Genomic DNA, 72,089 nt, shown 5'->3' on the forward strand with positions numbered 1-72,089 from the left:
ATCTTTTTAAAGATGTTTTTTCTACATTGAGTTCTAGTCTAACAGCTATAATTAACAGTTCTTTGATGAATGGAGTAGTAGCTAACAGTTTCAAACATGCAATTCTTCATCCCTTGTTAAAAAAAACCTAACTTGGATCATACAGTCTTTAACAAATATAGGCAAATTTCTAAATTGCAACTTATTTCCAAGATATTAGAGAAAGTGGTTTATTCACAGCTATATTCATATCTGAATACTCATGATATTTTAGATACATTCCAGTCGGGTTTCAGGACCTGTCACAGCACAGAATCTGCACTGCTCAAGGTTACTAATGATATATTATTATCGTTGGACTCTGGATCACATGTTGTTCTGGTTTTGTTGGATTTGAGTGCTGCCTTTGATACGATAGACCATGAAATTCTTCTTAATCGTCTGGAGTGTTGGGTTGGTGTTCAGGGTATAGCTCTACAGTGGTTTGCATCGTATTTAAAAGACAGGACAGTTGCTGTGAATCTGGGAGACTTCTCTTCCACATTAGTTTGTGGTGTCCCTCAGGGGTCGATTTTGGGACTGTTGCTGTTTTCTCTTTACATGCTTCTTCTAGGTACCATTTTTCGGAAGTATGGTATTTCATATCACTGTTATGCAGACGATCTCCAGTTTTACTTTCCTGTGAACTTAGATAAAACCTGTTCATTGGACAAAGCACAGGAATGTTACAGTGACATTAAACTCTGACTATCTAGCAACTTCCTCCAACTAAATAAGAGTAAAACTGAGGTTTTGATTGTAGGCACTCCAGTCTCAGCTACCTTTCCTGCTCATTTAGGCTCCTTATCCCTAAAGACTGCTAATCATGTAAAGAGTTTGGGGGTTATCATGGACTCATCACTTAACCTTACGAAACAGATTAGTGCCGTTGTAAAAGGTAGCTTTTTTAACCTGAGATCAATTGCTAAAGTAATGAATTTTTTATCCAGTAAGGATTTGGAAATTGTGGTTCACTCCTTTATCACATCTAAGCTTGACTATTGTTATTACTTATATATTGGTCTCCCCCAGACTCTGCTTGTCCATTTACAGTTGGTGCAGCGGCAAGGCTTTTAACAGGGGTGAGAAAGAGAGACCATATTACTCCTGTACTGCAATCCTTACATTGGCTTCCGGTCAAATTCAGGAATGATTTTAAAATTCTCCTGCTTGTCTACAAGGCCCTGTCAGGCCTTGCCTCCCAGTACATCAATGATCTTATTGTTCCTTACTCTCCTTCTAGAGTCCTTAGGTCCACCGATCAATGGCTTTTAAAGGTCCCTCGTTGTAATTTAAAATCCAAGGAGATCAGGCTTTTTTCTCTGGTAGGTCCCAAAGTCTGGAATAGTCTCCCTTTCCATGTGAGGTCAGCTCCATCGATTATAACTTTTAAGTCTTATTTAAAAACGTATTTGTTTCCTTTATCTTTTGAATAAGGTATGTTTGTTTTGTTGTATGATTTTAATCTTGTTATTTTTGTAAAGCACTTTGGGGCAGCGTCTGTTGTTTAGGAAATGTGCTACATAAATAAAATTGCTTGCTTGCTAATAGAGAGATACAACCACAATCAGATGATAAGAGCAGGTCATTTGTAACTCTAAGGAGAGCAGTCTCAGCACTATGATATGGTCTAAATCCTGACTGGAAATCCTCACATATACCATTTTTCTCTAAGGAATATAATTGTAAGGATACTACCTTTTCTAGTATCTTGTACAATGAACATGTCTGTTATTAATAATTCAAGAAATACCAAGAAAGTTTTCTGTTTATTTTATTTTATTTACAGTTATGGTGTTAGATCCTAATAATCCAGGAAATATCTTTAAAATAATATATAATATTTATAGGGTTCTCTTACGAGAGTTCTCTCGTACTGCGTCTTAGCTAAGACGCTACGGGAAAAGTCTCTTTTCACGAAATACTGAAGCAAAAAAATATCCTTAATTTTGAATTTTTGTAAAGCGCATTTGCAGCAGTACACAGCCATAGACGAGACGGCTCGCTCGCTCATTGGCTGCTCTGCAGCAAGTGCACAGCCTATCGAGCGCCGGCTGATGCAATATCAGACCAATAAGGACGCTTCACGCCCATCACGCCACTTCCCGCCGAAACGGGTGTGGCCCAATCCTATAAAAGGAGCTCGAAAAGGCTGACTCACCTGATTTATTTCTCTTCAGCGAAGCTCACGCATCGCTGGATCACGAAGGAAGCAAGTGCCGTCTGATAGGCATCTCAGCGGGACGAGCCATTCTGAAGCTGCTGGCCTTCGCCGCCTTCCACTGCCGTTCCTGCTGCGCTCTCCGGCGCCTATATCCTTTATATATCCTTGTGTGTGTTCGCCCTGCGACGCACACTCATAAAAGAGCTGCGTCTTTTTAAAGATGCCCTCGTGCGGCTCGTGCAGAGCCCCGCTCAGCGAAGGAGATCGTCACGTCATCTGTGTCTCCTGCCTGGGTGAGGACCATGCAGCGCTCGCGCTCGCTGACGGCGGCTGCCCTCACTGTGAGCTAATGCCTCGAGCCTCGGCCTCTAGTGGTCTGCACCAGCGCCCCCTTCTTGTTCCCGGCTGGATGGTAGCTTTCTCCCGGATGAGCGTTTTTTTCCCAGCTCAAAGCACGCCCCTTTTCTTCCTGAGCTTCACAAAGAAGTGGCGAAAGCTTGGAACGCTCCATTCTCGGTGAGAGTTCGTTCATCTGTTTCACCAGCATTCTCCACACTGGACGATGCTAAAAACAGAGGCTACCTGTCACTTTTGGCGGTGGAACAGGCTATAGCAGCGCACCTTTGCCGGCCCTCTGCTGGACGGCGGACTAAGGCGGCGTTGCTATCGAAAGCCTGCCGCATGACGTCATCGCTGCTCGCACGGATCTTCTCTGCTGCTGGGCAGGCTGCGTCTGCGCTGCACACCATGGCCACGCTGCAGATTTTCCAGGGCGATCTCCTCCGCAAGCTGGATGAGATGGGACCTGAAGCGATCTGTCACGCGGATCTGAGGAGTGCTTCGGATCTCTCCCTCCGCGCTACTAAGTCTGCTGCACAGGCCATGGGACGGGTTATGGCTTCCGCTACGGTGGCTGAGAGGCATTTGTGGCTGACGCTTTCCGACATCGTGGAGTCTGAGCGCGCTGCGTTCCTCGACGCGCCGCTGACTCCTGCTGGCCTCTTCGGATCGTCTGTCAACGAGTTTGTGGAGAGATTCGTCAAGGACCAGAAAGCGTCACAGGCGTTCAAGCACTTCTTGCCAAAGCGCTCCGGTTCTGCAGCGAGCCGCGCTAGACCGGCCCCACAAAGCTCTCAGTCACGCCCCCCGCCTCCAGCTGCGTCATTGCATCACGCAGCTCGGGACCCCGTTCTCGCTCTTCCAGCTGTCGCCCCTCCCTCAATCGGTTAAGCGCCGGGACGGGGTCAAGGAGGAGCGATCTGCCCGCTGTGATCAGCGCGCTCCCCGCCTCAAATGCCACAGGCGTAACGCCCATGTTACAGCACACCGAAGCGCCGCCGTTGCCCAGGCAACAGAGCGCGCTTCGCATCCAGCCCTTAGCCATTCATGCGGATGCATGGTCAGCGCTTCCAGGGGTTTCGGATTGGGTGCTAGGCATTATAAAGAGAGGCTACTCGCTACAGTTTTTTCGACGCCCTCCGCGCTTTTTAGCGTGCGTCGAAACCACGGTCAAAACAGAAGTAGCACACCTACTTCGGGCCGAAATATCAAAACTGTTGAGCAAAGGGGCTATAGAGCCTGTGTCTCAAGCTCAAAGCGAGGGGGGGCTGTACAGCAGATACTTTCTGGTGCCCAAGAGAGACGGGGGTCTCAGGCCCATACTGGATCTAAGACAGCTGAACAAGGCATTGGTGAAACGCAGTTTCAGAACGCTTACGACCAGGAAGCTCCTCGCGCATATTCGCAGAGGAGACTGGTTCATGTCAATAGATCTGAAGAACGCGTATTTTCAAATACAGATAGCGTCAAATCACAGGCGATATTTGAGATTCGCCTTCGAGGGCCAGGCATACCAGTTTACAGTCCTGCCGTTCGGCTTGTCCGTAGCTTCTCGTACGTTTACGTGCATGGACGCAGCGCTCGCTCCTCTCAGACTCAGAGGCATGCGAGTGCTGAACTATTTGGACAACTGGCTGATTCTGGCTCAATCACGAGCGGAGCTCGTGGAGCACAGGACCGTTTTACTCGATCACCTCGAGAGACTCGGTCTCAGTGTCAACTGGGCGAAGAGTTCGCTGAACCCCAGTCAGACGATACTGTTTTTGGGTTTAGCTCTGGACTCACGTTCCATGACGGCGCGGCTGTCACCACAGCGTGCGTTGAGCATGCAGTGCGCTGCGAGTTCTCTCCGCTGAGGCGCGACTGTTTCACTCAGAGAATGTCAGAGGATGCTGGGTCTCATGGCCTCGGCATCTCCGGTTCTGCAGCTGGGCCTGCTCCGCATGCGCCCCCTGCAGTTCTGGCTGAAAGCGCGGGTATCTGGTCGACTGCATCTCAAGGTCAATCAGGGCTGCGTTACAGCCCTGAAACCCTGGACAGCAAACGACTGGTACCAATCAGGTGTAAACCTGGGGACTTCCTCGAAAGTGAAGATGGTGTCGACGGACGCCTCCACTTCGGGGTGGGGAGCGCAGCTCGAGGGCAGACCGTCCTTTGGCCTGTGGTCAGAACAGGAAAAGCTCCAACATATCAACTGTCTGGAAATGCTGGCAGTGGAGAACGCGCTGACGCGCTTTTGTCCCCGAATCAAGGACCGCCACGTCTTAGTCCGTTCGGACAACATGTCTGTGGTGTCCTACATAAATCGCCAGGGCGGTCTCGGGTCCCGAAACCTGTACAGGCTGACGGAACGCCTCCTGGTTTGGGCTCAGCTCAACTTGCGCTCGCTGAGGGCTTTTCATGTGCCTGGGCTACAGAATCTGGGTCCAGACAGGCTGTCCAGAAACCACATTCCCACGGGCGAGTGGTCTCTACACCCGCAAACAGTCCGGCTGTTGTGGGAGAGATTTGGCAGGGCGGAGGTGGACCTCTTCGCGTCCCACGAAAACGCTAACTGCCCCGCGTTCTTTTCCAAGAACGAAAGCGCGCTGTCACGGAGATGGCCGTGCTGCCCGCTTTATGCTTTCTCTCCCGTCTCCCTCCTTCCGCAGGTGATAGAACGGGTGAGAGAAACGAGATGTTCAATACTGCTTGTAGCACCTTTTTGGAAGAACCAACCATGCATTGCCACATTGGTCAGGCCTTGCCTCGACTGTGTGATGATTGTATTGCCGCATCTACGGGTGCTGCTAGATATGGGACGGAGGGCTTCCCCCCCTCTCCTGTCCTGGGCTCTCTGTGAGTCCCTCGGGTGACTGTGCACTGTAAATCCCGGGTGTTGCTTCAGGTTTATTGGTGTGTGATCCCTGCGCGCACGGCGTTTTACATGGGGTTCCCGTAGCGTCTTAGCTAAGACGCAGTACGAGAGAACTCTCGTAAGAGAACGTACTCGGTTACTAACGTAACCTCGGTTCTCTCTAGAAGAGGGAACGAGTACTGCGTTCTCTGCCGTGCGTACGATTCACTCTGGTTCGCTTCGGCGATGAAATAAATCAGGTGAGTCAGCCTTTTCGAGCTCCTTTTATAGGATTGGGCCACACCCGTTTCGGCGGGAAGTGGCGTGATGGGCGTGAAGCGTCCTTATTGGTCTGATATTGCATCAGCCTGTGCTCGATAGGCTGTGCACTTGCTGCAGAGCAGCCAATGAGCGAGCGAGCCGTCTCGCCTATGGCTGTGTACTGCTGCAAATGCGCTTTACAAAAATTCAAAATTAAGGATAATTTTTTGCTTCAGTATTTCGTGAAAAGAGACTTTTCCCGTAGCGTCTTAGCTAAGACGCAGTACTCGTTCCCTCTTCTAGAGAGAACCGAGGTTACGTTAGTAACCGAGTACGTTTTTGTTTGGCAGCCATAGCTGACAGTCATTGACTGTTTTTTTATGCTTTTTTGTTTTTACAGTGCAACTGACTTCAGCCACAGCCTTAGACTAAATCAACTGAAATACAAGAAGACATTAAATCTGTCAGGATCTGATTAAACAATTCTACAAACAGCATTACCAGCTTCACACATTACAATATGACTTTATTTCTGTCATATATCTTTATAAATTATTTGAGAATTAACAGATGATTATAAATAAAAAAAGTGCTCTGCATAATATGACAAACTACTACTGAAAAATGTTAAACATCGTGTCATTTTTATTTTGCTGTGGCAGGTGATTTCCTTCACACATTACTGCAACTGAAATAAGTGTTGAATACCAATAAATCGTAAGATATTTGTATTTTGTAAGGTGATTACAACTGATGCAATGTAAGTTAAAATTTCTACATTTTATTTTCTCCTTAATTTTCAAGAGGCAGATCAATTGCATGCATCCAGTATTTCATGGAAATAAGAATCATAAGCTGTAAAAAAATATATAAATAAATACAATTAATAATAAAATTAATATTATTATAAATAAAATAATAATTAAGAAATAATTAATAAATAAATAAAAAACTAATGGTGTTAATCACCAGCATTACTTTCTAGTACATGTTTTGCTTGTGGGTTTTACTTGCCAGTACTGACAGACACAACGATTGAAACAGCATGTAATTCGCTCGTGGGATGGGTTGGCATCTGTGGACCGCCCCCTCCGCCGGACTCCTGCTCTTTCTCTGCATTCATCCTTCAGCACAGGGCACAGGGCACAGGGCTGAGGAGCGCAGGAGCCATGGCCGTGTTCTCAGCGCTTCATCTACTCGTCCTCTTCCAGCTGCTCACGTCGTCTCTTGCTCAGGTAAAACTGTTCATCCATAACCTGCCTGAAACAATATCGGAACACATCAGTTTGTTAAATCCATGACTGGAGATTAATTGTATTCGTCTAAGGTTCGTTTATAAACGCTTTGTGGACTGACTGTAATGTGTACTTTGTAAAAGTAAAATCGTGCAGCTGTTTCTACCTGAGCCTTAAAATAACTTTTGCTGGTGTAAATAATATTATTATTATTTTTTTTTTTTACAGGAATAATGTATGTAGATGTTACAATATATATAAAAAGACCAGGTTACCTTACAGAACTTTTTTTCTTTCACAGTGTAATGTGATCGTCGCACAATAGCGTCTTTGTGAGATCTTTACAGTGTTGGCCATTGGTTGTTCTTCACCTTGGTCTTTTTTTGTCTAGCATTTCAATGTAAATCACATTGTGACTAGTTCATTTTCATTTATGAGCAGATTCAATTCTAGCTTCACTCAGAAACCTGACATTTGGAGCTGACACTGTAGGCATTTCATTTATTCACAGATTTTTTTATTTGTTGATTCTCATTCATGATTTTATGTTGTTTACGTGTAAAGCAAAGGCCGGGTCCTCGGGGTGCACCTGGAGTGCCAGGACCACCGGGACCCCCAGGGAAAGACGGCATTGATGTGAGTTCCAGCTTCATGTGTTTATTTATTATAAATACTGTTTCCTTTATCTACGTGTGTTTGTTACACATTTTAGGTGAGAAACAAATACGAAGAAAAAATATATTTTCAAAATTCAGAAAAATGACTGAAAAGATTTTCATTCTGTGCATAAAAAAAAATCCCATTAATAATCTAAAACTTTCATGCAAATGACCTTCGTTATATTGCATGTGTGAATAGTATTGTTTTGACTGTTTTAGACAGGCTGTTAATGGTAAAGGAAAAACTCGAAGGAATTTACGCATGCAAACGATGAAAGCAGTGAATGTTTCCTCAGTAAACGAAAATGGTGCAGTGACAGAGAGCCCATTCATTCAGCTTCGAATCAAACACAAGCGTCTAGGGTTTCACAGCCCCAGCGTTATTCAGCTCAGAACAGAACATCACTACCTTTCATAACGCAAAGTTCCTTCATACAGAAATACATGATCACTTAGGGCTGCTGTCTAATCACTTATAAGTCTAACGTTAAGTGATTGTTATCTGTGCAGGGTAAACCCGGTCCTGCTGGACTTCCTGGAAAGCCTGTGAGTATCTGGATGTGCTCACGTCTAATACTTTAAAGCACCTGTTTTGCAAGTTTACTTTGCTTTTGCATTTAACATGCATCCCAAAGCTAAAGATGTAGAAATGGCTGCTCAGCTCATGTCTCTGATGATGTTTCTGGCAGTGCTTCTCTATCTAGATTTTAGAGGCAATAAATAAAACGTAAACACATAATTGTATTGCATAAGGCACAATGTTTTGTATTGTCTTCTGATTGCAGGGGCCGAAGGGTAAAGCAGGTAAACCTGGGGCTGCAGGGAGCCCGGGACTGCATGGCCTCCCCGGTGTGGATGTAAGTCACAGCATTTTCAGTGACTTCAGCAAAGAAATCATTTAAGCACTAAACCTAATTGTCTCCTGGCCCTGAAAATGTCCTGTTCTGCAGGGTTTGACCGGTCCGGACGGTCCAGCTGGCAAGGACGGGCCGCCAGGAGCAGCAGTAAGTCACTCTCAGTTTTGTTTGAGTGCTCGAGTCTCTATGCAGGACATGCGTTACACTCTTGTGGTTTTGATTTTCAAGCTATATTTTGCGGTCCGAAACCGTAACACAGCAGGTTTAATGAGCATCAGCTGACCGAGCTGAATGGGTTTTTTTCTCTAATCCAGCTTGGAATGTGAAGTCGTCCCGGCACAGGTTTTCTGTTTATTAGTTTCTTGGAATCAGCAGGAATCACTCTGTGTGGCAGATAGACTGAGCTGTGGGTGTATGTGATGTCTTATAACTGTGAAAACTGTGTGTTTGCACAACATATGGCATGAACTGTTTGACTGCAATAGAAAAATTTTGTTTGTCCCATCAAATAATGAGATCAGAAAGAGATGTTCGAAGTTTTATTGGACAAATTTGAAATGTTTTGTTTGACACTCCATTTTTGTTTACAAGAAATCTAGTAGGAAATATATAATATGAACAAACCCAATGACAGGTGAGCAGTATTAAAGGCCAGCTATCATGAGGGTTTCAGTTTTTTTTTACAGTTTCGGGAATAAAGGAAAGCATCAGTGTTGATGTGCTGAACACATACGGGTCAGCTTTACTGACGGCAGAAATTGGAATTTTCTCTGTTTTATTTATTTACTTGCGTAATGTTGCTCTTGTTAGTTTGATTGCTTCTGCTCATTTGTAAGTCACTTTGGATAAAAGCATCTGCGTAATAATTACTTGTAAATGTATTATTGTATTTATTTATTAATGGTTAGTACGTAACAGAAAACATTATGCACATTTTAAAAAGAAGCTGTCGTAATTAAATTAAACATTGACTAACACGTTTTTTTTTTCGTTTTTTTTTTATAGTTTTATCTTAAATGAAAACTGATCTTTCATATTACAGCTTATTTAGGTTTTGTTTATGGGGATATGTGTAAAAAGACAAAAATTGACCTACACTGGGTAACATTTTGGCATATGTCTAAAGAAAATGTATAGTAAAAATATATATTTAATAAGTACATATAAAATATAATACATTTTAAATATGGTACACTCACTGTAATAATACTCAAATAATGTAATTATTTATAATGTGCAGTCTGCTTGGTGACATTATATAGGGCAAATGTGAACCAATCAGGTATTTGACAATGATTTTTGATGTTGACAACTGAAACTCTACTTCCCATGGGTCTTAATGGGGAGATTAAAGAAATGACCGGTACTATCAGGGCTGGGGAGTAATGGAGCATCTGTAACTTAGTTACGTATTTGTAAAATATGCCAATTGGTCACCCGGAGTGCCGAAATATAATTGGGTAAACTGGCAGTGGGCGGGTTTCACAAACCAAAAAAGAGACTTGGGCCCTGAATTTTCAGATAAACAACTTTTTTAACTTAACATGTTTCTTAAATATCTGCAAACATATTATGGTATTTTTTATGATTTAGTAGAGTCAAAAACTTACATACAGCACCTTTAAAGTGTGTATTTTGTAATCTGCAAATTATGCAGTAAAACATATTTTAAAAGTAACCTTCCCAGCCCAGTACATATAGTGAAAAAGTACTATATTTAGTAAAGAAGTTGATTTTGGATGTTGCGTCACAATTTAGTATAAAAATGTGCAAAAATAAATTATTAAGTCTAAATACTTAAGTATGTGGCACTGTGATGAACAACACAGCAAATACACAAATCTGAATGGCTATTTTAATACGTTTTACAGCTGCTTTATTTATGGGTTTTCCAAGGTAAGGGCTGCATTATCTGTAGTTTAGCGCCATCTGCTGTCAGAGAGTGAATGTGCTTTCATTTCATCACGTCTCTCACGTGTTCCTCCATGTGCTTCTCATGCGTGCTTGTTTACATCAGAGCGCACAGAGTCTTTCAAGCAGCATACAGCGGTGTTGTGCATTTTGACCAGTTGATGGGAATAGTATTCTTTAAATGCATTCCAAATTCTGAATAATTTGTAATATATAATTATTCACGGTATTTAGAAGTGCCCACTATAACAACATTGTGCATATTCATTACCATGATATATTGCATTACCGAATACGGGCACATGTCTACTTTCTATAATCTAAAGAAACAGCAACTCTATAGAGGTTTTCCCAAGCATTGCATATATTTTGTTTTCCCAAACTCATTTTTGCATTTGAATGGCATATTATTTCTTCTGTGTGGTCACGAGCACCATAGACGTAGGCCTGACCACCAACAATGTTACTAAAAATACTTGAATTCATTACACAGCCCCCCAGATAGCAACATAGTGTATAGCCCCCATGTACCGTGGAATGGTGGCACTGGCAGACCGTTCCTGTTTGCCAGATCTGGGCCACAAGCAGGTCATAGCAATGCCACATATCAGCCAGGAGCAAAGAAATAAACCACACTGGACCTTATCTGAGCCACAAAATCTTCATATGTTATTTATAAGAGCCACAGCTTTATATGAAATCAACTGAAGATAAAAGACATTAACTCACTGAAGACCTCACCAGAGGAGGATTAAAAAATTCCACAAAAAATAAAAACATTTCCAGCTTCACTAATTACTAACCAGACTGACTTTATTTCAGTTTCAGGTCTACAGAAGTTCTTATTAAAAATTAACAGGGGTTTAAATCTACCATTTGTTTCATTTGAAGGCACCATACTGGTTAATAGTGTTTCCATTAGCTAGGCTCTTACACTTATTACAATTAGTTTGTCTTTGCTGGCTGTTGTGATGGTGTGTTTGTCAAACACATTTACAGTAGAAAATAAAGACAAAATAATATTAGGTGGTGATAGTCAGCTTTTGATGGTTCATCATAATGTGTGATGTGTGAAACAAAGACTATCGAAAAGCAAAGATGGTTCACTCCTATACTTATGAATGGGAGAAACTGCAACATGCAATATTGTGGAACAGAACCACCTTCTAAACGAAAGAGCCAATTGCTGATTGGTAGTCATTGCAGTCAGCTGTTAGACTCTGGTTCTCCTAGAAACCTGAAGCTAGACCAGCCAATGCACATGCACAGTCATAAGCGCTGATTGTTGCTGATTTGAAATATGCTATTTAATCGTGAGTTCAGCAAGCAGTTTTTGAGATTTCGGGATTTGCAGATTTATTTAGATAGGACTTGGTCTTGTCTGAGCTGCCTGAAGGTGTTGTTAATATGGCCAGCATGTGAACAGATTTTCTATGAAAGGGACTTTGTGTGAAATAAAACGGCGTCATGTTTTTAAGAGTGGCTTGATTACATGCTTGAAATAGTGGATGATGTGCACAGAACATTAACAAAACTCAGTCACACACAAGTGTAGTAGTGTGCAGACTCTAGGGATGTTTAGATAACTGTACGAATTCACATGCTTACGTTTTTTGAAAATATGTGGCTTACATTCTTATTTTAAACAGTTTGTTTTATATTCTATTCTACACTATACTTTAATATTCTATTCTATCAGTTTAAATTATTCTGTGTATTTCTATTCTATTCTATTCTATTCAACCTAATGAATAATTGCCCTCAAAAGGGAATAGTACAAGCAGTACTCTTCAACATGAGACAGTTCTGCTGCTTTCTCAGCTTGCCAGATCAGACTTTTATTTTGAACATTGTTTTGTTTGTGTTGTTGTAGGGTGACCCAGGACCCCCCGGACCAGACGGACCCCCTGTAGGTGCCAAGCATCAGTAAATCCACAGTAAACACAGTCATAAGGCGTTTCAGCATGTTTGCCACAGCAGCACAATAAGATGCTCTCCAGTTCAAGCCCACACCATCATTTTTCTCATTCATCAGACCACATTACCAACATTCACAAAACATTTGTACACCAAGAGTGCAGTATCATGATGTAATATCAGTCAGTGACTTGTCTTAAGTTGTCTTCTCTTGTCATCCTCAGGGCAGAGGCAGACCAGGAGCTCTGGTGAGTGAAACCCATCCAAAACCACAGTTAGAGAAAGAATGACCTGAGTACCGGTCATTAGTTCAAGGTTCATTTGCTCTGGCTCTTGGTTGGGCTTATGGTGATTTGTTATCTAGTGAGGACACTCAATAAAAAAAAAAAGTGCAGCCAGTGTCAGGCATTTTAATTTCTGTGTGTTTTCTGATCTCAGGGTCTTGCTGGAGCTAATGGACTCCCAGGTGGACCAGGACCTAAGGGTCCGCCGGTGAGTGACTGATCAGTGGCAACAGTGTTTTTGGTATAGAGAGTACAGAGACAAGCAGATGAAGCATAAAACATTTGAGCTGCAAACTGGCATTAGATTTTGAATTCTCTGAAATTTGATGCAATCCACTGAGAATAAAAGCACACAGATTCCAATCAGGAATCAGATGTGGTTGGATGTGTATTTGCCGTTTGAATGACAAGCTTTCTGTAAGATACTGTTAATAGCAGCTTTAGCAGTGGATGAGTGTTGTGAAGAGTGACTTGGGTTTGTGTCGTAGGGGCCCGAGGGTCTTCCAGGACTCCCTGGTCTTCCAGGCCCAGACGGACCTCCTGTAAGTACCTGCACTGTAAGGAAAACACATTAATTTGATTCAAATAATTCAGTCTTATCTATACTTCTTCCTCTTTTTTTAGGGACTCCCAGGAACTCTTCCTGAAGGCAATGGAGATCTGCTGGTATGTTAAGATGTACTACCACTTTCACATGAAAACTAGTGTAATGCACTAAAAAAATACTTTGTACAAACTAATTTAATATTAATAAAAAAAAAAATATATATATATATATATTTTTTTTTTTCTGAAAAACACTGCAAATAATTGTGTTGGATTTACATTATTAAATCATCTACATCGATTCAATGAGTTAAGTTATTATGAACTGGCCAAATGTCTCAAAATGCTTTTACATGGTTGAATTATAAGATCACATCACTGAATTATAAGATAGCACTGCTAGTCAACAGCATTTATGTGCGATTTCTCATGAAAACGTTAAGTATTCAACTCCCCCAAGAACTGAAGCCTCTGTCGTTCCGAATAATAATAATAATACTACTTCATTTCAGAATGGTTACCCTGCGTTAAGTCAGATGTGAATCATTTTCAAGCACTTGTTTAATTCACATTTGCACTAGTAGGCTGCATGTTACATCATTAAGAGCAAAGAAATCAAGAACACAATTTTGTTTTGTAGACCACTAATATGATTGATCACTGTACCTTAATATATATATATTTAGACATACATAACCCATAAATGACTTAATATACAGCCTGATTTCACTTAATTAAACAAGAGCTAAAGGGGATGTAATGTCAAAGTTGAATTTTCAACTAAGATTCTAACTAAGATTAAGATTTAAAAAACATTAGTCAATGTGTCTATGTGTACCACAAACATTAATGGATTATTGCCACCCAATTAAAAGCTTCTCAATGTGTTAGATCATTAACAAACATGAAAAACACACTAATTTTTTAATTAGAAGGTAGGTCATCACCTAAAAGCAATCTATTTATCACTTTTCTTCCCGTGAAATCAAATAACTCTTGATCTTGCATTGTTACATTAATAAGAAAATGATAAATGAATTCCACGTGCCCAACCAAAGGGGACGCTAAGCGCTATAATGGTGAGTTTGTGCATGCAGATTGATTGCATGATTGTCTTGTTTGTAGTGTCCGGCCATCTGTCCTCCGGGTCCTCCTGGACCGCCGGGAATGCCTGGATTCAAGGTACTTGATCTCAACAACACGAAGTAGAGCACCACGTATCTCCTGTTGATGGTTTATCTCTCTCAAGCTACTCTCACACATTCTGCTCTAAACATTGACATAATACAACAGTAACATGTCTGTTTCTACCACAAACTGTGTTTTGGTTTAGGGTCACACAGGTCATAAAGGGAGTAAGGGGGAGCTGGGGAAAGACGGAGAGAAGGTGAGATGGGCGAGCCACATGAGAGAAGCACAAGCAGAGAGCAGCTTGTTGGTAATGTGTTTGTGTGGCTGTCTCTTCCCATCAGGGGGATCAGGGGCCACCGGGACCGCCGGGAATCCCGGGGACAGTGGGCTTACAGGTGGGCTCATCAATATCACACTTATTCCTGTTTAGTTAGGGATTCAAGGACCATAAACAACAGAAAGAGGTTGTAATGCTAAGTAATAACATTCTCATTTTATAAGATGAACACACTTATACTACTAATGTTAAAACTGGTTTTACTGGTCGGCTCTGTTTACACCTGCTACTTCTCATTCATTTATTTTATCAAATGATAAAGGACCCCATTGTTAAAGTTGGTTAGAAGAGAACAGGATAGAATGAGTCACTGTTTATTTTGACCAGACATAAAGAATATGACACATTGTGTGTCCAGATTTCGGTAGCTTGTCATTGATGTTCTGTGTGTAATGGTGTGTTAAAGGGCTCTCGAGGGCTGAGAGGACTGCAGGGGCCGGTGGGAGCAGTCGGAGACAGAGTAAGACCTCAGTTTCATCACACCTCACATCTTACTGAAATCTAGATCACATGAAGCAAACAGCAAGCCTCTGCCGAATCCAGACAGCTGTGCTTCTGCTTCTCTGTGCAGGGACTGCCGGGCTTCAGAGGAAAACCTGGAATTGCTGGCATCATTGGAAAAACTGTGAGTGTTTCGTCACTCCTTTAAAGCTTTAATGTGCGTGTTTCTGTTCATAAATATTAAAATCGTAAATTCAAATGTGTCTTCTGAATAGGGTGATGCTGGTGAGAAAGGACCGCAAGGTTTCAAAGGGCCCAAAGGAGAGATAGTAAGCACATTACTGCTAGATATAGTTTCTTCTAGGCCCTTCATACTTATTTCAGTGTAGGCCTTTATTTCTGTAGCATCAGAGTGATTGTGATATTCTTCCTCTTAATAGGGGAAAATAGGCCCCAAGGGACTCCCTGGAGGTGTAGGACTTAAAGGAGAACCGGTGAGGAACGGTTTTATTAAATAACTCTTGTGAGGAGCGTTAGATTTGCCCATTATAATGCTGTGTGTGGAACCGCAGGGCATCCCAGGCAGGGACGGGAAGGATGGCACTCAAGGGCTGGACGGTGAAAAGGTAATCAGCAGCTGGTTTAGAGAGCGGTTATTTCTGGTGATGCTGACGCTGTGTGCTTGTGTTGACAGGGAGATGCTGGGAGACCTGGAGTATCTGGTGAGAAAGGACCTAACGGCCTGCCTGTACGTATTACACCTCATTACACCGAATAAACATTCATACGGCAAGAAACAATGGAGTGGTGAGGCAGGGCAAGTTCATTTCTATAGCACATTTCATACACAATGGTCATTCAAAGTGCTTTACAATAATCAGAAAAAATAATAACAACAATAAAATTAAAAATCTTTTAAAATTATCTAAAATGTATTTAAAATTAATTAAAACAGTTAAGATTAGCAAATGATTATAAATAAAATACAGTGCAATCAGTTCGGACATCGCACAGTGCTCATTCAATAAATGCACAGCTAAACAGATGAGTTTTAAGTCTAGATTTAAATGTGACCAGTGTTTTAGCACATCTGATCTCTTCTGGAAGCTGATTCCAGCCGCGGGCGACATAGTAACTAAAGGAGGACTCCCCTTGTTTTGTGTGAACCCTTGGTATTTCTAACTGACTCGATCCTAATGATCTGAGTGGTCTGTTAGGTTTATATTCAGTGAGCATATCTGCAATATATTTCGGTCCTAGGTCATTTAGTGACTTATATACAAGTAAAAGTACTTTAAAATCATTCCTAAATGTAACTGGAAGCCAGTGTAAGGACCTGAGGACTGGTGTGATATGCTCAGATTTTCTGGTTCTAGTCAGAATCCTGGCAGCAGTGTTCTGGATGAGCTGCAGCTGTCTAATGGTCTTTTTGGGAAGGCCGGTGAGGAGCCCATTACAATAGTCCACCCTGCTGGTGATAAAGGCATGAACAAGTTTCTCCAAGTCTTGACTGGAAACAAAAGATCTAATTCTTGCAATGTTTTTTAGATGATAGTATGCTGATTTAGTTACTGCTTTGACATGACTACTGAAACTAAGGTCTGTCTCCAGAATCACACCAAGATTGAATTTTAGTTGTATGACCCCTAGAGCCAAGAACTTCATCTTTGTTTCCAAATGCAATGACTTTCGTTTTCTCCTTGTTCAACTGAAGAAAGTTCTGGCACATCCCAACTGTTAATTTAATCAATTCATTGGCAGTTAAATTAAATTGTGAGATTTCATTTAGGAGAGCTTGTGGTTGTTCTGTTAAATAATCAATTTTGAATGCTTTATTTCTTTTGAGTAGCTTTGTTTTCTGGGTTTTGAATTTGTATCATTGTTCAAGTCACAACAAGTGGAACTCTATCTGTGTGTAATTCAGGGTTTGCCGGGAAAAGCTGGTGCAAAAGGTGCCAAAGGAGGAGATGTAAGTATTTCAATCTGTTTGCAGCTTCCATGTGAGTTAAATCATGTTGAAATAGATTCATATAAGAGAGACATAGAGACATACAAATTGTCATCATAATGCCATAATCATTGTAATCTTTCAGAAAGATTTTTTTCTAGATTAGACATCCTCAGTGAGATTATATGAACACAGAATGTATTTTTATATTGTTTCTCTGTGTAAACTTGCACTAGATGAATGTGTGTGCCTCTGTTCTAAACACAGTGCTTGAGTTTAAAGAAACAAGTTATTTTTTTCAAGTCAGAAATGTGTTTTTATGTGAATTAAACTGCAACATTACACTGGGACACTGTGGAATAAAAATAAAAAAACCTCTTTGAGGAGAACCGGTAAAAAGCAACAGTTGTCCTGATACATTGGTCTCAGTGGTCTTTCAGCTAAACATGATACCTATGCCATCTTCTTTGGTGTTTCTGTGGTGTATAATGCAAAAATCCTTCTCCGTTCAGGGCAGTCCAGGAAAGATGGGAGAAGCAGGGCCGTCTGGAGAGCCAGGTATACCTGTATGTATCTGACTCGTGACCTGATACCAACCAATGCATGCTGTAAGATTTCAGATCAGCAGCCAATGTTTCTGTGACTACACAGCTCAGGTGTGTGTGACTGCTCCCACAGGGGGAGATAGGCGTCCCGGGAGAGAGAGGAGAGGCTGGACCCCGAGGTGTGGCTGTGAGTACTCAGCCCATTCTCCTCTTTCTGAATCAACTGTCTGTAACATAATGATGTGCTCGTCCATCAGCTGACCCTGCTCTTCATGTTCATCAGGTTTCTCAAGCCGCAGGGATGTCATGAACTGTTTGTGCTTGTTTAACAGGGCGGCATTGGTCTAGCTGGAAACCCTGGACCACAAGGTGTTAAAGGATTCCAGGTGAGTTGCATTATGGGGTCACGTTACGTCTTCTGAAGGCACACAGTAAATGTCATTCATTATCTGTGTTGCTCTGAGCATGGGAGCAGCATTATGAATGTGACGAGCGACAGGCTGTTTGGTGTTTCTGTCCAGGGTGTGAAAGGGGCTTTAGGGGACCCCGGTCTGCCTGGTCCGACTGGAATCAGAGGCGGCTTCGGTGAGCGGGTGAGATAACAAAACATCTTCCATTGTTCAACCATCTGAAAACGTCTTCTCTATTCTGAACATCAAAGCTCTTCATCAGCTGTCCTTTTCTAAAAACAAAGACTGTTCGGTTTGGTGTAATCACAGAGACATGAGGTCCTGGTGACTTCACTGTGCAGCACAAAGCCGATCTGTATTCTCTCTTTGTGTGTGTGTGTGTGTGTGTGTGTGTGTGTGTGTGTGTCTCAGGGTCCAGTTGGAGCTGGAGGGCCTAAAGGAGACATGGTAAGAGGCATATCTGCTGTGTGATGACAGAAACATATGATGATTAATTACACAGCATGTTTACGTATGTTTAGGGAGTTGCTGGAAGTGATGGTTTACCGGGAGAGAACGGGGAGCTGGTACGTAACGCTGTTCACATGCGGCTCAATGTCTGATAGTCCTCCCATTTCTGACCCAGACTCTGTTTCCTCTTCCTTCAGGGTCCTTATGGTCCCGTCGGACAGAAAGGAGAGGTGGGATCTCATTTCATTTTATCACGTTTTCCTGCTTTCTTACTATTTGCATATTTTTTTGAATGAAAAATGTATTTAACCACATCAACTCTGGGGACCCACCGGTGGGTCCAATATTGCATATGCCTAATTCTCAAAAAATCAAAATAACAGCTGAAGTGGTTAAAACCAGTATATATACAGGTTGTTTTTTTTTTGCCGTGCAGTATGTCACATTTACAAATTCACACACACACAAAGTTATTATTATACTTGTAATTAAAAGTGCCTGTAATCAGATCACAGTTGCGTTCAATTACTTCAATTGCGAGATTACTTGTGCATTGCAGAGCTTCATTTATTATAATGAAACTTTGTGAGATTGCGATTTAAAGTGTGTGACCGATTTTAGTGATTATAAAGTAAGCACTTATTGTATTCTTTCTTATAATCATTTAAGCATATTATAAATAAATAAAAATGTATACTTTTAAATTAGGTGTGAATGATAAAATTGTAATTATTAGCACACAGAAAATAATAATTTGCTATATTGTATTAGGTGTATACTATATATTAATTGTTTACATGGCCATGACTGTCTAACAAAAGAAATAATAATAATAATAATAATAATAAAACAAAATCCAGTAACACTTGTAGTGAAGAGAACTTTTAATTATATATAAAACTGATGTGTTTTAGCCTGAGAGGCTTTCTAACGTTATGAAACCAGCACAATACATGAACATCTAAAACTCATCTCCGTTTTAAATTACTCATTAAATCTCAAAAAAAAAAAAAAAAAAACAATCAAATCATGCACATCAAAAAAATCATGTGACTGTGCTATGAGACAGGATAACCTGACTAACCAGCGGACCGATCTTATTCACATGATCTCCTTGTTTTGGTCATTCTGCCTGAAATGCCTGAGCAAAGTCATGTGACACACAGCACTTACGTTTTTTTCCTTTGTATTCGAAACATTCCCAAACACATTACCTGAATTATCATGATATATCTTGATTCTCTCCTTAATAGATGATGTTAAACTATAGTGGGCGATGGTCAAAGTAACCTTATAATGTAATCTATTAACTACACATAAAAAACCTTGTCTGTTCACTTAATTAACATCACTCTGAATGGGCACGCCTCTGCTTCGGACCTCAGCTGTAGTGGTTGAACACATCATTGCTCTTATATGTTGACTTTGGGACCAAATGCAAAACATTTTATGCTGCTACCTGAGGAAGTCATTCCTCCTTGTGGTTTTCCCTGTCTTAGTCCGGTAAGCATGGCGAGCTGGGAGCCAAAGGAGTTGTAGGACCACAGGGAGAGACCGGAGCCAGAGGTGCACCTGGAAAACCAGGACCGATGGGATTCCAAGGAGAGCAAGGTTTTCCAGGGGTTCCTGGAAAGACTGGTGTTCCTGTAAGCAGCTGCCAGTCAACATGTGTCTGTACTGCACTATAAACACAGAATATGCCTCACGAGTGCTGCTGTGATTATGTTGTAGGGCAAACTGGCTAGTGAGCAGCACATCAGAGAACTGTGTGGCTCCATGATTGATGGTAAGACCTCTGTTCACCCATAAACTGCATTAATGAACAGGTTCACGATGCAGCCTGTAGTGTATTGCTGTTGATCTCAGATCAGATAGCTCAGCTCGCTGCTAACCTGAGAAGACCTCTGGCTCCTGGTGCTGTGGGACGGCCTGGACCACCCGGGCCTCCAGGAAAGCAAGGAGAAGGTGGATCCATCGGTCACCCTGGAGCCCTCGGCCCACCAGGTTATAGAGGACTGCCAGGAGATCTCGGTGATCCTGGTCCTCGAGGTGAGAGACGGGTCATGTTCTGCTTTTTTATTACACAAAGGGTTAAAAGGATAAATGTGTACAATGCAGTGTCATTAAGGTTGCATTATAGTTAATGTTAACTGTTCATTCTTCGCTCAGATCCATTAAATAATATCGAGACACAACTTTTGATTTTGGTTCATGTAAAAAACACTGTTGTATATATAAAATGCTTTAGAATGACTTTTTATTGTTAGTTCATGCTAACTAAATGAATCCTTATTATACAGTGCCACCCATATTTCCTCAGGACTGGCTTTATCTGCACCTATCCACCTTATTAATCTGTTTTCTGTCAGTGTGCAAGACTTCCGGTTCATTAACCGCTGTAGGGAAATAACAAGAAGAATAACTAGTGCAGTAAACAGAAAAATGGTTTGCTCTTCAAATCACTGTGTTCAAAATTAAAATAATACATTAAAATAGGGTGATCATACGTCCTCTTTTCCCTGGACATTTTTTCCTCTATTTAGGCAAGGCAAGTTTATTTATATAGCACATTTCGTACACAATGGTAATTCCAAAGTGCTTTACATAAAAGAAAGTATAATAATCATGAAGAAAAATAATAACAAGAATAAAACAAGCAATTTTACACTTTGAAAATTGTTTAAAAATTGACTTATTTAAAATGAATTTAAAAACAGTTAGATATAGAAATTTATTTTACATAAAAAAACATTGAATATGTAAAATACAGTGCAATCAGTTCGGACATCGCACAGTGCTCATTCAGTAAATGCACAGATTTAAATGTGACTAGTGTTTTAGCACATCTGATCTCTTCTGTTTTGTGTGAACCCTTGCTATTTCTAACTGACTCGATCCTAATGATCTGAGTGGTCTGTTAGGTTTATATTCAGTGAGCATATCTGCAATATATTTCGGTCCTAGGTCATTTAGTGACTTATATACGAGTAAAAGTACTTTAAAATCATTCCTAAATGTAACTGTAAGCCAGTGTAAGGACCTGAGGACTGGTGTGATATGCTCAGATTTTCTGGTTCTAGTCAGAATCCTGGCAGCAGTGTTCTGGATGAGCTGCAGCTGTCTAATGGTCTTTTTGGGAAGGCCGGTGAGGAGCCCATTACAATAGTCCACCCTGCTGGTGATGAAGTCATGAACAAGTTTCTCCAAGTCTTGGCTGGAAACAAAAGATCTAATTCTTGCAATGTTTTTTAGATGATAGTATGCTGATTTAGTTACTGCTTTGACATGACTACTGAAACTAAGGTCTGTCTCCAGAATCACACCAAGATTGAATTTTAGTTGTTTGACCCCTAGAGTCAAGGTATGCATTCACCTTGAACACTTCATCTTTGTTTCCAAATGCAATGACTTCAGTTTTTTCCTTGTTTAACTGAAGAAAGTTCTGGCACATCCAAGGCAGCATGTTGTTGTAGTCCTGCTACGGATGTTTCTGATAACAGAGTCACCCACTATCAGAGTCCTTGGCTCGGCTGCGCTCTGAGCTAAAAGCCGCTGTCTGCTCGTCCTTGAGCGCCTGTTAGTAGCGATGTTAGCTGCTGGCTGATCAGATCCATGTTTAATCACATTTGGGGATTCCTCACTCACATTCATTAATGCTTCAAATCTGTTCTCAAGATGTATAGGGGGTTGGTAGAATACCAGTATTCACAAGCCTTGTCATAGTTGAATCTGGGGTAGAGGAAGCTACGGCAGCAATACGCTCCCTGTTTGTGCCATCGATTAGTGTGGCGATCAGTTTCGGCTTGTTCCTCTACACTTGGTATAAACTGTTGAGATTCGTAAGATTTATGGGACTCACCGGCTGTATGCTGAGAAGGTCCATGACGACTGTCTGCGAAGTGTTCCGTCTGTTTTGGAAGTCCAGCAAGTAACTTTGTTTCAAGAATCACAATCCTTTGTAGAAGTTTGCAGCAGTACATGCAACAAGTAGATCCAACAGGAGGCATTTTTTCTCTCTTCTGTTTGAATGTAGGCAGTTGTTTTCCCCTCTCCGGAATGTAAGCTGCTGGCAGTGGGAGGCAAAGTCTTCTTTTTGTAGTATTATTCCAGTCCCAAAGAGTTTTTAGTTTTAGCGTTTGTGCCAAAAATCTGTTGTTTGAGCACTGTGCTGATCTGCTGAAGTAGAAGTCTTAGAAAAATCAGAGAAAAGTACAGAAATAAGAAGCAAAGCGCAGAGCAGTAAGCTAGAACGTCCGAGCCGGAAGCTTTGCTATTTAAGCCTAAAAAAAATGCGTCCAACCGGGATTTCTTAAAGGGGTCATATGATGTTGCCAGAAAGAACATCATTTTGTGTATTTAGTGTAATGAAATGTGCTTATGTAGTTTTAGGTTTGAAAAACACATCGTTTTCCGCATACTGTACAGTACTGTTTCTCCTCTATGCCCTGCCTTCTGAAACACAACGATTTTTACAAAGCTCATCACTCTGAAAAGCGAGGTGTGCTCTGATTGTCCAGCCATCCTGTGTGTTGTGATTGGCGGAATACCTCAAGCGTGTGACGGAAATGTTACGCCCCTCACTATACTGTGATGAAGTGTGTCCTGGTCAGAACCATGATAGGACAGGACAAAAACAATAAAACCCTTTACAAACAAGGCAGTTGTTACATCCAGTGGGAACACAATTACTGATTATAATGACTTATACTTGTGCTTTCAAGCTGAGTATTATTTATTTATTATATATTTATCTTTTTACAATTGCTAAGACACATTTTTCAACACTTAGAAGCCTGGGCTGCTTTTTTCCTGCACTCTTTCAAAACTCTTCACACGGTTCTCCCTACCAAACTTCAGCTTGGCACAGTAGTAAAGGTCTTATGCAGAAGTAAAACATCAAAAAACACCAACATCACATACATGCAGTGTTTTATTCTGTCAATTTTCTTCACTAAACAAAAATAAAACTAGCCACTGTTGAAAATTCACTGCAGTATTAATGTATTTGCATAATGCCGCCCAAATGTTGACGTCATGTCAGGGAGATGTGTATCTAGGAGAAAGCACTTTATTTGGTCTTCTGAAAGTAGATGCATTTAGGAATCTTTAAGATTAATTACACGATTTAAGATTAACACATTTTATGGACGACTGTTTCGTGAACCTAGGAGAGGAGGTAATCCTGACTTTGCTACGACAATCTAGCGCTTCTGAATCAGCTACTGGAAGTCTGTTATTAGTTTAAGTATTTGCTATTGACTGTTCAAATGTGGAGTTTTGCGCATCGCGTGTGTGTTGGTGTGCGAGTGCATGTGTGTGAGAGAGAGAGAGAGAGAGAGAGAGAGAGAGAGAGACATTCACACAGTGGAATCAGCTGTCTTAACCGTCCATGGCTTTACACATACGAGCTTCATCACTGTGTCTGTCACACCACTGTGTTCCTCTTTCAGACTTGAACTGATGGTAAAACTAAGGACATTAATAACTGTCTTTACATTTATTTTGAAAGAAGAAGCTTGCGATTATGAAAAGGGGTGTTACATTATCGACGAGTGCTTGTGGTGTTTGGCCAATCACATTACACTGGGTGAGTTGGCCAATCAGAGCAGACTGTGCTTGTCAGAAGGAGGGACTTTGTAGAAAATTACGTGTTTGAGAGAGACCTACAATAATGTACAGTATTTGAAAGTGTTTTTTGAACATTAAAGCATGTCAACATTCTGTTACACCAAATAATGATCTTTAAAAAAAAAGCATCATATGACCCCATCAATCATTTGAGCGTTTTGTGTCAGTGATAAATGATCCACGCAGACTGCTGCTGTGCTCACTGTGTGAAGAGTATTAAGAAATGGGTGTTAAAAACTTTCTCACTGCTGTGTATTAATGTTTTATCCTAGTATGAATTCATAAAGCACATTCCAGAATGAATTTGGACGCATTAATTCTGCAGGGGACGTCGGCGAGCCAGGTGACAAGGGTCCAGTGGGTAAAGCCATCGAAGGGCCCTCTGGAGACCAGGGTGACCCGGGTACGTACAGACCGCCCCAGTCCAACACGTTATCAATGCAGCTAGTCAATGTGAAACAGATTATTAACAAAATAAAAACTAGCCCTGCTGTGTAACCACGATCAAAATATTTACTTAAAAAACACACATTTGCTAAATTATTTACAGGAAAAAAAAAAATGAAAAAAAAGGTTGGGTCAAGAACAACCTGGGATCGATTCCCAAGACCATGCCAGTGGATGTGTTTGACTTGATTAACTATACTGTACAGCTCAAACTAAACGAAAGATATGAGTAACCAATCATAAAACGACTACGGTATAGGCAGAGCTTGTTACAACTAATCTGGATTATGAAATCAGATTCAAATATTAGAAATACTTGTATTAAATTACATTTCAAAATATTCAGAATCAAGACTACAGTTACTTTTTTATTGATTACATATTATTCACACAATAGCAATAAATGTGTCATAATTTGTTGATTCTCCCTAATTCCTCTTCTAAATATATTTTTCTAAAATAGCCTACCACTTGCATACACTCAGAATGTTTTGTGGACACTCAAACAGAGATCAGTCTTTAGTCAGGAGGCTACACTGCATTTGACAAAAATCATTTCAGGTTTAAGAGGTGTTTCAGCAGTGCATCCACCTCTGAATTATCAGTCAGTTACTAGGTCTTTGGAAGGCTTTTGTCTTTCTAACACATTAAAATGCACAAGTTCACGTTATTTCTTACTTAAATGTAATGCAGGGATTCACAAACTTTTTTGTCATCTGATCCTCTTTCACCTGATATATTAATTTGAAGTACCACTGAGATTTTAAATCAATTTCCATTATTACGTACCACAGTTCTCTGACATTAGCCAATAGCCAACATTGTATGGGTCAAAATTATAGATTTTTCTTTTACGCCAAAAAATTCATTAGGATATTAAGAACATGTTCCATGAAGATATTTTGTACATCTCTTACTGAAAATATATTAAAACTTCATTCATGATTAGTAATATGCATTGCTAAGAACTTAATTGAAACAACTTTAAACTTGATTTTCTCAGTATTTAGATTTGTTTTGCTCCCTCAGATTCCAGATTTTCAAATAGTTGCATCTCAGACAAATATTGTCCTCCTAACAAACCAGACATCAATGGAAATGTATGATGATTAAATCTCAACTTTAAAAAAAAAAAAAGTACCCCTATAACTGGTTTTGTGGTCCAGGGTCACACATATTACCTAAATCATGTACTACAATGGATTATGTTACCAACTACAATTTAATTTGTATAATTTGGATACTGCAACAGGATTACAGTTGGTAATCTGCCCAGCTCTGAAGATATGTAACCGCACTGGATCTGTCCGTCTACTGAGTGCCCCGTTCAGCTAAAGCTGATTCCTTTCATAAATGAACAGATGTGTGGTTTATGTTTTTCTTCTTCAAACTCCTGTGACTGTCTGATTGTTCGTCTCGTGGCCATCAGGTCTGCCCGGCGTACATGGCATCGTCAAAGACGGCCGTGATGGAGCACCTGGGGATCCAGGAGAGCCTGGAGAAGCAGGAAGAGCAGGCAGACCGGGACACCAGGGATCACCCGGAATCTGTGACACATCAGCATGCCAAGGAGCCGTGAATCATGGGAAGTCCTCCAACCCCAAGAACCATTGACAAGAGAACCAGCAGGAAACACAACTGAAGAAGTGTCAAAGCCGAACGAACACTGAGCATCAGAGCGGAGCATCTGTCAACTCAACACGTGTAGATACAGCCAAAGACTAAATACATCACTGATGGGAACCTGATAATACAGTCCTTGTATTAGAAGTCCTCATGTACAGCCCCCTTTAGAAGTGTAGCTCTGAGCCTCATGAGAATGAAGAAATGAACCCAAAATATTGGACGCATTACTACAAATTGATTTTCTTTGCCATTTTATTCTTATGTTCACATTTAGTTTCTAAATGTTTCACATTCGAGGAACAAATTTCAAGCATCGATGGAGATGCTTCAGACACACTTACTGTTAAATATGCCATTGGCCATCTGTGGGCTTTATCAACCTTATCCACTAGATAATGGTGCTGTAAAACTATTAAATATGATTTTAAATACTATTTATTATTTCTGAGTTACTGTTGTGTGTAAAGTGAGTTTCTACAGCATGGTATTGTAAGACAAACTGAATAAAGCCACTTTTCAGTCAAGTATTTCTCTGAACGTTCGTTAGTACACTATTAAATATAAAATAACACATATGGAGACAACAAATGCTCATGCCTTTCAAACCAACAAGGCATAAAAACACCAACAACAACACACAGCACAACTTGTCTAAATCTGTGAACTATATTACAGTAGGGTTTCCGGTCTCCAGGGTCTGAAATCAGACGAACAGTGGTTTGAGCCTCGTTCTTCACTCGAGCTGGTTTAAGACAACAAACGCTCGGGGTCTTCTGGATATGGGCTAGCATCATGCAATAAAGCCACACCGAAGACATGAGTGACAAACTACAGGCACACATTCACAGCACTGCAGCAGAGAACAGGAAGTCAGCTGTGTGAGGATGAGTCCGCTGGTTCTGTCGTGTTTTTATAGGCTTCGAGGAGATGTGCCACTGAAACACAACTAGGCTTTAACCGCAGTCCAGTCTTGCCACAGAAAGTGCTCTGGAAATCCTGAAACAGAGAGTGGATTTCTGAGTAATGATGGAAGAGTTGATGGCTCCATACACTTAGCGTTATCACTCTTAGAGCATCTCATGGTCTGTGTCGATCTGTAAGTCATTTCCACATCCTTCAGATGGCTTCAGCTTCACTGTTGTATCTGTTTCTGGAACAGTAGCTGGTTCTTAAGAATGCATTTTAAAGCCACCTCATTAGATGAAGACATTTCTACACCATCTAAGAAAGGGTTTGCCATAGTGACAAAAAAATGACATCTCTGATTTCTAATTGTGCTGACAGATGATTCCTGATTTATTTATTTTTTACCTTTACACCATTGTTTCTAAAAGTGCACACCATCTTTTAGGTCAAATATTTGTTTTTGGTTCATTAACAAATGCAGTCAGTATCAACAAAATTGATCTTTGCCATGCAGAGAAAACAGAAGCTGCATCTGAAGAGCCATTTAGATGTTTTACACTGTTTAATACAGCTCTGTGGGACATGGAATACTTTAACCTGCAGTTACAAATGAATAAATAATGTTTTGATATTTTATACATAAAGATTGGAAACTTTAGTTAAAGTTTGGCATTATTTGAAAAATAAAAAGGTGCCTTATTAATGTGTAATTAAAACCGCCAGTAGGTGGCAGCGAGTCACTGTTAATAAGCGAGTCATTGTGATTGAACCGAATCGTTTAAACGGTTGATTCATTCAGGAAGCACTGTCATGTTGTTCAGAAACACAAAACAGTGGCTCGTGTTTGGAATGATTTTTGTTTTTACAAATAGAGCAAAAATAGTAAATATGTTGTCTAAAACGTTAACTTCTTGTTTATTTAACGGTTGTATAAAATCAATATCACATTTGTAATTATGCTGACTTTTGGAGAACTCCCCACTCTGGTGGTGACAATCTACAATCTTTTTTGGTGGCTGCAGCTTGTGCTGTATTTAATAATTTTTTTGAGGAACGGAAAAACAGGACAGTCCATCTCCCATGTTAGATAGCTAAATAGTAGTTTTACAAACTTTACATTTAGCTTTTCTGTCGTCTGCTTTGACCACCCAGTCTTTTAAGAGCTCATTTGGTAGCCAAAGCTCTTGAAATTTATGTTTTCCTGGTATGTTTGCCTTAGTCCTTGATATTATATGACTCGAGAATTTTATATATACACACACACACACACACAGTGTTTCACTCCCCTGCCCCATATATAAATGTGCAGATTATTTTTCTTCCAGCAGGAGGCGCTATTAGAGTGGGAGAGATAGAGGTCTCTCGCCTAGAGCCGGCCCTGCCTGCAGCGGTTTTTGATTTTGAGATATGCAGTGCTCATGTTTATTCAATGAAGTCAAAGCCTTTTGGAAAATCTATTTGTGGCGGTCAGTTTTGATATTGTGGCAGCCCACCACAAATAAATCAATGTATGGGAAACCCTGTATATACTTTCAATGTCTGAAATAGACCTTTTAAAATCCCATGATATTTCAGAAATCCCATGTCCCTTGGGAACACCGTAGACTTATTAAAAAGAAACGATGGGGTGATCAAGAGAACCTGCTTGAGTCGGTCTCCATGTATTTCCTGGATGTATTTGAGGAAGGCTGTGGTCCACTGCAGTGTGGTGGCTTTATCAGTGTCGGCGTAACAGAACGGCACCAGCAGGTTTAGCTCATCACAGCACAGACGGATTCTTCTCCTGAGGTCACAGATTGTGAAAACCATAAACATGCTTCATGTAATCTCTGCACAGTGAGCGGTTCAGGTTAAACAACAAATCTGTTCAGCCTACCTGCGATCGCGCTCCTTTCTGTTGTGTACTTCTTTGCGCTGAGTTCGGTCCATGAGAAGTCTTGTCCTGCAACGTTTAGCCCCAGACATATCGGTGCATGGCTTCCAGTTCTCTGAGTCCTGCATGATATCAGATGAGCTGAGAGGCCTTGTGCGGACACGCTTGATGAAGTGCGCAGCTTTATCCACCGCCTCATCTGCAGCGAAAAGAAAAACCAAGCCAAAACAAACCAATGCAAACACATCTCTGCTTTTCATGCCTTAAAACAGTAAGCAACAAGCCTAATACACTCCCTGTGCTATACACCAGATGAGGGCAGCGAAAGAGTAATAGACGTTAGGTCTTACGGGTTTGGAACCAGAGGTTGAGTAATGACCGAATTTTCATTTTTGGGTGAACTATCCCTTTAAGGTTGCTGCTGAACTCTTCAGGATGATCATGAATTAGTGAATGTGTTCTTTATGATGCTGGTTATGTCCTGTGCATGTACAGTCTCATAGCTGCTGGATGCTGTCAATGTCGCAGTTACAAAATTAAAAACCAGGTTCCAATTTGGCTACAAGTTACATAACCAATTATTGTTTACATTATCGACCACTGCAAAGTATCGATCATTTGCATATATCCCTAGTGTCCCAGTCAGAACACCTAATGACACATAGTGACAGAGATGTGGGGGCGTGTTTAAAGGTGCCGTTTTAGGGGGGGGTGGACAGTAGTGTCAGATATGGTCTTTTTTTTTCATATCGTCAGTCTGTGAGATCGATGATGCACGATATTATGGTGCATGGGTGGAGCAAGAGAGAGACTCTTTGTTCTTGTCATAGCAGAACTATTTGGTGTTTTAAACCGCGCAGGTGCGAGAGAGAGAGAGAGAGAGAGAGAGCATATGGAATCACCTATAATCTAAAAAATATATACTTTCAAACATACTGATAAACTAACGTTAAATATAAAAATACTGTATATAAAACAGCTAGTTCATATATAGTCAGACGCAACGGTCATATCGCGCGTACTGTGACAAATCTGCTGCATCAGCACACAGACGTTATCAGTCTAAATGATCTGCAAAATCAGTCAACTGTGAAAATCAATAGTAGATTTCATTTAAAGTCCATCAGTTTAACACTAATATTGGGCATAAACAAACACGTTAAATATAAAGTATTCAAAACAGGAAAGTTGATATATTTGGAGTAAAGATGAATTGAACTAATGTATCAGTCATACAGCGGTCAGACCGTGCGCCTCATGCTGACGAGACCGTCGCACCGTCACCGAAACAAGAATGAGATGCATCTAACATAACTGTGACATTAAACTCAGTGAGGGCTCATTAAAATACTGCACATATATGGGCCGTTCAGATTGAAATACATTATATCTGCAGACGATGTACATCTGTTTGTGAATGGAGACTTTGTAACGGCCAAAACTCTGTATTTTGCATTAGTCACATTATAGTGTGCATGAAAATAATAACAAGGCGGCAGAGCGAACTTATCTTATAAGTCTTATACATCACCACATGTTATAAATGATCAGTAAGTTATTTTGTCTTTATTTGTAATGCCGAGAAAGAGTTAATCTCTCCTTTATGAGAAGAGCGTGTTGCCGTGTACCAGCCATTAAATGTGTGGGACACCAACTCCTTCTTTTCTATCTCTTTCATTTCATGGATTTAACGAGTTATCCGAGTCAAAGCGGACATCTTCAGCGACTACAGGCTCTGATCCTCCTGCACTCATGCGTGTGTGTGTGTGCGTGTGTGTGTGCGTGTGTGTGTGTGTGTGTGAGAAATGCGGTGCTGAAGTGAAATAGCTGGGCAGTTTGATAGCCGAATTATAATAGGCCGCCTATAAAAATAAAAATAGTTATTATTATTATTCAAAATGTAATACATTAATAGGAAAATGAGCCTAATATCGTCTTGATTATCGACAGAGACATCTGCCATCGTCGATATCTCTGACTATCGTTGATACACGATACTATCGTCTATCGGCACAACCCTAGTGGACAGGTCTTAACTTTTATAAATATCTCTTTTGATTTGAGCCTTTAGTCTTTGCAACTTTACTGATCTTCTTCATGCACCAAGAGCTTGTAACACTCCAAAGAGAAAGGAAAATTTTAAATCACATCATATGACCCCATATGAATTTATTTTGAGGTGGAATATCCTTTTTAAGATGATTTTCCTACTTAATAATTTTTATTTTTCACATAATTGTGAATCAGAATGTCAGATTGCTCATGACATGGTATGCAAGTTTGTGAATATTTAAAATAAAGGAGAAATTAAATAAAAGTGATCCATATGTCATACAGTGTTATTGTGGCCACGGTGTTGACGCGTCGCCATGGAAACAGTAAGAGGAAACATTCTAAAATAGCGGTCACCTTAACAAAAAAACCTCACTCTGTGGGGACCGCTAGAATCAGGGCTCTGAACGGTTCGAAGAACGAAAACCCCAAACGAACAAAATTTTGACAGGAACAGGAACAGAAACGAAATCTAATTTTTCAGTTCCAAACAGAATCGAAAATTTGAAATGGCCATTAACCGGTTAATAACATTTTATCGTTCCATTTAATATTTGAAATTTGAAATTTGCTGTCAACCAATCATGAATTTCAGTAGTACATCATATGCAAATGTGACGCTGAAGCCAGCGAGTGAATTATCCGCTCAGATGAAGAAGAGCGGCATATGATGAGTTCACAGCTGAGGATAGTGTGAGATGAATTCAACAGATCACACGCACCTGCAGCGCTTCTGTGAACGGAAAAACAGAAAAACTATAGGATTACATAAAAAGGAATATGGGCATATACCCTAAATATATATATGATTTATATATACTAAATCATATTGACAGATTAATGAAACAAAAGAAAAAATGTGCTAAATTACAGTTCATTGTGACATGTTCCAAAGTTTTCGGAAAGGAAAACGAAACAGTAGTTTTCTTTTTTTTTTGCAAAAGCTTTAAAGTTTTAGTTAATTTGGCAAAAGCTTGACAGCTTTGAATAATGTCTTGCTTCTGTAGGCTATAACAAACCAGCGTTGACCATCATGCCGACGCCTTACGTGTGCACACAACGTCATCTTGCTCTATTAAAGCCTGTTCATTAGCAAAATAAAATACGTGGAAACATTTGGATTTGTGCCGAATGAGAGAGGTAGGCATCAGCTTCACTTTAATTAGTTTTTGGAGTGACGTTTTTATAGGAGAGAAACTAATAACTGTTTTTATAATGTTTGTAAACATTTTGCTTTAGACTACAGGCATTTTAGCCTTCATTATTTCGGAAAGTATTAGGGCTAATAAAATGCGACGTGAGCCATGACTTAAGTTTTTGGGGGTTTTTTTCACTCTCAAAATGCAATATTACATTTAACACTTAACATTTTTAAATATCTTAAAAATACTGATGTCTTTATAGTGTTGATATATCTTTTTTAGTAGCCTACATTTTTCCAAAATCTAGAAAAGATGATGCTGTATTGGCTGAGACTAAGCACAGCTGGGATTCGATGCTAGTCAAAGGTCTTACGGGAGAGTGTACGCTGGCGCGGTTGGCTGCCGCTGCTCTCTGGACCCTTTTATATTGTTTTGGTTCTTTTAACTAATGCATTCTGGCCTAATATCACATAAAAATATAATTTGGACTATTCTTTGCTTGTTTGGCTTACTTCCATCAACACCGGCAACAATGTGGATCAACGGGATGCTTGTATGGTCTGTGCTCTTTTGGACGGCACTGTTTTTCCTCCTTGCGCCAACGAAAGCGATACACCAGTACACTGCAGCTGAACTTATGCAGATAAGCTATCACTTGTTTGATCCACCATCGGCGCAGCATCGTCTGGATTATGCTCCTCATACCTATCGTCATACTCGTCGGAAGTATATCCATCGCGGATCTCGACGAAACTATCACATTGACGACTCCAAAGCAATACAATCCATCTGGTCCACTACTCGTCATCCTCCCAAGAACTCCACACGGAAAGTTGACCACAGTGTCATCGCCAGCCTAGCCGGCTCGGCTAACGTCAAAGTCCAGCATGACAACAACAACGTCAGCTTTGGACTGTTCAACATCCGCTCTCTAACAAACAAGGGTCCTCTTCTTCAGGATCTGCTAAGCGATCGTAAGTTTGATTTTATGTGTCTGAATGAAACATGGCAACAACCTAATGACTTTTCACAGCTCAACGAATCTACTCCCCCTTGGTTTGTTTACACATGTAAACCACGTGACTCAGGCAGAGGGGGAGGTCTAGCTGTAATACATCGCCAGAAGTGGAAAATCTCACCCATTTCTGTGCCTTCTTGCGGTTCATTTGAATCCATTGCTCTTCAACTGAATGGCCCTACTCCAACTATAGTAGCAACGGTCTATCGCCCACCTAAGCCCAATACTGACTTTATGAATGAATTTGCTGCTTTTCTTACATTTATTTGTTCACTTTCCCCTAATGTTATACTACTGGGGGATTTTAATATACACATGGACAATACCACTAATGCATACACAAGAGAATTTACATCTTGCCTGGACAGTTTTGGACTGGTGCAATATATTGACTTTGCTACTCACTCTAAAGGACATGTGTTGGACTTGGTTTGCTGTTCTGGTATTACGCCTCATGGTTGCACTGCGGCAGACCTTGCCATTTCGGATCATATGTTAATCTCTTTTAAAGTTAACTTAACAATGTCTAAAATAAAACTGCCACGTGTCATTTCATTTAGAAATATTAAGGGCATTGATCTAAACACTCTCCTTACTGAAATTGACTGCCTACACAGTATAAACTGCTTAGCTAACCCTGATGAACTGGTTTCACATTATAATGATGGCCTACAAAATATTTTAAATTCTTTGGCTCCTTTAAAAACCCGCACTGTTTCCTTCACCCATTCTGCCCCATGGTTTACATCAGAACTACGCACACTCAAGGCAAAGGGCCGTCGCCTGGAACGACTTTATAAGAAAACTGGACTTGTTTTGCACCAAGAAATGTACAAAAACCATATTTTCCATTATAAAGATTCTATTTCTATGGCCAAATCCAACTATTATGCAGATATAATCAACACAGGGGAAGGTAACTCCAGAACCTTGTTCTCCATGGTCAACAACATACTACGAGCACCAGACTCTACTAGGTCTCATCTATATTCATCTGCTTATTGTAATTCTTTAATGTCATTTTTAATTCCAAAGTACAAAAGATTCATCATTAACTGAATACTAATACCTCTCACAGTCTGTCTTTTTCAGCTTCCTTGACAACACCTTCTTGCCCATTTTCAAGTTTTACGCTTCCTTCTGCTGCTGAAGTATTAGGCATTATTAGAAAATCGAAACCAACCACTTGTGCACTTGATCCTCTTCCTACCATCTTAGTAAAAGCCTGTTTACCCTCTCTTTCTTTTAGAATTACTAATATTATACATTCCTCTCTCACCTCTGGTATTATTCCTTCATCTTTAAAATCAGCTGCAATAACTCCTATACTCAAGGAACCTGGTGCAGACCCCAACAATTTCAATAACTTTCGACCAATTTCTAATTTACCCTTTCTTTCCAAAATTCTAGAAAAAACAATCGCACATCAGCTCTACATGTCCACTAAACCTACCACATCTCTCCCGCCCAGTTCCCTTTCCGATTGCCTAATAGAAATCAAATCCTGGTTCTCTTGCAATTTTCTGAAACTAAGCAGTGACAAAACTGAGGTTCTCCTCATTGGCACCAAAACTACATTGACTAAATCTGACAGTTTTTCTCTTATTATTGACAATTCCACAGTTTCTTCTTCCCCTCAGGTAAAGAGTCTGGGTGTGATCCTAGATAGCACACTTTCTTTTCAAGCTCACATTAATAACGTCACTCGATCTGCATACTTTCACTTACGTAACATCAATCGCCTCAGACTGTCTCTTTCACTCACTAGTACAGCAATTCTCGTTCATACACTGGTCACATCCCGTATTGATTATTGCAATTCCCTTCTTGTTGGTCTTCCTTTCAAAACTTTACATAAACTTCAACTGGTTCAGAACTCTGCTGCCCGAATTATCACCCGAACTCCTTTCATTAACCATATTACTCCTGTACTTCAGCAGCTGCACTGGCTCCCGGTTAAATACCGCATTGATTTTAAGATTTTACTTCTGGCCTTTAAGGCTATCTATAATCTTGCACATTTGTACCTCACCGACCTACTTCACATTAACACACCGACCCGGACTCTTAGGTCCTCTTCTTCTATAAATCTTACTGTACCTTCTGCCTGTTTGACCACCATGGGGTTTAGGGCCTTCAGTCGCACAGCCCCTCATCTCTGGAACTCTCTTCCACCAGATATCCGTAATATTGACTCACTTTCTATTTTTAAATCCCGTCTGAAAACTCATCTCTTTAAGCTGGCATATCACACATGATCAATCCGTTCTTAATTTTGTTTTTAGTAATGTACCCTGATTTTATGCTCTGTAATTATTGTTTTTTTTTTTTTTTTTTACAATTTCATTGATTTATAAATGTATTGTACTAGTATGTTTTGTGAGGTGACCTTGAGTGTCCAGAAAGGCGCCAAATAAAATGTATTATTATTATTATTGGCTAACGTTAGATGTCTATTTTTTCCTTTTCTTTTTGAGTAAAGAAAACACTGTACTTTATTATTATTATGGTAAACGGACTGCATTTATATAGCGCTTTCAACAGACCACATGGCCATACAAAGCGCTTCACAAGTTGCCTCACATTCACACACATTCACACACGGACGGTGGTGTCAGCCATTCAAGGCACATCCAGCTCGTCGGGAGCAGCTGGGGTTAGGTGTCTTGCTCAAGGACACCTCGACACTTGGTCAGGTGGAGCCGGGGATTGAACCAACAACCTTCCGGTTTGTAGACAACCTACATGAACCACTGAGCCACTGCCGCCCCGTTATGATTATAAAGCAAATTATAGGCAAATAATATTGTAATACAACCCGAATTCCGGAAAAGTTGGGACGTTTTTTAAATTTTAATAAAATGAAAACTAAAAGACTTTCAAATCACATGAGCCAATATTTTATTCACAATAGAACATAGATAACATAGCAAATGTTTAAACTGAGAAAGTTTACAATTTTATGAACAAAATGAGCTCATTTCAATTTTGATTTCTGCTACAGGTCTCAAAATAGTTGGGACGGGGCATGTTTACCATGGTGTAGCATCTCCTTTTCTTTTCAAAACAGTTTGAAGACGTCTGGGCATTGAGGCTATGAGTTGCTGGAGTTTTGCTGTTGGAATTTGATCCCATTCTTGCCTTATATAGATTTCCAGCTGCTGAAGAGTTCGTGGTCGTCTTTGACGTATTTTTCGTTTAATGATGCGCCAAATGTTCTCTATAGTTGAAAGATCTGGACTGCAGGCAGGCCAGGTTAGCACCCGGACTCTTCTACGACGAAGCCATGCTGTTGTTATAGCTGCAGTATGTGGTTTTGCATTGTCCTGCTGAAATAAACAAGGCCTTCCCTGAAATAGACGTTGTTTGGAGGGAAGCATATGTTGCTCTAAAACCTTTATATACCTTTCAGCATTCACAGAGCCTTCCAAAACATGCAAGCTGCCCATACCGTATGCACTTATGCACCCCCATACCATCAGAGATGCTGGCTTTTGAACTGAACGCTGATAACATGCTGGAAGGTCTCCCTCCTCTTTAGCCCGGAGGACACAGCGTCCGTGATTTCCAACAAGAATGTCAAATTTGGACTCGTCTGACCATAAAACACTATTCCACTTTGAAATAGTCCATTTTAAATGAGCCTTGGCCCACAGGACACGACGGCGCTTCTGGACCATGTTCACATATGGCTTCCTTTTTGCATGATAGAGCTTTAGTTGGCATCTGCTGATGGCACAGCGGATTGTGTTTACCGACAGTGGTTTCTGAAAGTATTCCTGGGCCCATTTAGTAATGTCATTGACACAATCATGCCGATGAGTGATGCAGTGTCGTCTGAGAGCCCGAAGACCACGGGCATCCAATAAAGGTCTCCGGCCTTGTCCCTTACGCACAGAGATTTCTCCAGTTTCTCTGAATCTTTTGATGATGTTATGCACTGTAGATGATGAGATTTGCAAAGCCTTTGCAATTTGACGTTGAGGAAGATTGTTTTTAAAGTTTTCCACAATTTTTTTACGCAGTCTTTCACAGATTGGAGAGCCTCTGCCCATCTTTACTTCTGAGAGACTCTGCTTCTCTAAGACAAAGCTTTTATAGCTAATCATGTTACAGACCTGATATCAATTAACTTAATTAATCACTAGATGTTCTCCCAGCTGAATCTTTTCAAAACTGCTTGCTTTTTTAGCCATTTGTTGCCCCCGTGCCAACTTTTTTGAGACCTGTAGCAGGCATTAAATTTTAAATGGGCTAATTAAGTGGATAAAAGTGTAAAATTTCTCAGTTTAAACATTTGCTACGTTATCTATGTTCTATTGTGAATAAAATATTGGCTCATGTGATTTGAAATTCCTTTAGTTTTCATTTTATTAAAATTTAAAAAACGTCCCAATTTTTCCGGAATTCGGGTTGTAATATTTCTTCCACCCGAACTGGTTTCGGAACAGTAATAATATCAGAGGAACACAGGAACAGAAACATTAAAATATCGATTCTGCTCGGAGTGAACCGATTCGTTTTCAAGCCCTGGCTAGAATATTTAAAATTCACCACTGAAAAGGTTAAGGCACTTTCTTTTTTTGACTATTGGAGCTTGGCAGCTCCTGATCACGGAATGGAAAAAAGTCTTCTGTGTTCTACTGATGAAGGATAGATATTCACTTAGCTTTGGAACAACACGAAGGTATCATCTGCTCATTTTTAAATGATTAATATCTCCACATAAGCTACTTGTTTATGTGTAAGTGAATAACATTAGAGAGTCTTACTCTTCAGTGTGTCTGCAGTTTGCTGGTCAGCAGTGTCGGTGTAAATGACAAGCGGAGCTCTCATCACAGACTCGGGGCCTTTATCTGCTCTGAAATTCAGAGTCAGCTCTGTAGGAATGACCAGCTCAGACTGCTGCCCACCCTGCCGTGAGAGAAAGACACTTCTCATTACCAGCAGAAAGCACACAGAACTCAGAATCAGATAAAATAATGAAATGCATCTCAATGAGATCAGCACTCACCGATTTGAACAGACGTCCTCCGTATGGATACGTTCCCTGTATTTTCATCATCTTGTCTGGTTTACTCCATTTCTCTATTTGTGCATGTGTGGGTGTCCCTGAAGTGTTTGTAGAATGACAAAGCACTGATAAAAATCTGGAAGACAAATTATTAAACCATGTCAAAATTGAGATAGCTAGGAGTTTTTTTTTTTTTTTTGGTCAACCAGACCTAAAACAGGGCTTTTCCAAAAACAAAGCTTAATTAATTACCATATTTTCCGGACTATAAGTCGCACTTTTTTTTCATAGTTTGGCTGGTCCTGCGACTTACAGTCAGGTGCGACTTATCAAAATGAATTTGACATGAACCAAGAGAAAACATTACCGTCTCCAGCCGCGAGAGGGCGCTCTAGTGCTCCTGTAGCCTCTCCCTAGAAACATGGAGCGCTCTCTCGCAGCTGTAGACAGTAATGTTTTCTCTTGGTTCTTGGTTCTAAATAAATGTGACATATGCCGCGTTTCCACCGAAATTACCCGGAACATTTGTACCAGGAACTTTTTTCCCAGGAACTTTTTCCCCCCCAGACCTGTTGCTTTCTGCTTTTCCACCGCGGTGTAAAGTACCGGGAAGATTAGGCAAATAGACTGGTGACGTCTGTGCGTGTTAGTGATGGGATTTATGGCTCTTTGAGGGGATCCGGATCTTCGCGATCCGTTCCTTTCAAAGAGCCGTTCAAAAGAACGGCTCTTTTGGCTCTTTTTTAATATTTAGTCAGTTTTAAGAAGCCAGCTTGGGGGCATCTCAGTTTATCCTGGAAATAATCACTGGGAGGAATGATGAGGTGAGATTTGTAGTCAAATAATTAAAACTCAGATATCACACACCAATATCTGAGTTTGAATTATTCTGAAATATTGATTATTACCTCATTTGTCATGTGTGGACTATATTCCATAGGGTTGCACAAATCCCTCTGCTTAGACAGTGACATCACTATTTTGGATTTACCTTTAGTACAAAGTGTGTGTGTGTGTGTAAAGCTACGTTGACTTATGTTATTCATACAATACCTACTCAAATAAACATCAAAAACAAAGCCGGCTGCAATGAATTTCTGTGCAAAACAGCTTTTACTGCAAACACTTTCACACAAGAACATTATCACACAAGAACATTTTGATAGAAAACAAAAAATATTTAAAGTAGATAAAATTAGAATAAATAAAATGGAAATGTCTACATACTACATACTATTACTACTGTAAACTTTGCAAATAGGACATCAGCCCCTTCAAGTCAATGAACAATAACAAAGTGGGCTGCAATGAACATGCACAACTAATAACTAATATCATCACGCTATAAAGGGTTGGCCTGCGCTGGGTGCGCCCCTCCCCCTATAACTGTTCTGTCTCGCGGAGGAGCTCATTTGTGTGCATCTGTGTGAAACACGCATAGGAAAAAAGAACGACAGAAAGAACGGCTCCCTCTCCAGCCGCGACTCGGCTCCCATCGTTCATGTTTATGAGCCGTTCAAAAGAATCGGTTCGTTCGCGAACGTCACAACTCTAGTGCGTGTTTCTCAATACAAAGTATGCTGATTTGGACGTGCATCCTCAGTAGTGCGGACTTTGTGCATTCGACTCTGGAGTGTGATGTCCGCAACGACGCGAATCCAGTAAATGTGTAAAAATGTGCTTAGTTCAGGGATATGTGTGTATACATAAATTTGCCTTTTTATTTTCATTATAACATATAGATAAATTGAACACAGACCAAAGATAACCTGTTAGATTTACCCAAAACTAATTATATTTTATGAGTAGGGGTGTAACAATTCACTCGTTTTCTCGATGCATCGATTACAAACCCTGTCGATTCATATGCATCGATCTTGAAACATGATTTTTGAATCGTGAATCACCGATCTTGGACAGCAATCGATTCAAAATGCTAAGAATCGAATGAATCGCGATTTCTATAGCGATTCAATGCTTTTAAAATGTATACACATTAAATTACTACACGCACGAATTAATGGAGACCTTGAAGAGTGTTCGTGAATCGAGCCTCTTATCTGTCCTTCACGCGCTCCACTGTTTACCGCCTGAGACTGTCACAGGATTGCGCTCGCGCTCCGTTCGTCTCTGACGCAGCTGACGTGTGATCTATAGGACTCGTGGCCAGTAATGTTAACGTGAAGTAGTTTTACTTTTCTGTAGTTTGTCAATGGCTCTCTGCATCTTACCGACGGAGTTACCGGAGCCGACGACAGCTGTATTTATTGCATGGACGGAGCAGAAATGTAAGTGTCTAAATCATACGCAAAGATCCATTGAATGATGATGTTTTTAATCAATGCGGATGAACCGAATATACGAAGGAAACTTTTTAAATTAACCACAGCATTAACAACGACCTTGAATTAAGAGCGCGAGATTTATCTGATAATATGCATGAAAGTAGCATTTGTTTCATTAGCAAACAGACATCTGGCACGTTTTCTCTCAGAATCATTCGCTGATGGAGAGGAAAAGTTAAATAGAGATGAAGACGTTTTCACACTGAAAGAGAAGCGATCTCGCTCTCATAGACGTGCCAGGCTATCTGCAGCTAAACTGAATAAAAGCAGAATGAACTGATGAAACTAAAAAAAAAACACAAACAATTTATGAATGATGCAGTGCTAATTGACATTTATTACAGTACAGAAACTATAAAGTATATTTTCTACCTTATTCTGTGCAGAAAATTTAAATAATTGCTAATTAAATGTAGCCTAGTATATAAAACAATCATAAAATTGCCATTAGGAAAAAAATATTGATTACAAATGATTGATTATTGTCCAGCAGTGTATTTGATTTATTACAGCTAATTAAAAGTAATTAAAAAAGAAGATAATTCCTTGTAAAAAAAATAAAATAATAATAATAATTATTATTATTATTATTATATAGGCTACATACATAAAATTATTGTATTTGACATGTCTGTCACTTCTGAAATTATGGCTACGCCCCTGGTGTGACAAAATGTTAGCTTATACATAATACACTTTAAGCTCTTTTTTAAAAACTTGGCTTACATACATTTTTACGTATGCCATGTCGCATCATTAAACTATCATTTAACAATGGACAAATTTTTTTTTTTTCTTTTTTCTAACCTATGGTTCTCTAAACAAATTCTACTGTAATTTGCCCCCTGACTAAGCATTAAAAGAATTTAATAGAAGCATTTAAATAATCCCATGAATGCACTTAAAGAATGCAGAATCGAATCGATATAATCAAATCGAATTTAATTGTGAATCGAATCGAATTCAATCGTTCTAAATTTGCAAAAATCGTTCTTGAATCGAATCGAAAACCTATGAATCGTAATCGAATCGAATCGGTGCCTTGCCAAAGATTCACAGCCCTACTAAAGAGACATCAGAGCCAGCGGCACATATCAGAAGGTCTAGCCGAGGAGAGGCTGCTCTCGGCGGATACATGAGGACTGAGCTCCCGCTGATCGCGTGGAGCTCACCGTCTCCGAGATCGGCGAAACACATTTTAAATAGGCGCTGTCTTTATAAATAAACCACAGAGTTGAGTTTTAAACAACTACATTCTCGCCTGGAATACTTTTAAAATTACATTTCATGACACAATAACAGTAATATTTTGGAAATGATCCGAATAAATGATGGTTTAACTCAACCAATGCTGCATGAACTCAACCAATCAGGATGTTTAGCGCCCAAGTCCCGCCCCCGAAAGTTCAGGAACTTTGAAAAAGTACCACCTCGCCAGCAGGGACTTTCTGAGGGGCCTTTTTTTACCCGGAACTTTATTTAGTTCCTGGTTCCAGCGGTGGAAACACACCGAGTACCAGGCCAAAGTCCCTAGTTCCTGGGTAAAGTTCCTGCGGTGGAAACGCGGCATTATATTCCAGTGCATGGATCAATGTACGGCACAGAATGTGTAAGAGATATGAAGTTCGTCATTGGAAGAGACAGGGCGGGATATGAGTGACATCTGAGTCATTATAGCAATCGAGGAAGAGTTGTGTAACTCATTGCAAAATTAATAGAAATTGTGATTCTGTGTAAAGAAACATCAAGTAAACACGTATAAAGATATCATTCAACTAGCAGACTTTTGGAGTAAAAAGCCTAATGGATGCTGTGACGCTTGCACGTGACTTCCTGTCTGAGTTTTGTCGACAACTAGACACAGCACATAATTTGGTGGAGGCAGTTACCTCATAATGCTCCATGTAGGAGAAACTCTGCATATATATATATATATATATATATATATATATATATATATATATATATGCAGGCTGTCACTTTTGTGAAAAAATCATTTTCGATTTTTAAGACATAAGTGTTCATTGAATCGATTGTAAAAGAAAAACTTCAGGCTTCAACCCGGCTCCATTTATGATTTAGGCAATTCAAAAATCTCCAAGATTTATTTTAAATAATGATTCAATCGAATTTCAAACAACTGTTCAAAAAATTAAACTTTAAATGGACTTGAGAACAGGCCATTCGTGTTTTTTTTATTGAACGTAACCGACACTTAGGCTAGGCGGCACGAGGCAGGCATAATGAAATGCGCAAAAAGGCTAGGGCCATTACAAATTTATTGGACAGGAAAACAAGTCGATCAAAGTTTTCGGGGTCCAGAGCAGAGCGTTTTTTATTCACTATATGTCCAGCTGTTGAGAAGACGTGCTCCTCTGATGTCCCAGGGACACTCAGGTACAGCTGCACAAGGTGGGTGTATTACTGCCAATTTTCCACCACAAAAGCCGGTCGCTGTCAGCTTGCAATGGTCCTTTTCATAACTCAGAATCTCCTGTAACTAGATGCGCGAATGAGGCGAATTCGCGTCTACTGCGCCGCGAGACCTCCAGACGTGCGTAAACACGTCTTTACATTGACTTAATATTGAAATCAGACACTCTATTCGCATTTGGTGTGAACGCAGCATAAGAGGTCGCTTTCACTGGGTCTGGTATTTTCTGTCTAGCTTTCGCAACGCATACTGCACTTTCGGAATTCTTTATTTTCTTTTTCTGCTTGTTTTTGAGTTTTGTTACATCTATATTTTTTAATTGTTTAATTCTTTTAAAATTAATAGTGTACATATTTGGTTAAAATCTATTCCCTATTTTCATTTTCGAAACTTTTTTTGGTTGGTCCGATCGATTGTGGAATCGATTTTCAAACTAAAAATGACAGCCCTAATGGGCACTATTTTCTCCAATACATTAGAAGCTGTTGCCACCATCAAATTGAAAAAGGTTAGAGAAAAAAGTTCTGTGCCATGTTATAACAGTAATACTCACTCTCTCAAGAAAGAAACTCTTGAGCGCAAATGAAGAAAAACTAACTTGGAAGTTTTTAGAATTGCATGGAAAAACAGTATGTCCAGCTATAGACAGGCTCTAAAAACTGCTAGGGCAGAGCATATCCACAAACTCATTGAAAATAACCAAAACAATCCAAGGTTTTTATTTAGCACAATGGCTAAGTTAACAAATAACCAGACGCCACCTGATTCAAATATTCCTTCAACGTTTAATAGTAATGACTTTATGAATTTCTTCACTGATAAAATAGATAACATTAGAAATACAATGTAGATTCTACAGCGTCTAATACTTCAGTTTCATCCATCGCACCCAAAGATAATATGCAGTGTAGGGCTGTGCGATTAATCGAAATCGAATCGAAATTGCGATTTGTGACGTTGCGGTTTGCTAATCGCAAAAGCCTGCGATGTGGACGCGATATTACAAGAGCATATACATGACTGTCAGCCTTGACTGACAGTCTTACTAAGCAATAGAGTGAGCGCACCTCCGTTCTCCACAATCAGCACTGCTCTAGCCAACTGTGTAAACGCCCACCATAAAAAAAAAAAAAAAAAAGGAGAGCAGGAGAGAGACAGAGTGGGATAATGGCGTCTACAGGGTCAGATCAATAGCTAGGCAAATTAAAACTAAAGAAAAACGTTAATTAACTTAAGCTTTGAAAAGACAGACAACGAACAAAAAAGATAATTTACTAGAGCTGCAAAATGCATGTCAAGAGCATCTCTTATTGCATGTTCACTATTCCCCATTCAGAAGACCGCTCAAACAGCCTGTGTCTCTGAATGCTTCTCATACTCGCTACTATCTTCCCCATGCGGTGCGAATCCCGCGTCAAAGACGAGCCGTTCACACTTGCGCATTCACGTTAGAAGCTGTTTCATTTTGTGTTTTCGAGCGCATCTGGCAGTATGGATGAGGCTCGACGCACGTGCGCAACCTTTGTCAGCTCGCGTCTGGCTCCGCGTTTAAAACTAATGTAAATTCAGTCTAACTGCTTGCTAATTTCACTTGAATGAAATGAAACATTCAGCACATTTTCCACTTGTTCTTAAAATCCCAAATACACTGTAAAATGTAATACTTTATTAATTGACAAAAGAAATACAGTTCTTAATTTATATAAAAAATTATATTTCCAGTGAAATTCAGTAACTAAGTTGATTCTATAAAATTAGTTATACCATTATAATCGTCCGCTGAATTTTTTGTTTTATAATAAATATACATATATATAGAACCCTTCCCAATACACAACTGAAAATTGAAAGGATTTCAGGGTTATAATGGGAATTGTATTGGATAGAACTGTAATTCCTATTGGAATAATGCCAAAAACAAAAAGGAATTTTTCATATATATATACAATATATACAGTACAGACCAAAAGTTTGGGCACACCTTCTCATTCAAAGAGTTTTCTTTATTTTCATGACTATGAAAATTGTAGAGTCACACTGAAGGCATCAAAACTATGAATTATATATGGAATTATATACATAACAAAAAAGTGTGAAACAACTGAAAATATGTCATATTGTAGGTTCTTCAAAGTAACCACCTTTTGCTTTGATTACTGCTTTGCACACTCTTGGCATTCTCTTGATGAGCTTCAAGAGGTAGTCACCTGAAATGGTCTTCAACAGTCTTGAAGGAGTTCCCTTAAGAGAGATGCTTAGCACTTGTTGGCCCTTTTGCCTTCTGTCTGCGGTCCAGCTCACCCCTAAACCATCTGGATTGGGTTCAGGTCCGGTGACTGTGGAGCCCAGGTCATCTGGCGCAGCACCCCATCACTCTCCTTCTTGGTCAAATAGCCCTTGATGCCTTCAGTGTGACTCTACAATTTTCATAGTCATGAAAATAAAGAAAACTCTTTGAATGAGAAGGTGTGTCCAAACTTTTGGTCTGCTTGAGATGCGCGTCACACGCAGGCAGTCTGCAAGCTCTAACCTGTTAACACGGGAGCCGATGTAGACATGTCAAATGGAGCGCGAGAACAGAACAGGTTCACACACTCAGTCTGTGGTGCGTATTTTTGCCACACCCGGGTTAATGGATCAGAGCGTTCACACTGTACGCGGTTGAGATCCAGCAGTGCGCTCCAGGAGCGATGTGTCTGCAGCAGTCATGCAGCGATCGTTTGCGCACGAGTCTATTTCTGCTGTGCTATACATGCTGAATTAAAGTGACACTGAATTCTTTGTGACAAAAATTAACATGGATTGACATGCAAATGTAGTAATTACACAATGAATGCATATAATTAATGTCTAACGTCCTGTGTGAAAGCAAAATGAGTCCAGGCTGCTTCTGCACCACATACACATACTGTATACACACTGCAGATGGGGTGCGTGTGAACCTGGTGAAACAAATCTGTTTCAACACCTGAGGCACCGCTACAATAAGCTCTATGACCAATGCATGGCAAAAAAAATTGCCATATGTCTAGACATTTTGTCACACCTTTAGTGATTATTTTGCCTTATGTCTGTAGAGACATGTTACAAATTTTTGATAACACTATAATTGGTTTTCTTTTGGAAATATGTTTCAAATTCACACTGAATGCATTTATGACTGTAAAGCATGTCTGTGTGTGTCAAAATCATGATTAAAAAATTTTGTCACTATTGCACAGCCCAACATTTAATTATGCTGACCATGCTGGTATGTTTTAAAAATATAAACAATATATACACATACAGTATGTATTGAAACAAAAATCGTCATCAAATGACTGTCCGAGTGCCATGCCGCCACCTAGTGGCAAAGTACCATTCTAATTTTTTTTCATAATTTCATATTTCTGTATTCCAAATTTAATATTTGATGGATTTTTCTGGGCTAAGCCCCGGATCTCCACTCACCCTAGAATTGGCCCTGGTTGGGCTTAAGCAAGAATTCAGAAAAATTCTCATACAGTACGGATGCTGAATTATCAGCTAACATGTAAAGTTGCTAATTATAGTGCCACCTTGGGGCCGATTTTTACAATATTTCCAAGTGGGTATAACTGCAGACTGGAGATCTCCAAAATGGGGCGTGAACTCCAAAAGTGGGCAGAACCTCCAAAATGGGGCGGGGTTTCCTTTCGCAAAGACTTTCACCATTGGCTGTGGCTTCAGCCTTTTGTTACTGACTTACAGTTCAAAATAAAACGTTATAAATTAAACATTGTTTCTAGTTCATCTAAAATAAAATATGCTATATAAATAAATATTCTCCATGACAGCAGGGCATAGACTGTTTAAAAACAGGAGCAGAGCCCAAAGCTTGTGGCCAGTGGTGTTTGGACCCAAGTTTGAAACTCTGCTTCATTATGTAAACGGGAATCACTCAGGAGTCTTCCCAGCGGAGGGGGGAGATTTTACTCTATCGCTTTATTCCAAGCAACGGGGCCGTCCCGGGCCACGAAGATCGCAGGCTGGGAGGGGGTAGTGATGCTGGGTGTAAATAAAAAGGTGCCATTGTCCGGTTACCAGTCTCATATCGTATAATCTTATTAATTGTTTATCTCCTGAACTGCAACTCTCTTTACCACACTATTCAGCGCCAATCCCACCATTCAGTCAATTTCAGTGGTTAAGGTAAGGTGTGGGGTAGGTTTATGGGTTAGCATTTTTTGTTGAATAGTTTAGGAAACACTTTAACTGACACAACCAATAAAAACTTCAGAATCAGCTGCGGGGTGGAGTTTGCACTGAAGTGGATTGGGGGAAAAATTGTGCATGCATGCCATGTGCCCGTCTGTCAATGGGAGGAAGCCACGCCCTATTTTGGAGCTCCCTCTCCGTTTTGGAGATATCCAGGCTGCATTTATATTAAATGGATTATTTTCATCAGAAGTGTCACTGAAGTGGGTTGTTTACCTCTTCTCCAGGCAGACACGAGCAGCTGGGCTCGGCCTCGGCTCCAGGGGCCGCTCATGAGTGACCCTCGGCTCCAGGGGCCGCTCATGGGTGACACACTGGACCTCGGCGCTGCTGACAGGCGTGGTGTGGGACTCGCTCAGCAGCAGCATCCTCATGTCCTGCAGGTCCCCGGGCCCCGCTGGAGGCCCCTCTGGCTCGTCACACAAACTCTCCTCCAGCTGTGGAAGGCCCGAGATGTCTGTCTCGGTCGCCTGCGCATCGATGTGGCTCTGAATAATGTGCTGTAAGTACTCGACCTCCGTCATCTCCACCAGACTGAGCGGCTCAGACACACACACATCTGCTGCGTGCGGACTCTTACAGGCCATCGGTGAGCTCGTCCTGAAACACATCAGACCAGACTTCAGATCTATCCTGCTGAACTCAAAATATCAAACATCTGTGGCAAAGTACAAGAAGCTGTTGACTGCATGTTCATCTTAAATGGATAACGTACCTTACTCTGTAAAGTAGATGTAATAGGATATCAACAAAATACACACATGAATATGACATAAGCTAAAACTGACATAAGCTAAAAAAAAAAATCCATCCATTCTCCAAAAATCACAACAGAACATTAAACAAAAAGACAAAGACTTTCTCTTCCTGATTTGCTATATTTTACAGAAGCAATAATTAATAATAGTAAACAATATAGCCTTTTTCTTAAAATCAAAAGAGAAATTTATAACAGTATTTTTAGCCAAAACACTTCGGCATGTTAGTGTAAGTCAGCGGCCTCAACTCCCGCGTTTCCCGCCTCACAGCCCGAACATAACGACGAGTCTATCACTGCCGTTAATAAGAGTAATAATGAGGGAAACTGTGTCTCCAGAACATGAGACAACCGTAGATCTAAACATCAACAGCGAGGTACTGAGTTAAAAGGGTAGTGTTTGAAGTCTTACCTGAAACACAACTTGCCCTGAAATTGAACACGACTGACGTTCGTGCGCTGCTTGCGTCGTTAGTGACGTCACACCCCTTCTTCATTACACTTTTCGTTTTTTTTTTTTTTTTTTTTGGGGGGGGGGGGGGGGGGGGTCAAGAAACTCCAAAACATTTTGAATTAGTTAATAGTACTCGATGTAAGGTCATGTTCTTGAAGCCCATCATGACATGACATATAATTAGTTTATAATAATATATATATATATTTTTTTTTTTTTTTGCATTTCTAGGTAGCTTTTGTTGTCCTTCGTTGTGACACCCTATTCTATTTTATTATCATTTTATTTATTTTTTTACTAAGAACTGTATATTAAACTACATAATCGTTGATAAATTATGCAAATGACAGGAACAACAAGGCCATTAATGACACAAACAGCTGAAACATCCAGATAATGTCCAGCAGTCAATGACAAGGTCTCTTTAAGAAGCATTTTAAATAACATTTAAATTATTTTTATTCATTTTTTTTAAGTGTTAAATGCAAAAAATATATTTAAATATTTAGATTTTTTTTAAAAGAAAAAAATCTGTACTGTTATAAAGTGTCATGAAAATAAGTATAAAATGTAATGCTTTGTTTCTGAGACAGAAAGAATTTAGGGAGAAATGAGGGAAAGAAGATATGTAAATATTGCGAGATAATCAGAGATCCACGCAGAAGGGAGGAAATCCTATATGATGCTTAAAATACTTAAAAAAATAGCTTATAATATTTTAAAGGAGAGTTGAGTTTTGCAGTAGGGGAGATATAATCATCATTCAACAACGTTTTTAGCAGTTTTGAATGGACAGCAAAGTCTTGAAAATGTCCAACATGCTATTTGTAACTTGAATTTTTTCCACTTAATTTTTATGATATCACACCATGGGTGACAAATATCACAAATTTACACTACAATTCAGTAAAAAAATAATAATAATAATCATCAGGGCATTTAAAGTGCAGTTTTTCCTTTTAGAATTTACAGTGAACAGCATTGCACTATTCTACGAAAAAAGCATAGGATAGTGCACAAGTGTGTGATAGGACTCACCTCATCTCTGGTTTGGCCACTGCCATAATTCTCTGTTCATGGGTATGAGGTCACTACAAATTCAACTGTTACAAATTATATAAAAATATACATAAAATATAAATATATATAAAAAAAAAATATAAATGATTAATTACAAATAAATTAAATTAATAAAACTTGAAATACTTTGAACAGATGGCATCAACAATAGCACCTCCCACCGATTAACATCCTTGGCATTTACAGTAGGTTTATAAAGGTACTGTATGTGATTAAAGCATTTCCTGTTAGTGTTGTCTGTCCTCAATCTGGCAACCCACGTCAGCATCAAGTCTATGGAGGAGAGGGCGGGAGAAACAACTTTCTCCAATATTTTGAATTTGGATTTCAGTACCCATTAACACATACTGCAGCTATAAGTTAACTAAAAATCAATTTCCCTATGAAGAAACTAAAGGGAGTTGTTTTATTTTTGGAAACCAAGTGTTGGGCCACCTCTTAAACCTGTCCTGCAGTACCCCCTGCCAGACACATTTTGCATGTCTCCCTCATCAGTCGCACCTGATTCAGCTCATCACTGGAGACTACAAGACCTGAAGTGGGTGTCAGATATAGGGACACAAAATTTGTGGGGGACATGTCTGGGGGAATCCAACCACTGACCTTGCACATGTATTTGCAGCCCACGGTTCAATGTGATCAAAATCCAAGACGATGTCTAAAATCTAGCACACCAAAAACACTTTATTTAACAGAGATCGACAATTCATGCATTTAAAATGAGAGCTAGCTTTGTCGAGTCTCGGTGCTGGCAGGAGTTGTAGGTGGGAGGGAGTGAATGAACAGCGCTCTCTTCCACCCTCTATACCCATGACTGAAGTGCCCTTGAGCAAGGCACTGAACCCCCTGTTGCTCCCCGGGCGCTGGATCTATAGCTGCCCACTGCTCCGGGTGTGTGTTCACGGTGTGTGTACTTGGACGGGTTAAATGCAGAGCACCAATTCTGAGTATGGGTTACCATACTTGGCAAATGTCAACACTTTCACTTTTCACTTATTGATAGCTTGCCATCAGAACTCATTGACAATTTCCATAAACTGTGAGAAGCCTGCTGTTAAACATGCCCAGGGTCACAGACACATCATTTACAGTCGTGTTTAAAGAGACACTCCAATCCCCCAATTGTTTAATTTTTTATTTTGTCATCAACATGAAAAAATAAAAATAAACAAAATAAAAGACTTGAAACACGTCTTTTTTTGTGCATTCAATTAAAGTCGACGGTCCCTGTTGCTTGATTCCCAATGTTCTACAAAATATATAATTTTGTATTCTGCAGAAGAAAAAACTACTGAAACCACATAAGGGTAATCAAACAATCAGAATTTTAATTTTGGTCGAAGGCACACAATTAGAGAATCATGTGCACTGGTCAGGTTTTGTGGTTCAGATGTTTAATAAATGAAATCAGTGGACTTTCCAAAAGATTCGATCTTTTGAGGCTCTGAATTACTTACAAATATACATTTAGAAAATTACATAAAAATCTATGAACAAATGTACACTGCTATTTATAGCTCACTAGAACTTTTTGTCATTGCAAGAGAAAAATATCTTTTACAAACTGTCAGTAGTTAACATGACCATGCCCTGCTTCTACAAAACAAACCAAAACATTTTCCAGTAATCAATTTGAATTCAGTTGGTACGGAAGGATGAACAAGCCTGCAGCCTTTCAAGAAAATTTAAACCGATTTAACAAAAACTGCTTGACTGACGACATTCACTGCTTGACTTTCCAGAACAGACAATGAACACAAAAATAGTGTACTGGTGTATAACAAGGTCCATTTAAGCTTGAACTGGTAAATATTTATTCAAACTTACAAAGGGGTTGTCTTGTTCCTTTATTCAATCCATTCTAATTCTGAACATTCTGCAAACTGAACTGAAGTCTATCTTTATTACAATTTTGCAGCACCCGACAGTTTAAATCTGGACTACTCATCCAAACACTGCAAGACCTGCTCCTATCATTTCTACATAGTCTGCAGCCAAGTGCTCTAGCATCTCCTCTATATTAAAAAAATAATATTTTAAACAAGTCTCCTCTTCAATATTTTCCTTCTCTGTTGTGTCTTCAGATATGCCATTTCGTCCTCCTGAACACTTGGTTCCTACGGTCTACTTTTACACTCAACTCTCCGTTCCTCCTGCAGAAGTTTAAAACGGTTATGAATTCTTTGCTTCTCTTCATGAATACAGCATCCATTAACATCTTTTGTGACATGACCTTCTCTTATGTCAAATAGTCCCTGTGACATTCATTCTGAGTGTTCTGTCCGCGCCCCCGGGAGAGGTTCCTCCTAATGGGACCTCCGGGAGGAGTGGGGAGTAGTGGACCTGATAGTCGTAAAGGGCGTATATTAGTCTGTCTGAGTCGGCTCTCCAAATTTGCAGGTGGCCGCCCCAAATGCTTATGCTGTGGTTTTGGGAAATGAGGGGGGGTGGTAGTGGAAGGGTCGGGAAAATCAGATGAATGGGTTTCAGTATGATCATCAAAACTGTCACAGTCTTGAGGTGAAGGTCTTCTCCGTCTATGTAAACCAAGAGATGGTTCTCTTTGGCCCAAAAACTGTTGTGGTGAATCAAAGCTAGGTCCCCTTACTTGTGCATTATTTTTATGACCCCTGGCATAAAATGGGCCCATGATGCCTCTTCTTCGTCCTCTGAATTTTTGAAGCCCTCTTGGTTGACCCTCGATTTCAGTATACTGCTGTCCTTCAAACCGGCCATGCATTGCCCCATGTGCTGGGCTCTGAGAGTGTGTTGGAGCCTGTCTTGAAAAACCTGTGCGTATTAGGTCTTCTTCATCCTCTGCAAATGTTTGGTGGCAGACGGGGGTTTGTGGTTCACAAATATCTTGTGCATAACCACTCGGATTAGCGAGATGTGACATATGAGATTTACTGTTTGGGGTTGTGCGCGGGTCTCTGGCGTCAACCTGTCTCTCCGATGGCCCTTCAACATTAGGAATGTTCATTAGTTTAGTTGAATTCATTAGATGGGTTCTATCATGCATTACCTGACGTGAACCCCTGTGTCTACCCCTACCTCGCCTAAAAGAACAGTGTCTTGGAGACGGGTCTTTTGATCCAATGGGTCCAGCAGGTCCCGGACTCTCAAACATCTCTTCTGCAAATGGTCCACTGGGTTGAAGATCTTTAGTCGGGCCTTCGTACCTCACAAAACCTGAGGATTGTTCCCTAGGTCCAAAGTTAGTAGAACTACCAGAATTACCATCCCTAGGCGGATTAGCAAATTCAGGACTTCTCCGTTTCATTAAAGAAGGACGCTCTCTCAAAGGCTTCCACTTATCAAAAGTGGAAGGGTGAAAGTGCTCTCTAGGATTAGGAGTTCTGAAATTGCCCTTGTGCACAGGAGGAGGCCCAAATAGTGACTCTCTTTGCTGAAACTGGACTGATTCATCCTCATGAAAATTCTGCCCTTGTTTATAAGATGTGTATTTTTTGTGACATAATCCAGTGGTTTCAGGTTCTTCAAAGTCGCATTCATGTAACTGGTCAGGCCTGGGTTGCTGGCTTTGATGAACCGGATCTGTCGCTTTCCTTGGAAACCTTCTGGGCCTGTGGTTTGGATGTTTTTGGTGAACAAAACTGGCTGTGGAGAATTCTTCCTGTTTGTGAGATGTATAAGGAGGATTGTTGTTGTCTGCATCAAGCATAAACTTTCCTCTTTTATTTTGAGGCAGTTCTCTGGATAAGAATTGATCTGTGTCAGTTTGTGATACATTTCTATATTGTGAATGGAAAGATCTTTGAGGGTAATCTCCTGAATGTAATTTGTCTGTCTCATGACGTGAGTAATTTGTCCTTTGCATTGATGGCATGTTTCTCTTTTGGTCAATCTGGACAGGCTCAGAAAAAGTATCTGTTTGATTATGTGGTGGATTAGTATCATGGTGAAAAGCGATTGTCTGAATTCCAGATGGCTGTAATGCTGGTGAGTCTCTGTCTAAAGGCAAGTCAGTAGCACCATGGGCAAGACAGGGTGTAGGAAGTAGTGCTGAGTCAGTTTGGTTCGGGGGCAAATTCTCCCTCTTCATTTCAGACAGGACTGAATGTGTGTGTTTGTTTTCATATGACTTATTTAACAGAGGTTGTGAACAACCCTCCCCAGGATTTTGGAACGTCTGAAGTCCCTGGTTTTGATCAGCCTCGTGTTTTGTATTTGGAGGACCTCCTTTCTGAACTTCTGCCAAGCACTTGTCTTTGCAATTAGCAGCCTCCTCCTCTACTTTAACACTCTGTCCTGATGTGTATGCGGATTGAATGCTACCACTGTCTGCCACCTGGCCAGATTCATGTTGTGAAGATTTGATGTTTTGCTCCGACAGGTCAGTCTTGTGTGACTGGTCACTGTCATCCTGTGAAGATTTGTCTCTCCGGCTTGAGTGCGAGACGGGGGAATAATGAGACCTCCGACGATAGCGTGGGGGTGAAGAGGAGTCTCTGTGATGGCGATAATGCCTCTTCCTTGATGTTGTCACTCCTTTTTTGTCACAGTAACGTGTGCTGGAGAGATGCCCAGCAGAGTGTCTGCTTCTATGGTGTTTGTCTGAGTCGTCCTTTGAGGATCTAACTGTTCGTGAAGCTCTTGAAGATGCCCCGTCTTGGTGGTATGACCTGTGTTCATGCCACGACCTCCTCCTTGATGACCTGTATGTGCTCAGTGTGGACCTTCTACTGCCTTGATTTTTGTGTGTGTACTCTGACTGTGAGCATTTAGTGCTCTTTTGTTGTGCACTTTTAGTGTCTGGTGATCCTTCCTTGGGTTTTGCTTTATCTGAAACTAATTTCTCTTTCTTAGTGGTAAAAGATTTGTTCAGGACTACATTTGGGGCTTCCTCTGTGTTTAATAATTTCTCTGCACTTTCTGTATCTATAGCCTCACATTCAGCATCATCAACTGGCATATCCTGGCTTGTTTTTCGACACATCCGTGGATCCCTACTCTGATGAATTATTGGACAGTAGGGTATGTTTTCTATGCTTTCCTCTTCATCCCCATCAAACCGTGTTGGTGACATGAGAGCTTTAGAAACAGAGAAATGGGCCATGGAAACACCGATCGCTTCCTTCTGTAGGCGCAGAGTTTCTGTCTGTTCTTCTAACTGTCTTTTCTGTTCCTCTATCTGCCTGTTCAACTCTTCTAGAATCTTTTGCTGCTCAGTGAATGTTGTAACGGAGGTGTTTTCCTTGTAATGTGACATGTTATTTTCACATAAGGTGGACTTGTGAGGTATAGCATTACTTGTGAGGTAATTTTGCATCTCCTCAAACATCGTCTCGTCCTCTGGATCATAAGCTATATCACTGCTAACTATAGAGGACTCTTCGGTGTGTTTAGCCTCTGATGCTTTCTGTGTATTATTTCTGACAGTAACACCATTACCAGCTGTACTGTACTCCTCCTCAGGGTCATAAGGTCTATCATCATCATCATCAGCCACTACTGATGGACCTTTAGGTTCCAAAACATCAGCTGGACTGAAAGAACCCATGGCCCCATTAGAACATGCTGGATCATACTCTTCAGGATCGTAAGGCCTGTCATCACCTAATATCAATGCATCATCATCTTTGCAAGTCTGTTGACAAATCTGAACACTATCTGTTAATGTGCTTATCTTACACTCTGTGACATCTGAGGGCTGTTTCTTTTGCCCAAATAATGTGTTAAGGATGGTCTGAAGTGGGGTGTTATTGGTGGAGTCTTTGGATGGGCCTGCATGAACAGATGGGCTGGGATTTGACACGCTGGGGAGAGAAGACGGGGCCCACAGAGAGCTGGCAGAGCATGATGGGTCTGGTAAACCAACTGAAGGTAAAGATCCAGCAGGATTTGAGTTGAGGAATATGCCAGCATCACAAGCCTTTATGCTATGTTGTCCGGGATCACATAGTGAGATGGGACTGCTGGTTCCCTTCCCATCTGAACACATCAAGGACCTAGGAGTCTTTTCGCCAACATCTTGTGGTAATCCCTCTGGACGCTTCGGCTTTTGACAGACTGCTAACCCCATTAGGAGATTAGGGTGATTCTGTTCAAGCCCTAAGAGAAGTCATGACATAAAACAGGTCAAAATCATGATAGTCTGTCTCTGATGTCAGAACCAGTCAGTGTAATCTGTGTGTGATGTACCTGGTCCATCAATGGGAAGAAGCACTGCAGGGATGGACTGTTTTTTACTCAGAGGAATGAGGTAAAGATCTTTGATGTGTTTACAAATATTAGAAACAACCCCGAATCTCCTACGACTGTTGAAATATGAAAACAGAGAGACATATGCAACCTCTTCCTCTTCAGATGATGGGTGGAAGCGGATTAATGACAGCTCCTGCATTCAAAGAAACAGTGCAAATAGATTTTATTAAGGGCATTTACCTTAATAATGTGTTTTTAATATTATATATCTCAATTAATAATCAAACTTAAAGTCACGGTTTTACCTTTGCCTCTGATGTCTTTATCAAATCAACATATTCCCACACAGTTTGAGGTAATATCCTTCCTCCAATGTGTATGGTGTCTGGTAAGTCCTGAACAGAGAAAATGCACATATTTAACACCCACCGACCACATTCATATACAGCAAATTTGTAGAAAATAATAAATACAATTTTAACTTTCAATTAGTTAAAGCTTAAAAGGCTAACCTCTTTTAAAAAGTCAGGAGAGCCAGAAATCAAGTATCCCTTTGTGACGAATTTGGCCACAGTGGGCATGTTAAGAAAGCCTTTCCATAAAATATTCTGTTGGGATAAAAACTGTTTTGTCCCTTTATCACATTCTGCCAGCCTTAAAAGAGAGAAAAACACCATTTAATCAATAAAATATGCACCATACAAGAATCATCAATTCATTGTATTAGATATGGTCTAAAAAACTGTCTACATGCACCTTGTCGTTGAGCCATATGAAGTATCCAGAGAAGCTGGCGAAGGTTTCATGAGGATTGATTTGGGCATAGGAGCAGACAAAGGTGCGGACACACGTGTTGGAAGTGTCTCTGTCAGAGGCTCTGGTGTGTTCTTCACAGGGTGCGGATGCTGCTGTGGGACTGAGGCCGACTCAGGGCCAGCAGACGATGGCGGAGCTTGTCGATACTGTGCCGTACGGGGGTCTCTTCTTGAGATGGACACAGTGGGAACTGAAGGTATCAACACAGGAGAGAAGTCTGCTGAGGGTGTCTGTGAGTTAAGGTCCTCCCCGCTGGGAGAGGCAGGGGACTCGATTATATCAGAGTCCAGCGCTGGGGAATCCAACGCTTCATCGATCACATGAACAACCCCTGAAGATTTCTCCTCCTCGGTATCATCTTTGGTCATCGGTATCTTGGGTTTCTTGTTTTCGGGATCATCATCAGTGGATACTTGTCCTGCAGGTAAGAAATTCATTTGTAACTAATTGTACTGTAAATAAATTACAATTGCATAATTTTACAATGATTTTTACAATTTCTTAAATTTCCAGGTAAACAAGCAGAGCATGTGAGGTCTGTTTTAGAAGGTCATACCTGTACATATCCTGCAATTAAGGTCAAAGAGATGGCGCTTATGTTCTCCTGTAGTGTCTTTCAGCATGCAGCTGATCACATCTGGAGCACCTATTTCCTTCGCCTGAGGCAGCTTCAGAGACGATTTCTCCTCCTGAGGGCAGACAAAATGCTTGATCGCTCAGAGAAGAACAGGAAAAAAGCCCTAATATAAGGATATGTTCTCACTATGTGTTCTGGTTCACTTGGTCCTGACAAAAATAGAAAATGATACATTTAGTCCTGGTTCATGTTGTCATTTTTAACATTGAACCTACAGATACCGAACCAAACGCAGAAGGATGAAGTCGCAACCTGACTGGACGGCGTTTATATTTTGTGACTGAACAAAGCAATGCTGTGTGATGGGCTAAATGTGCTTGTTGTATGTACATATAATGGTATTTAAAAAATACTAAATAAATGTTCCACACAGAAATGAATATCTGCTGCAGGGAGACTGCACCAAACTGTAATAGGCCATATAACAAGCAGATGTTGCTCGTCACAAGAAGGGAAAGCTGTATTCATATTTCCGTCGAACTGCACCTGTATCTCTGGATGTAGACAGAGACCCAGCTGTTCAAGGGGTTTGGATGGCAGCATTCACGCTTATTCAAATCAAATCTAACCTGCTAGTGTGAACACACCCTAAGATTGCTGTGGTGGATGACCTGCAATGTCTCGGTTTACGGTGTCTAAGTCCAGCTAGAGAGCAGCAGATGAATGAAAAAGGGTAATTGAACAAGTATGAAACTAAGCATCAGCTCACTGAAGGAGTGGTTGTGCTCGGTGACGACGTGTCTACGCTAATCACTTTCTCAAGAGTAGTAGCTGGTTCTTCCACATCCTCAGAAAAAAGGCACAATTCCTTCTTCATAGAGGTCTGAAGCAGTGGATCAGCAGCGGATTCCTGTCAAAAATAAGTCAGGAACTGAAATGCTACACATTGGCTGTATTTGAATGTGTGTCGTCACAGTACTTTACCTCCTGCTGACTCAACTGAATGAGCTTCGCTGAAGGCATGTTTCCTTTCAAAACCTGATGACACAGTTCCTGAGAACAAGACACCATCAGAATAAATTCATTCAAGACTTCACATATTATGAAACATTTCAACAGAATAACGGTGTACACAGAAAATGGACAAAAAAATAACCTTGTTTTGGGGATCTTTCAAGGTGAGGACAAGATACTGGTATTTATTGTTATAGTCCTCATCTGTTGTGTAACACACATTGAACATCTCTTTCTCCATGTCCACAGCCATCTTTTCAATTTCACTCTCAGAAATCTTCAAATCATCAGTCTGACTGAACCTGGTGAAGAAAATGACAGGATAATAAATATAGCGGTTGCTACAAATGGTAAAATATAAACTGAATATAGAAAGATGTTAGGCAAAGTGGTCTAAAAAACATTAGCATAATTAATTATAATGCAATAAAATGGATTTTAACTTGACCAATATGTGACATGGCCACCTTACTGATATTATAATATTGTCGTACTATGACACGATAAGTTATGCCAAAGCATTCCAAAGATTGTGTTATTTCTATTAAATCTTAAAAGATACATACATCATTTTCTCTATTTCTTTATACCTCCCTGCTCTAGCTTGCACTTTTCTAAATGATGTATTACTAGCAATATCTACTAAACCTGCTCTGATTAGTTCACAAAAGTGCTGTCAAGATACAACCTAACCTGTGTGATCAATTTTATTTGCTGCAGCCTTATAGGAGAATTCTTTGGTATGTCAGAAAACTTTTTATGACTTTTTGGCAACATGATCTATCCATGATGATTCGAGAGCGATTTATTGAAGACCTAATGAACGACCTGGGAGTTCTGGGAGGAAAAAGATCAATTTGGCAACGTCTTTGGAATCAGAAGTGAATTTTGTTTTTAATAACCACTATGTATGATTCTATAGACTCCATGAGAAGAAACAGATGCCGATGATGACACACTGTATCCCTGTCTTCGCACCGTTGGTGCTTGATCACTCATGAACATTTCTAGCAGGATTTGTGTTTGAATGAAGACCACTATAGATGAGGTAGCTTTCTCTGACCTTCTGCAGAGAACTGTACTGAGCGAGCGGCGAATGTTTTGTCTCATCAGGAGAGGACTGGCTCGAGGGGCCGCAGCGGGCTCCATCTCCCAGGGGCCGCAGGTAACCACTTCTGCAGCTTTGCTGGACTCAACGGGCGCCTTGGATTCACAGGGCTTTTTAGGGATAGATAAAGCGCTTTTGCCGAGGGCCCCTTTCAGAAGCTCCAGTCGTGGAGAGCCTGGCATAGTTTTCTTTGCTCTTCCTGGAGTGGACTTCTTAATTAGTGGAGCTGCAGGAACTTTTTCAGAAGAGGAAATGTCTGGAGTCACATCTGAAGGTTTGCTCTGTGGTGTGCTGGTACTGCACTCAACTTCAACTTTCTCTTTAACGGCTGAAAGACACAGAGAAGGATATAAAGATATAAACACCAGAAGAATATAGAAAATCAGGAACTCTGTGTAGATTCACTGGCTGTTACATCAATGAATAACCTTTATTCAACATAACAGCCATTCTTGATCACACGAGATGTTTCATGGGTGGGATTATGCTAATTATGAAAGTGAAAGATTGAAATTTATTAACACACTTAACACACAAGTTTGGGAAGGTCAGTTTTTTTGTGTGCAAATCAATTTACTCATGTATTAATGATGTAAGCATTTCATGAATGAAGGTCCATTTAATATACAGTACATTCTGGTATTTTCACTTGTTTGCATACAGTAAATATAAGTAACTTAAACTGATATTTTAGAAAAGACACATAAATGTAAGTTTTTTGGTATTAATAAAGATTTTAACGAAAAGTAATAATTAATGTTACATTCAATCTTGAGTTCACATTAATGGTATTGTTACTAATATTTGCTGGAGTCATATCATTATAGACAGCACGATAGTACCACTACATATTTTCATGTCTGGTCAGGGCGATAACCCCCGTAAACATTGAGGGGGCTATTCCCCCCAATAATTAGAAATTGCTAAACCCTTTTCTCAAATATTGCCAATTCGAGAGAAAGAGAGAGAGAGAGAGAGAGAGAGAGAGAGAGAGAGAGAGAGAGAGAGAGAGAGAGAGAGAGAGATGGCAGTTGTGTGTATGCACATCTATGCAATTATCTTTTTATATTGAGTTAAAAAAACAGATTTTATCCTCTAGTTGCTGGAAAATATAAATGTAGCGATTCAGTATTTAAACTGTATTTAATAAAATAGAATTGGGAATGCAATATATTTTCTCAGTTGACATTAATGTGTGTCTCCCTGTGTCTGTGCGGAGAGTATATGATACATACGGTGCTTGTAATCTGGAGCAGGAGTGGATGGTGTGTCTGATCGTACAGGCTCAACAACTGTAGCACAACATGGAGACTCTTCATCCTTTTCTTGCTTGCTTACACATTCTTCCTGAGCCGGCGTCTTACTGATCTTCACCTTGAAAAGCTTTGCAAGAAATGATCGTTTCTCGCTCTGAAATGTAAAAACAATAGAGTGAACTGAGTACACAGCTACAGTAACAAACTAAATTGATCTGAAATATGATGGGGTATCCCTAGAGTCCACGAATGTTGTTTATTTTTTTCCATTTAAATATATGACATGTTTTGAAGTGATGCTCATCAACTGTTCTCTGATGACTGTCACACTGCACAATTTATATAGATTTATAAAAGAAGGGCATGTCGAGGCAGGCACAGCTGAGATACATGTGGACCATCTTTGGGTGTCTGCGTGTGTGGAGTAATCTGGTCAAATGAGTGTAGCTCCAGCAAACCGCTCGCACATCTGCTGAGCTTACAAGCTCAATGCGGCGCAGTGTTTCTCCATTTCACTTCGCTCACGCTGCACGATGAGTTTACGCTGCATTAGCTGCTCTTAGCGTTCAGAAAAAAGTGAATTGCTATAAATGAGATTTTCAAGTCTGTAAACAACAACTACAATGTTCACATACACACACAGGCATTCAATAGTGTCTGCAAATCTGTTATTCAAAGTCTGATTTAAACCTTTAGTCTAAAACACACACAAATACATACATATACACAAACCACTTTATTGTTCAATTGCTTGGTAACACAAATTGCTAATCAGCCAATCACATGGCAGCAACTTAATGCATTTAGGCATCTAGATGTGGTGAAGACGACTTGAAGTTCAAACCGAGCATCAGAATGGGGATTTAAGTGACTTTGAACGTGAAATGGTTGTTGGTGCCAGACAGGCTTGTCTAAGTATTTCAAAAACTGGGATATTCACGCTCAACAATCTCTAGGGTTTACAGAGAATGGTCCTGAAAAGGAAAATATCCAGTGAATGGCAACTGTGTGGACGAAAATGTCTTGATGTCTGAGGAGAATGGGCAGACTGGTTAGAGATGATGGAAAGGCAACAGTAAACTCAAATAACCACTCGTTACAACCAAGATATGCAGAATACCATCTCTGAACACACAACCAGTCGAACCCTGAAACAGATGAGCTACAGCAGCAGAAAACAAAAAAAAAGTTGTGTTTGAGTCGTTTCAAGATGCAAAACCACTTTAAATTTGTTCGTTGAGGATACCGTAGCTGCTCAGTGGGAGGCAGAGCAACGAAACATAAGAGATGAAACACGAACCACATTGAGGAGAACATTGCTGCTCTGTCAGGTATCAATTTCATAATACTTAACCATCCTGTTAAATACCACCAGAAAAAAAGTGATGCATCTGTTCACAGAGTTATGTTAATTTATCAGTCTTAGTATACAAACTCGTGTTTCTCAAGGCAAGCATGTGGCAGTGCAAGGACTGCAAAATAACAGTCTTGACTAGATCACAGTTGTTGAAGCACTATAGATTAGTGCATGGACATTATGGTTGCGGTTATCGTTTTGTGCACTTACTCCGAGTGTCCCTGGAGATTTAACAGAACCTGGAATGCGCTACACAGCCATCTCAGTCGTTACCAAGCAAAGGATAATAATAATAATAATAATAATGTTTAATTTATATAGCGCCTTTCCCGAGCTCAAGGACGCTGAACATTGTGCACCAAAACAACAAAAATGTATAACAAGGAACAATTTCATTGGACATTTGCCCAATGCAAATAATGCAGTTGCATGTAACACAGATTATGTAGTGAAGACACAAAAAATGGAAAACAATACGGACCAATACACATGTAAATTAGTGATAGTGTTGATTAAACAAATAAGTTTTAAGTTTTGACTTGAATTCCCTAAAAGAGGTGACTGTTCTGAGTGCCAGGGGAAGTGAATTAAAAAGTTTGGGTGCAGTAACAGAAAAGGACATGCCACCCATTGAAGATAGGCAGAACCTCGGCACAGAAAGAAGCTCAGAATTAGGAGACCGGAGTGTGCAAGAAGATATATAAGAAGATAGTAGGTCGGAAAGATAGGACAGAGCAATACCTTCAAGTGCCTTAAAGGTGAGCAGAAGAATGTTGTATTGCACATGAATAGATACAGGCAACCAGTGAAGATTAAATAAAATAGGGGTGATGTGAGCAGATTTTTAAGTGAATAATCTTGCAGCAGAATTTTGAATGTACTGCAGACGAATGATGGAGTGAGCTGGAAAGCCAGAGAAAAGAGCGTTACAATAGTCTAGAAGAGTGGTAATGAATGCATGCACTAATGATTCTGTATCTTTTCTACTCAGAAAAGGACGAAGTTGTGAAATTTGACGTAGTTGAAAAAAAGCAGCTTTGGAGAGTTTGCTAATGTGGTCAACGAAGTTTAGTGATGGGTCTAGAGTGACACCTAAGTTTCTAACAGTAGCTGATGGAAAAATAGAAATAGCGTCAAGGTCAAAGCTAGAAACATCAGTTTTATTTTTTTATTAGAGTGGGGGGACCAAATATAAAAATTTCTGTTTTATTCAAGTTCAGACTGAGAAAATTAAAATGTTGCCAATCCTTTAACTCACTGACACATGAAGATAAGGATGTCATCGACTGGGTAGAATCTGGTTGACAAGCAGTATATATCTGGATGTCATCAGCATAACAGTGGTAGTTAAAAACATGACAACGAATTATTTGGCCAAGAGGCTGCATATAGAGGATGAATAATAATGGTGGATAACACTGGGTTACCTGCAAGTTTAGCCACGTTCAATGGCCATGGGTGTTCTTGATGTGATATAGTGTCAAAACGAGAGTATTTTAGTCACATCCATAACCACCTAAAAAAACCGCGAGATGGTACCTTGTATGTTTGAGCACAGCTTGTGTATGCGTATGGCACATTTAAGTCCCATAAGGATAGGAAGCACAATCCTCCTTCTCTTCAGGACTTAAAAACAGGGGTCGCTAGAGAAAGTGGTACTCAGGAATTGAGTTAAGATCCATTGCCAGCTGAAGAGGAGAATGTAGATGTTTCCGGTAGTGTGGAAATGATCACAGAAGGACAAGATTTGTCCAAAAACAGAGCTAAATGTGCATCCATTTTGCTAAAACATTTTCATGTTCCTAGTAATACTATTGATGAACTTATCACAGATTTGCAGTACTTGATCAGTTCTTCACCAGGATCCGTATCGAGGCAAGTTATTCTGGATACCTTTCAGAAACATGATCTTCATGATCAGCTGGTCATAAAAGAGCTTATTAGTTCTTTGTCATCATCCAATACTCTGTTGAAAGCTACTTCAAAAGATTGTCCTTTAGCCAGTGCTTTCAAGCTCATGAAATATTACAGGGAACATTTTGACAATTTAATCTGTTGAAATGATTCTTCAGTCTGAAAAAAAAGGTCTTTCCAATACATCATCCTAAATTCATTACAACAGCTGCTTTATCAGAAACAAATATTTCATAAAGGGCAGCAAATCATAAATGATGGGTCTTAGATCTTTCAAAGATGGTCAGCACTATAAAGATGATGAGTTTCTCTCAGGGACTGAGCTCAGACTCTCCTTGTGGCTGTACATCGATGACTTTGAGCTGTGTAATCCATTAGGAACGTCACACAAAAAGCAGAAGATCTGTGCAGTTTATTGGATCTTCGGGAACTTACCACCAGCCTGTAGTTCATCGTTGTCCTCAATTCATCTCGCTCTTATGTAAAAGTGATGATGTGAAGGCCTATGGCTAGAGAAAACTTTTTGAGCCTCTTGTGAACGATCTCATCACTTTAGAGCAACAGGGTGTGTTTGTCAATCACATTTATCAGAGGCACAGTACAGTATGTGGTTGCGGACAGTCTTGCTGCACATGCTTTAGCAGGTTTTGTTAAGAATTTTTCAGGGAAATATTTGTGTAGGTTTTGCACTGCTACACGCACAGATATTCAGTCAAAGGAGGTCAGAGATGGTGCTTTCCTCTCAGATCTGAAGAGCAGATGATGTACATGTAGCAGATGCATGTAAGAAAGGAAAAGCATGTTGTGGTGTAAAAATGCTTGTCCTTTATCTAAGAACCTCTCATACATTTACTGCAGGTGTAGTGCATGTTGAGTTGGCTGGATGATTTGAAATATTTACAAAAGAAGAAATATTTCACCTTTAATCAACTTGAGCTGATTCAGGAATTGCCAGTCAAGTGGGGAGATAAAACCAACCGCCCTCACGTGCTTCCACTCACTTTTTCAAGGAAAAAAAAAAGACTATTGGAGGAAACGCACATGAGAATTGGCGTTTGCTGTGGCTAATACCATTACCATTCACACTCTTCACCGAGTGCTTACAGAGATTACGCTCGCACATGGTAGCGTTTGAAAGCTGTGTCTCAGCGGATTCATCTAAGCAGATATATTAAGGAAGCACTGACTGATCCACTGATCTGTGTGCGCCATTGGTGAAGAGCATTAAGCAGTGATCATTGTAGCCAATCACAGTCATATTTGTTGAGCACATGAACACTATGGCCAAGTAGTGATTTTCTTGCGGAAAATGCTGGTTTCGTCACATTTTTTAATTTCAGTACCGAAGCCTGTACTTAACCCTAACAAGCACAGAAGAGTTTTTTTTTTTAAGGGTTGAATTGTTTAAATTGTTTCTGGTTTTAAAATTAGGGGACAGTTTGTTGTTGATGTCACCTACATTTTAAATGGAGTTCTGCAGCTTTTTGAGGTCCGCTGCCTTGCTTGAGCAGACTGTTTTATTGTTTTTAAGAACTGAAGTTAAAATTGTTTGCAGTTGTTAACAAATAGAGGCCAGTTTTAATGTTACTTTTACTGTTGATTCTAAAGATCTGAAATATCAGAAATTGAGTTTAGCATTATTTTAGGGCATGCTGAATTTCAACAGACATTCCATTTATATAATATTATTCTAATTAAGATTATTACAAATTCTGGAAGCCAGTTTAGAAGACCTTGTGAAGAATGTTTACTGTCAAAATATTGATCTTGTAATGTATTTGTTTCAAAGGACCTGTGAAATTGAAGTTGTTTTACAGTTTTTAGCGGTTGCATATTGCAAAACCTTACAAAGAAAATACATTTTAAAAAAATATGCTTGATTATTTAAGTTTTAAACTTGTAGAGCAAAATACTAACAGTGAATAAAAATCAATAAAAAAGTGTTCACCTTACATACTGAAGGTTCATAATTGTAACATAACATTAGGTAAAATTTGCATATAACTAAAATGCAGTAGTGACACATCTGATTGGGTTGTATGTACTAAAAAATATTTCATCAATTGTACCAGAATTTATTTTCTTCATTCAACTATATTGGTACACTTAGAAACTACTCCACACACTTGCGAGGAACCACCTGACACTCTTTATGTCCAACAAATCTTTTTTTTCTTTTCTTTTTTCAACTTACATTACATAATCAAAAAAGTTTGGTTAATCATGTTATGTTCAAGATATCGTTAACCATTTCAAGTTCACATGAAAATTGTCAAATACAGCATTTACACACACTTCCTTTTTTTTTTTTTTTTTTTTTTACGTATAGTTGTTCTGCAGCCAATGAAGTAAATTTGCCCTTTCAAGTTGATGCTAACAATTCTTACAGATTTATTACTAACACACCCTCTCATCTATCTATAAAATGTGGTGTTGGAGCAAATAAAAAATTCTGATTGATTTGAATTAAGCAATTTAAGAAAGATATTAAATTACCAATAATATCGGAAGAACAGTATTGGATAACAATTTTGCTTATTGAATCTGGGTATCAGATAAAACTCTTCTAACAGATTAGGACAGGATAGTATAGCTAAGGATAACAGATAACCACTTCTCCAGACACACACATACACACAAAAATAAAATGAAAAATAAATGAAGCCACAGAATAAACATGCTTTTTTTTTGTCTTTATCATTTCAGTCATACTGTATAGTGTTTGTCTCCCCTTCTTTTACACATTTAGCATTTTAGTCTTATAATCTCAGAAATGTCCTGAGAACAAAGATTCACCTAAAGTGGGAAATAAACGTATTTAACTTGAGAACTGTACAGACACAAAGTACTGTTTATTACTCAAAATCTGTGCCAATATGACAGTCTGTATGTCAGCATCTCTTGGCGACTGAGTGTAGATTGGGCTCAATGCATCCTATAAATGTGGTCATGTCAGGCAAACACAGACTGTTATTCTTCATTAGTAACATGCTGCTATACAGATGTTGGATTTTATCCTTAGCTCCTTGCATTCTTTCTTATGTAGAGAACAGGTTCAGTAAGTTGCACTCTTTCGTGTAATATACCTTTTAGGGTCCATTCATGTTTATTTCGTATTACAGTAGTAAATAGGGATGCAGCGATCATGATTTTTCATGGCCGATTCTGATTTCCGATTCCGATTCTTTTTTACAAGCAAACTGTCCGATTCCGATACTGATTTTTCTTTCTTTAAGCAACAAACAAGAAAGAAGGAAAGTATGCATAAACAAGATGTTTATTTGGTATTTAATTGGCCAAACTGGCTTTTGACTATTGAAAACAATAACCATAACCATCTGAAATTAACGGCAGTAACTGCACAGTAAGTAGCCTACATTCAATACAAACATAGATGGTACAGACATCAGCATTTAGCTTCTGTTTCTGAATTAGGTTGAAACTACAGAGAACTGGCCTTAAATGAAAAGATCAACTCTTACCATGTGAAGTTAAAGGCAACAACTGCATAGTTCTACAGTCCAAACAACACAATCAACACACATGCAATAAGAGGTTTCTTAATCAGCATTCAGTATTTTAGTTTTTAAATTTGGTTTTAAATAAAAAGAAAGGTCTTTACCAGTGAGACTAAAAAGTATGCTATATAAATAAATTATTCCAAAATGTTAAAATCAAATAACGTTGGTGAGAGTGAATGAAGTGAATGAAACTTTTTCCAGTGTGCTACAGCAGGTGATTTTTAAATCAAATTGATTCTATGTACTTTTAAGGTAAATTTAATTAATAATCCTATACAGAACTGACGTTTACTTCTGGCTTCTCAAACGTGTTTGCAAGTTCTAATTTACAAAAAAAAAAAAAAAGAAAAGGATTTCAGTTTTGTCACAGTTTAGTCGGTTTCGTTTCTCATCCAACACGTAAGAAGTTGAGCTGAACATCCTTCACTGTCTCCGCTTGTGCAGGGACAGGTACGGTACGGAAAAGGGAAAGGCTTTTATTTGTGCGTCAGTACACCAAAGCTGTTCGCTTCCTGCGATCTGTGCCTCAGACGTGTAGCTCTGCACTTCCAGTGCTGAACGGCTGCCCGTGTCCTGCGCACAGATTTCAAAATACTTCCACACAACTGACATCATAACGAAGGATTACCATGTAGTCTGTGCATGCGGGCGCACTTCCAGAAAAATCGGCCGAAAAAAGATAAAAAACCGTCCGATTGCATATTTTAAGCAAAAACCGTCCGGCTCTGATTTATGTCCGATCAACCAGTGCATCCCTAGTAGTAAAGAGAAAGCTCTGATGAGTCCACATGCTTCTTGAACTGAGGCACTGATGGGATCACTCACGCCACATTAAGGAGCGTCAGAATTGTATTTTTTGTTGGAATTTTTAAGTTGATTATTTATGAAAATGTAACAGAGAATAAAGCCAATTGCAATTAGTGGATAGCAAGTTCACTACAAATAATTTGAAGTTCAGGCATTAACCCTTGAAGACCTAGAACATTTTTGGGGCGCCTGACACTGCATTTTTCTTTGTTTTTCAGACCTATTCTAGCAGTCAGCATCAAGTGCCATATATCATTATAAATAGGAGAACTTACAGTTTAAGTTGAGACTTAACTAATTTAAAGTGTCAATTTTCCTTTCATTTTCTCTAAGAATGAATGAAATTACAGAATTTTAAGAAAAATGCAAACATTTGGGTGTTTATTTTACAGTGTACTCAAACAGAAACTCCTAAAGTTTGGATATTTTTCTTTAGAAAGTTGTGTCTAGGTGTTTTACACTTCCAAATAAAATGTTGTTTACATATACCATTCCCCAAGCAAGTTAAAGCCAGAGATGTGTCCAAAAACATTTTAATTAGTAAAGAAAACGGAAAGTGTTATATAACAAAACCAAACAAAAAAGTTTTTTTTCTTCTTCTGAGAAATATATTTTCAATCCGAGTATGAACAATAAACACAAACCTTTGCAGCACAAATTGTCTTCAACAATACAGTGCAAAAACAGTGCAAATGATTCACAAACTACACACTAAATAAGTGAGAAATATTCAGAGTGCAACAGAAAAAAATTGTGCAAACTATCTTTATGAGCTATATAATTATAGATTTACATAATATATATACAGTCGTGGCCAAAAGTTTTGAGAATTACATAAATATTAGTTTTCAAAAAGTTTGCTGCTAAACTGCTTTTAGATCTTTGTTTCAGTTGTTTCTGTGATGTACTGAAATATAATTACAAGCACTTCATACGTTTCAAAGGCTTTTATCGACAATTACATGACATTTATGCAAAGAGTCAGTATTTGCAGTGTTGGCCCTTCTTTTTCAGGACCTCTGCAATTCGACTGGGCATGCTCTCAATCAACTTCTGGGCCAAATCCTGACTGATAGCAACCCATTCTTTCATAATCACTTCTTGGAGTTTGTCAGAATTAGTGGGTTTTTGTTTGTCCAACCGCCTCTTAAGAATTGACCACAAGTTCTCAATGGGATTAAGATCTGGGGAGTTTCCAGGCCATGGACCCAAAATTTAAACATTCTGGTCCCCGAGCCACTTAGTTATCACTTTTGCCTTATGGCACGGTGCTCCATCGTGCTGGAAAATGCATTGTTCTTCACCAAACTGTTGTTGGATTGTTGGAAGAAGTTGCTGTTGGAGGGTGTTTTGGTACCATTCTTTATTCATGGCTGTGTTTTTTGGCAGAATTGTGAGTGAGCCTACTCCCTTGGATGAGAAGCAACCCCACACATGAATGGTGTCAGGATGCTTTACTGTTGGCATGACACAGGACTGATGGTAGCGCTCACCTTTTCTTCTCCGGACAAGCCTTTTTCCAGATGCCCCAAACAATCGGAAAGGTGCTTCATCTGAGAATATGACTTTGCCCCAGTCCTCAGCAGTCCATTCACTATACTTTCTGCAGAAGATCAATCTGTCCCTGATGTTTTTTTTGGAGAGAAGTGGCTTCTTTGCTGCCCTTCTTTACACCAGGCCATCTTCCAAAAGTCTTGGCCTCACTGTGCGTACAGATGCGCTCACACCTGCCTGCTGCCATTCCTGAGCAAGCTCTGCACTGGTGGCACTCCGATCCCGCAGCTGAATCCTCTCTAGGAGACCATCCTGGCGCTTGCTGGACTTTCTTGGACGCCCTGAAGCCTTCTTTACAAGAATTGAATCTTTCCTTGAAGTTCTTGATGATCCTATAAATTGTTGATTTAGGTGCAATCTTAGTAGCCACAATATCCTTGCCTGTGAAGCCATTTTTATGCAACGCAATGATGGCTGCACGCGTTTCTTTGCAGGTCACCATGGTTAATGGAAGAACAATGATTTCAAGCATCACCCTCCTTTTAACATGTCAAGTCTGCCATTCTACCCCAATCAGCCTGACATAATGATCTCCAGCCTTGTGCTCGTCAACATTCTCACCTGAGTTAACAAGACGATTACTGAAATGATCTCAGCAGGTCTTTTAATGACAGCAATGAAATGCAGTGGAAAGGTTTTTTGGGATTAAGTTAATTTTCATGGCAAAGAAGGACTATGCAATTCATCTGATCACTTTTCATAACATTCTGGAGTATATGCAAATTGCTAATATAAAAACTTAAGCAGCAACTTTTCCAATTTCCAATATTTATGTAATTCTCAAAACTTTTGGCCACGACTGTATATAATATACATAATATAAATGATCGATCCGCTGGCTGTAATCTGCGTCAGAATCGATTTTAGCGGGACATCGCCTATCGTCCCAAGACCAAATCCCAGTGCTTTATCAGATATGTACCGCTGTTTCATCCTTGTTTTTGATTTGTTTTATGTCAAAGTACTCTGTCGTGTGTGTTTTTGTGCTTTTTCATAGTTTTCTCATGCAAATGTGTTGTTGTGTGTTTGTATTCATACACTCAAGACAGACTTCACTTTCACTTTGTGTTCGTTGGTATTTCCAAAGCAATATGTTAAGTAGTAGTTCAAAAGACTACTTATTGGTTGAATATGGGACAGTCTGAACCAATCTGGGCACAGGGGTGGGACTTAAGCATCAACAATCATTTCTGTTTGGCTCAGAGGAACGAAAGCGTTGGTTTCTTCTGTCGAATAAATGTTGTCAAAAAGTGATGACGTAATCACGTGCACTACGGCGCCTCTGAATATCCAAATGAGATTAACAAAATAGAGAAAATCTGCTTTACAGCACTTTTAAAAGCATTCAGATTGGATAAGCGGTTCAAGAGTTATTAAACATTAAAGAACAACAGTTATTTTTAGCCGCGGGCGGCTGTCTCTGTCTTTGTGGGTTAACAGAGCAGCATACAGACTAAAGATATTGATAATAACAATCCATATTAGCATCGATTATAAACGAGAACTGTTGATACGGTTCATGTCCACACAGCTGACAGCTTTACCTGCTGTAGTTGTTAGGATTTATAAACGGATCGGAGCTACAATGAAAGAGATTAAAATAAGATTTACCTTGAGAGGCAGGTCAGCTAGTGGGGCAGCAGGCTTAGTCTCAAGTTTGGGTTCAGAGAGAGACTTCATTGCTGCCGCTGCGTGCCGCACAATACACTGATGACCACAGTACACTGACTCGGGCAGAGAGTCATTACTGCAGCCTGGACCAATGCATTTAGGTAAAGCCTCCTTCATCTCATCCTCCACCGGCTGCTTAATCTCCACCTGAGACCCAAGACACAGATCAGATCTAGTAAGAGCAGGAAAGTTTGTGCGCAACTTAGAATCATATGCATGTTGACCAAGTTTGGTGACAGTTACATAAAGCCGAGTTCAGCACAATTTACAAAATGGTCGGGTCACTGTTCTTTCACACTGCATGACTATCTTGAACTGCATTCAGTCGCTGCTGTATTCACACTGCACGATGGATCGGTGACAGAAGGTGTCACACTGCATGACTTTACAATAGGAAGAATCGCAGACAACTCTGTGTTTCACAACCAAACATGCGAGATGTGACAAGGAAATAACGCGATATCACGCGTGCAAGAGTTCTCACTTGAGACGTGGATTATTATTAAAAATGGTAGCCCGCAAGAAGAATTGCCTGTGCATTTGCAGGGAAAACAAGTCTAAGAAAAGAAGAATATGGAGGAGGAAATGGTTGGGGAGAGGCGAGGATATTGTGGTCTATGACTCCTCCCAGAACTCCCTGCTGATCTGTATCTTGCGCTCTCATTGGCTGTCGGTCGTCGCCGATGTGGCTTTCTGTCAGAACACTTTTCACACAGCATGATTTTGAATCGCTGACAGGTCCAGATAGTGCGAATCTCTCAGATCGTGTCTTTGCTCATTCACACTGCGTGATTGTCACTCATGAGAACAAGCACAGATTTGCTTGAGATTTCGTGCATTTGTCTGCGATTTCTCAAAACCTGTCGGCGAGCCAAAATCAGGGCTAAGATCGTGCAGTCTGAACTCAGCTTAAGAGGAGTAAGACCAGGCGATTTTATATCATGATCTAGATTTCCATGTAGTTTTCATATGAATCATACAGATTGTTGTATTATGGTCCTATTCTTGTCCAAATATAAATAAAT

General features: G+C 40.0%; 3 protein-coding genes across 3 annotated transcripts in view; 1 reads left to right on the forward strand and 2 right to left on the reverse strand.

Moving 5' to 3' along the window:
* The first annotated feature begins 6,732 nt into the window (after window positions 1–6,732).
* Window positions 6,733–26,162, forward strand: LOC132117831 (collagen alpha-3(IX) chain-like). The gene is made up of 32 exons (XM_059527137.1): window positions 6,733–6,853; window positions 7,418–7,489; window positions 8,023–8,058; window positions 8,298–8,369; window positions 8,463–8,516; window positions 12,154–12,189; window positions 12,422–12,445; window positions 12,636–12,689; window positions 12,970–13,023; window positions 13,106–13,147; window positions 14,153–14,209; window positions 14,361–14,414; window positions 14,500–14,553; window positions 14,902–14,955; window positions 15,067–15,120; window positions 15,212–15,265; window positions 15,377–15,430; window positions 15,509–15,562; window positions 15,631–15,684; window positions 16,861–16,905; window positions 17,397–17,450; window positions 17,563–17,616; window positions 17,762–17,815; window positions 17,951–18,022; window positions 18,251–18,286; window positions 18,361–18,405; window positions 18,487–18,519; window positions 19,789–19,935; window positions 20,021–20,075; window positions 20,156–20,338; window positions 24,243–24,320; window positions 25,794–26,162. Exons 1-32 carry the CDS (start codon window positions 6,788–6,790, stop codon window positions 25,976–25,978), a joined length of 2,040 nt encoding a protein of 679 aa, XP_059383120.1. The 5' UTR covers window positions 6,733–6,787; the 3' UTR covers window positions 25,979–26,162.
* A 618-nt stretch (window positions 26,163–26,780) lies between these two features.
* LOC132117832 (uncharacterized) lies at window positions 26,781–47,608 on the reverse strand. Its single transcript, XM_059527138.1, has 6 exons — window positions 47,227–47,608; window positions 37,996–38,131; window positions 37,754–37,895; window positions 28,773–28,968; window positions 28,538–28,679; window positions 26,781–26,986 (listed from the first exon to the last, which is right to left on the reverse strand). Exons 1-6 carry the CDS (start codon window positions 47,595–47,597, stop codon window positions 26,861–26,863), a joined length of 1,113 nt encoding a protein of 370 aa, XP_059383121.1. The 5' UTR covers window positions 47,598–47,608; the 3' UTR covers window positions 26,781–26,860.
* A 2,995-nt stretch (window positions 47,609–50,603) lies between these two features.
* Window positions 50,604–72,089, reverse strand: part of si:ch73-181d5.4 (death-inducer obliterator 1) — a 43,307-nt gene continuing 21,821 nt past the window's right edge. Inside the window, exons 4-16 of the mRNA XM_059528625.1 lie at window positions 71,005–71,211; window positions 60,220–60,394; window positions 58,940–59,312; window positions 58,019–58,178; window positions 57,847–57,915; window positions 57,668–57,772; window positions 57,534–57,567; window positions 56,842–57,000; window positions 56,226–56,703; window positions 55,982–56,123; window positions 55,775–55,864; window positions 55,467–55,662; window positions 50,604–55,376 (exon numbers count right to left, since the gene is read on the reverse strand). Of these exons, the coding sequence (XP_059384608.1) occupies window positions 51,541–55,376; window positions 55,467–55,662; window positions 55,775–55,864; window positions 55,982–56,123; window positions 56,226–56,703; window positions 56,842–57,000; window positions 57,534–57,567; window positions 57,668–57,772; window positions 57,847–57,915; window positions 58,019–58,178; window positions 58,940–59,312; window positions 60,220–60,394; window positions 71,005–71,211 (6,024 nt within the window). The 3' untranslated portion in view covers window positions 50,604–51,540. The remainder of the gene's footprint in view (window positions 55,377–55,466; window positions 55,663–55,774; window positions 55,865–55,981; window positions 56,124–56,225; window positions 56,704–56,841; window positions 57,001–57,533; window positions 57,568–57,667; window positions 57,773–57,846; window positions 57,916–58,018; window positions 58,179–58,939; window positions 59,313–60,219; window positions 60,395–71,004; window positions 71,212–72,089) is intronic.

This window comes from Carassius carassius, chromosome 37 (genome assembly GCF_963082965.1).
Source record: "Carassius carassius chromosome 37, fCarCar2.1, whole genome shotgun sequence".
In the NCBI taxonomy this organism is placed as follows: Eukaryota; Metazoa; Chordata; class Actinopteri; order Cypriniformes; family Cyprinidae; genus Carassius; species Carassius carassius.

Excerpts from the sequence above, each read along its gene's own strand:
- LOC132117832 (XM_059527138.1), bottom strand. The coding sequence starts at position 47,597 with ATGGCCTGTAAGAGTCCGCACGCAGCAGATGTGTGTGTGTCTGAGCCG. Across the intron at positions 38,132-47,226 it reads CGTGTCTGCCTGGAGAAGAG|ATTTTTATCAGTGCTTTGTC; the intron begins GTAAACAACCCA and ends TTTGTCTTCCAG. Across the intron at positions 28,969-37,753 it reads AACTGCAGACACACTGAAGA|ATGAGGCGGTGGATAAAGCT; the intron begins GTAAGACTCTCT and ends TTTTCGCTGCAG.
- LOC132117831 (XM_059527137.1), top strand. The coding sequence starts at position 6,788 with ATGGCCGTGTTCTCAGCGCTTCATCTACTCGTCCTCTTCCAGCTGCTC. Across the intron at positions 12,690-12,969 it reads CAGGACCTAAGGGTCCGCCG|GGGCCCGAGGGTCTTCCAGG; the intron begins GTGAGTGACTGA and ends TTTGTGTCGTAG. Across the intron at positions 18,406-18,486 it reads CGGGAGAGAACGGGGAGCTG|GGTCCTTATGGTCCCGTCGG; the intron begins GTACGTAACGCT and ends CTCTTCCTTCAG.